General features: G+C 43.4%; 2 protein-coding genes across 2 annotated transcripts; one reads left to right on the plus strand and one right to left on the minus strand.

Moving 5' to 3' along the window:
- Positions 1 to 3,444: 3,444 nt before the first annotated feature.
- Positions 3,445 to 5,337, minus strand: RPS23 (ribosomal protein S23). The gene is made up of 4 exons (XM_084305755.1): positions 5,231 to 5,337; positions 4,841 to 5,000; positions 4,078 to 4,198; positions 3,445 to 3,713 (listed from the first exon to the last, which is right to left on the minus strand). Exons 1-4 carry the CDS (start codon positions 5,232 to 5,234, stop codon positions 3,567 to 3,569), a joined length of 432 nt encoding a protein of 143 aa, XP_084161881.1. The 5' UTR covers positions 5,235 to 5,337; the 3' UTR covers positions 3,445 to 3,566.
- An 11,067-nt stretch (positions 5,338 to 16,404) lies between these two features.
- LOC311221534 (V-type proton ATPase subunit S1-like protein) lies at positions 16,405 to 25,302 on the plus strand (the record flags this gene model as incomplete). The annotated part of the gene is made up of 6 exons (XM_084305597.1): positions 16,405 to 16,482; positions 17,381 to 17,467; positions 18,955 to 19,196; positions 22,154 to 22,204; positions 23,245 to 23,488; positions 25,000 to 25,302. The coding sequence occupies 6 exons, from the start codon at positions 16,405 to 16,407 to the stop codon at positions 25,300 to 25,302; spliced, it is 1,005 nt and encodes a 334-aa protein (XP_084161723.1).
- Between the last annotated feature and the right edge of the window lie 46,787 nt (positions 25,303 to 72,089).

The following is a 72,089-nucleotide window of genomic DNA, read 5'->3' on the forward strand; positions in this document are numbered from 1 at the left end:
CCCTAGGAACTGCTGTCGGCTCTGCATGCTGTGGATCACACCCCTGAATTCAATGGTTGGGTCTGCTAGCTTCCAGTCATGCTGTGATCAAGGATCACCTGAAAAAAATTGGTCATGTTTTAGCTGTTTTGCATGTAATCACGTATCTGATTCCTCTCGCGTGTACCTACAGCTGGTTTGGTGCATGTCATTAGTAAATACAGCTGTATGACTGGCAGCCAATTCTTCAAACCTGGCTGTCTCTTTACGTTGTTCCACTGCTAGATTAAGGCTAGATTTCACCATAGGAGATGTCTGCAGCTCTGTCTGGGTATTGCTTATATACTCCATGTTTCACAGAAGCGTTACACAGAGCCACAGCAGGCACGTGTAGAGGATGTATCTGGATTTTCTGGGCAAATAGCACAGCTGAAGTTACTGGGCATAAACAGTAACTGTGATTCAGTGAAGCTGTAAGAAATGCTGGGCAGATGTGGAAGATCCTCGAAATTCATCCATGTAACATTTTGGGTGAAGGAAGAATGCATCCAGAACACACATAGGGTTGCGTGAAAGAATAAAAATGCCAGCATTTAGCTCTCTGATATCCAAGGAAAGAGGAGGGCTAGCGAACAACAAATTGCAGTAAATAAAAGCGGTGGTAGTGGGCACCCTGCAGAGATGCTGGGGATAGCTGGTGGCGTGGCCCACCCAACCTGTTCACTTTGGCTCCGTGTGCTGAAATATGGTTACTGGTGCTGTGCATTTACACTGTGCCTTAGAGTAGTCTGGTGGAGGTGCAAAACCCCTCTTACCTCTTCTCCATCTGTTTCGCAGCAGGAAGAATTCAGTTGTCTCTTCCCCAAATCCTCATGGCCCCCGGTCATCTCAGCATCCATCTCCTCTGCACCAAAGACCGCTTTGCCTCTACAGTTAAGGTCTCTGAAACTCTTAAGGACATTTAATTCAGGTTGCAACAAAGGGAGTGCTGATTCTGGAATCGGACAGCAGCTTCCCCAAAGTTCCCCATGAAGCTGGGAAGGGGTGCAAGGAAGGTTTCCTTGTGGGTACAGCAGTTACAAGGGTAAGGGATGCCTCTGTAAGCACAAGGGTAAGCACAGCCTCTGTGCCTGACCCGAGCAAAGAAGGGAATCTGAATCTCACAAGCTCCCAGGTGACAACTACAAAACAATTAGCAGCAGAGATCCTCACTCTGTTCTTAAATTTTATTTCCCTTTCATATAAATTAGTGAATGCTAATTGAAGCAGAGACTCTCAGATGAACACACAGAACTGTGATTATAATGAGGGAATTAACACTCCAGCCAAATAAATATTTTCATTTTTTGTTCCGTGTTAGCCCTAACGTGGAACAAAGGACCCAGTCCTCCACTACAAGATTTGTGAAAAATGTACTTTGAAGGAGCCAAACTCAAGGTAAAATGTCAGAGTGCAGGTATTGACAGCATGGAGCATTGGGCAGTGGTTTAAATGCTGATTCAGAGGGACATTTTTGGCCTCGTCTATATCCTATTCTACAATTCTGTGTTATATTAGCATCCATACTTTAATATTGAAAAATTGGACAAAACAGAGAGAAAAAAAGATTGAAAATATGAAGTGATGAAAAACTTCAGTTTTTGAAGTAGTTTGACAATGGTGTAGAGGTCTCTGAAAAGTCCAACAAAAAATCCCAACTACCTAGAAGTTTTAAAATGTAGCATAGAAAAGCGAAAAACCTTACCCAAAGACACATTTAAGTCAGTAGATGGGTTAAATATTAACAGGTAACAGCTGGGATGCGCTAAAAAATGAGAAGTCTTCAAATCAGCAAGACTTGCTCAAGTCAAACTAGTTGGACTTGCACTCAGCATGAAAGCAACTGTGTGAAGTTCTGCGGGTTGAGGATGAGAGATGAGATGAGATGAATGGTTTAATAATCCCTTCTCTACCTAAATCTGATGAATTGTGTCAGGAGCCTTTACCTGCCTTCACAATAGAAACTAGAATTTCTGTCATTATTTGACTAATAAACACCTTTGTCAACATTTACAGTGACCATTTTTGATTCTGGAAGACTGTGTACCAAAATATGTTAAAATACACACAATTTCTCCTCCCAGCTTTCTTGCCTGAGGAGATGTTATAATTCTCAATTAATTAAAGTCCCAGAGAAACCTTTATTTTTTTGGCCTGACCTAGCAATAACAAATACTAATTCGAGTCCCTGTGGAAAGAATTTTCTGTCTGATATGATGAAGAAAAAACTCCAGGTACACTTGACAGGAGTCTGTTTCTTCTAAGAAAGACTGAGTCTGTAATTAAGTTGAGTACTGTGCAATAAATATTATAAAGCTCATACAGACTTTCTCAAGTAATATATAGCATCAAGCATAGGTAATTTTTTTGATTATATAAGTAACTGATGTTATATAAAAAAGGCCTCGAAAAAAGTTACCAGAGACCCCAACTATTGAGAGTTGCAGGAAAAAGTACAATTATCCTGTTTTCCTAAAGCACAATTGATCTTTCTTTGTAGAGATCAGTGATATTTTATAAAATAGGAATTTCCCCTCAGGAAGAAAAGTGCTAAATGACTGGTAAAAGGACACAGTAGCTCCAGCAAAGACATAGGGAAATCTAATCTTGCTGCTGTTGTAAAGTTGGTTTTTTTTTGTGTCAGAAGACTCCATCTTCTATTTGTAGTTGCTCTACTGACACCAAATGAGAAATTCTCTCTCCAAAACATTTTAAAACCCACAATCTAGGTGCTGACCTAGACCAGGGGAAACAGGAAACGTTTTACTTCGTAATGCAGCAAACTCCTTACCTGCCAACCCTTGTCACTGCAGAAGCCATCCTGAATGACTGGCACTTGCTCTGTGATCCAGCCTCGTTAGAATTACCATGGCTGTGACACCGAAGGCGCTCACCCACCACCACACATCAGATCTGGGCTCAGGCAGGGGGGTTCAGAATTTCTCTGACACCGCTGGAAACCACAGCTGGCAGACACAGCCTTTGCCTGGCACATGTGCACTCACCAGCTCTGTGCTGGACCACGTGTGCCAGGACCACACGCCACTCGCCTTTTTGATTGTCATAGTCAGACCCAAGCTTCAGGATTTTTATGGTTCTGCACAAGTAGCAGCATTAACTCATTTTTATTTAATGGGGCCACCTTCGTGGCAGCCTTAGAAAGGGACAAAGATGCCTCAGAGGTGTCTATCAACCCACCCTGACAGCAGGACAGCTGCTGCTCTGGTCGTTCAGCTCAAGAAGCCTTCATGAAGGTGCTAGCAATTGGGGGTGGTCCACAGAGCCCCAGCCACACTTTCATTCTATGAAGTAAATCTCTGAAGTTCTTGGCGAAGAGCTGTCTCAGCTCTCCCAAACTAGAGTAAATTTGGAAGTGCAAGTGGTCATTAAGCTCACCCTCCTGGTCATAAAGATGCTCTGGCTTCCTTGTCATTTAACAGAAAAGCATTTATTACTTGCAAATATCACACAAAAATCTTAAATAACAAGCACAGAAGTTTTTCCAATCAAAAAAATTTATTGTTATTCTTGGCAAGTTAAATCTCAGTTTATGATCTGGGTCTCTCTTTCTTGCCCTTGTACAAGGCCAGAAGAGAAACGTTGGCTACTTTGACAACCTTGAAGCGAACTCCAGGAATGTCACCAACAGCGTGACCCTTCCGACCGAAACCAGCAACCAGCACTTCATCGTTTTCCTGCAATGAAAAACCATGCGGTTACAAAGCTAGAAGCACTAAGCCCGTGCATGCACCTGAGCTAACGTGCATAAAACTTCAGCCACAGCAAAGACTTTGTAAGTAAAGGCTGGAAATACTGAAGGCTATCTATAGGTAGACAGACTATTATCACCTTCAGTATTTTTCAGTATTTTGCTAACAGATTAGCGAAGTAGATTGCAGACTGGAAGTACAAAAACATTTCTGGTGTTTGTCTCCCTCTGCAGCTACATTAATATAGTTCAGAACGACATGAATCCTTGCCTCACCATCCCCTGTATCCGTCAATTATGTGCTTTTTTGGTACACAACTTTACAGGTTAGATTCTTGAGAACTGCTCACCTCAATGAAGTTCAGGCAACCATCGTTAGGAACGAAGGCTGTGATTTTTTTGCCGTTCTTGATCAGTTGGACTCTTACGCATTTCCTGATGGCAGAGTTGGGCTGTTTAGCTTCTACTCCACTAAAATGGAAGCACATGAAAACACAGTGAAATTTATGACCATCAGATACAAGTTACACCACGAAATTCATGTATTGCTTTGTATTAAGTTCAAGCTGCATTTCACAGCAAAAAGCTTTTAACGGTCTGCTTAGAGGTGTAAAATACCTAAAAGCTTAATTAGCTCCTAAGTTGAGTAAAAAATCGATCTCCTAGAAATATCAGCAAATGAAAATATAGAAAGGAGAACGGCCTTTTAGTGCTGGCAGTGTCCTAAGAAAGCTTACAGGTTAATAAAAAAAATAAAAAATGAAGAGACGTACGAGTGATGTTTGAGGCCTACTGACCATATCAAACAAGGCACGCACATACAATTTCCCTCTTGCCAAGAAAAAAAAAAATCAAGAAAACCCTAAATCAAATTATTTAGTTGATGAGAGTTACATATAAGCAGAATATAATAAAAAAAATGACGGGTGTGCGAGAAAAGTATTTTTTTTTAGCAACGATTATCACTCAGAAAATGTAAGCACGTTTTCAACATGGCGCATAGAAGCAATAGACTGAAATTTGGCGTCTGAAAGGCAGCAAAAACCTGTAAAATGTACGAAATGCAGCAAGCGGGAGCCAGATCGCCCCCCCCACACCCCGAAAAACACCCACACTTTCTCCAGGACGATGCCCTTGGCGTGCGAGGCGCCGCCGAAGGGGTTGGCCTTCAGCGCCGTGCCCAGGTGCGCCTTCTTGTACTGCTTGTCGTGCCACTTCTGGTCGCGGCGGTGGCTGCGCAGCTTCCTGGCGGTGCGGAGCCCACGGCACTTCCCTGCGGAACGACACCGGCCGGGGTTCAGGGGGGCGGCGGGGCCGCGCCGCTCCCGGCCCCACGCCACGCCAAATGGCGGCGCCGCCGCCGCTCAACCCCGGCTCTCAGCGAGCTGCGAGCCCGCAGGGCAGCGCAGGGGGAGCCCCGCAGGCTGTCCCCGTCCTCCCCTGGCCGCCTCGGCCGCCTCCCCCCGGCCCCCCGCGGCCTAGCTCCGGCCCCGCCGCGCTCACCCATCCTGCCCCCGCCGCTGCCGAGCGCAAAAGGAAGCGGCCGCCTCGCGCCGCGCCGCCTACACCCACCCGCAAGGCCCCCGCGGGCTGCCCGCGCCGCGCCTGACTGCGCGGAGGCTAACCGGCGCCCGGCAGCGCTGGGGCAGCCGCGTGTGGGGGCCTGGCGGCGGGGAGAGGCGGGCTGCCCCCGCCTGGCCGCGCCGCGTCATGGCGGCCTGAGGGGAGGGGGAGGAGGGGGGGGAGTAGGGGGTGGGGGAGGTGGAAATAAAGGGTTTTAGGGTGAAAATGGCCGAAATGAGGCCTCCGGAAAGCACCTGCCGTCTCCTCACGCGTCCCGTCTTCCCAAATTCAAAGCTCCAGACCTTTGTGGGGATTTTGGCTGGAGATTTGATGCGGACGGGTGGTGGTTAGACCCCAGTGCCCTTCAGTAACACGACCCGTGCTTGTAACTACAACCCAAAATGTCTATTGTTCCATCTCCTTTTGCATTCATTTTTCACAGAATTAAAAAAAAAAAAAAACGCAACCAAATGTTGCAACGGTTTCAGGGGCGAACACGCTACCATTAAAAAAAAAAAAAAGGCAACAATTAGAAAATGCAGTTCTGGCTTGGAGAGTGCAGCCCAGATTTGGTAGCTGTAAGAACAGGGAAATAAAAGTTGCAAAAATGGTACAGACTGGCTTTGCAATCCTGAAAGTGTTAGCAGTGTTAATATGTGAAAGCTGACTAGAAAGGAAATTGATGAATAAATAAGATGAATATGAGGAACCAAACTGGTGCTTGGTGTACAAATATTCACTAACATGTTAAGAGCTCCAAAAGATGCAGTTTCAGATGATAACTCCATAGGTTTTCCCCTTTCTTTTAAACCTTCTATAGACTTTGGAATACTTAGGACAGTTTTTGGTCATTTGGCCACATATCTTCAAATTTTGCTTGTTTGGTCCAACAGTAAGTGCTCAGGTTTACTTTGTGGCATCTGTCACAAAAATGTTCGCGCAGGTGTGGTTACTAGTATGCAGAATATATGAATATAAGAGTATATGGCTTGGGTTGGCATCTGCTCCGGCACCTCAGGATTGCACCTCCACACGCCCCTCTGAGGCTTGGAGCTCCGTCATCAACCTGTTCTCCAGAGATCTTCATGGGGAACCCAAGCTCGCAGGGGTCACTACAACTTTTGTCGCCCCCCCACACCAGTGCTGCTGGTTTGGGCTTGGAGCCCAGCATCTTGTGGCTCTGCCACATCAGTGGCAACAAGTTCACAAACGACTGCTGGGCGTCAAACGAACAAAACAGGCACTCAGTGCCACTGTGACATTGCTGGGGGAGTGGGGTAGTGCAGATTTCGGGACCTCCTTTCACTGTGATAGATCATCGTTGTAACAGGCTGAGCTTTTTGCTGCTCTCCATCCCCAGAGAACAACTGCAGCAGGGACACGGCTCTATATGGAGATTTCCTGGGGTAGGGTGGGATCCCTTGAAGGGTGATAGGAGTAGAAGGGAGGCCAGAAGAGGTCTGTGTGGTAACATGATTCATTTTTTTCAGCATCATAGCCTGAGCCTGTGTGGTATAGATGAAGGGTGAAAAGCCTGTGGGCAAATTATATGGCCTGAGAGGTTATTTTGCTGGATCTGAGACAAGCTTTTTCTATGTATTGAAACTGGTTTTATGTCCATACTTACACTGCATTTCAGGGGTCAGTCTGTTGTGACTATGCTTGAGCCAGAGGTTAAGATTGCATGTCTCTAAGTAAAAAACCTGGAATCATGTAAGTGCCGGTATCTCGTACAGGGACTTATACCTTGTGCTTCATTTGAGGCATATTACTGTAAAAAGATGCTCTGTTCACGGTGACCTAATATGTCATCCGAAGGTAAACTGTATTGAAAATAAATTGTGTCATTGTCGGGCTGAGGAGATGCTGTCCAAAGAGATAAATTATCCTAGTTTAAAATTATGTCTGTGGTCCCATTCATTGCATGCAAACTCAGTGCCTACACCATCACTGCTGCATCAGGCAGAGCAGCTGTCATCTCCAGGCCTCCATCAACATTTATGTAATCATCCTCTTTGACAGAGGGCTTTGCTGGACTGCGGTGACACATCTGGGGATGTGTGGAAAGCCGGGAATACCGATTGGTTTACCTGTCAGTCTCTGAGATTCTTTCCTTCATGAACCTCACAAAACCGTGAACCCTTGCACCGAATATAATTGCCAGCTGCTTTCTTAACTACCTGTTCTGTAAGTTAGATCAAAAAAAAAAAAAAAAAAAAAAAAGCCAGGTAAAAACAAAATCAGCCCCCCCAAAAACAAACAAACAAAAAAACAAGCAAGCAAACAAATAAGCAAAAAACCAAAACACAGTGAGATCTCCTCCTCTGTTGTCTCCTTGGGTGATGCACGTTTTGCAGCAGAAATGTTTGAACTACCATCATGCTAAGCAATTAACCAAGTGATAGGTGCTCCATCATCACAGGGCAGGCTTTGCATGGAGAGTAATCCCCAGCAGAAGCGTAGTGCCAGATGGGGAAATCGTGATGATAAACAGCAGCTTAATCTTTCTTGAAATATTAGCCACTTTCAGCCTGCTGTAGCTCGTCTTGGAAGGTGTAAACAGAACTGTGAACTTCTTGTTGGCTTTGTCCTGCGGGAAGTTCGCTGGATGCATTTGTGGTGTTGAATGTAAACTTGTGTGTTCCATAAAACAGAATTTCGTCTTTGCCCGTGATCCTTTGTTCACTCTGTCAGCTGTGTAGGTAGCTGAAGTGTAAGGTGTGGCTAATCAGGCTTTGCTGGCATGTTTGATTTCAACATAAAGCAGGCATATGGACACGGTGATTTGTCAAACAAATCACATGAGCTCATCTAATCATGTCCTTGTTAAGACTGCTGCATACAACGCTCCAATTTTAAAGGTTTCTTTGTAAACTGTGTAGAAATGTCATTGCAGAGTTGGATGTTTCATCATAATTCTTCACCCAAATGAAGTGAGTGCTCATGATGACTTCTTTGCTTTCAGTAAATCTCGGTGCTTTTTAGATACCACATATGTCTATTTATTCTTGAAGCTCAGAAAAACATTTTAAAGAATTGCTTAATATTATCAGCAAATGCCAAGAAGTAAGGAAAGACTTTTATTTGTGTTCTTTGCTTCTACTAGTATTTCAGGTGATGACTGCTGGTTAGTGAATTACTGTCAGCATGTACCAATACTACATAGTGAGGAAGTCAGCATATTTGCACTGATTTATATTGGTTTAATCTATGTTAGTAGTTTGGCATTTTATGTTCTCTTGGTTGTCTGCAAAAAAAAATTATTTCTGAGCAAATGAACATCTACCTTTTCATGAGACAGTGGACTGAAAAAGCACTTTCCCTCTAAAATAGGTAGCACCATGGAGCATAAAAGTGGAAAGTACAATTAAAGATACATTTGTTCACACGGACCACAGATCATTTTCTTGGATTCAGCTTGTGCTGACTTAGTTTAGCTAGGGTCTGTTAAATGTTGTTAAAACTACTTTCTCTCCCTTTCTCTGCCCTCAAAGGACACGACACTTGTTCATACGTGCCATAAACAGTTTGGATTTCTGCCTTTTCCTTTCTTAGTTTGTGCTCCCATTAGCAGCACATGTTAAATCTCAAGGCAGAATGAGGAAGACTCTCTGTGCCTTATTTATTTTTAACTTATTTAGAAGGAAATATAGATCAGGGTTACTAAAAAAATAGTATGTCAGTGATGCTACTGGCTCACAAGTTTTTAGAAAGATGTGTGGCACTTTTGCCTCCTTCCAGGATTTCCTAAATTTCTGACCTATGTCTCTATATCAGTGAAATTAGTTTACATTTATCATCATACATTTATGATGTTTCACAGAAAAAATAAATAAATAATATTTTCAGCTGGTACTAGTTTTTTTTTTTGCTGTGCTCCATCTCATTTTTCAAGCTGGGATTCTCACATAAGTATCCGGGTTCATCCTTAAATTGGATAGAAGCAGCACTACTGAGGACAAGCTGTTGAGAGATTTTTAAGATTAATGAATACTCTCTGTATCACTGAAAGAGAAATTAAGATGGTAAATCCTTTTGAATAGTTACGGCGCTAAAGCTCCTATCTTAATCTTGTATCTGGAATGCAATAGCCAGGAGCTCGTAATCAGTGAAGTAGGTCTTACTCGGTGATCACGCTGGCTGATGGAGATAGCACGTAGGCCGTAGGGTTTGAGGTATCATTTTTTGTTCCTTACCCTCTTCTTAGCCAGCACAGGTAAGTCAGAAGTCCATTTTGAAGAGGCTGACTAGAGCAGAGGGTCTAGGACAGAGGTACCCACACCTCCAACCCACGTATCCTTGCCAAGGCGACCTGAACCAGTGCCCAGAACCAACCTGCCGTGCTCCTACTGCTGCCTGCGGACCCTGGCACCTAACCTGGCAATCCCAAAATTGAGGCGCTGAAATTCTGTGGACACTGAACAACTGTGGTCCTGCTTCACGTTATCTGTAAGCGTAAAAACAACTGAGCCAGAAATCTGAACATGCACAAACCGAGTCAAAGCAGAGGAAAGGAAATTGGTTCTGAGAGTTTAACTGCTGAGCTGTCTATGTCTGCTTTTGTATCTGTGAAATGGGGGTACTGCGCTATAATAAAGGTATTACAGGACTTCTTTAATATACATGTAATCCTTTTTCAGCTTATCATGCAGGCTGGGAAATTTCAGAGCTGTTTGGAAACACAGCCTTCACCTTTCTTTAGGGCTAGGTTTGATTAACAGGTAACAAACGCTCTCCGGTCCAGCCTCAGTGTAATTTCAGAGTTTGGAGAGACCACCTGTTTTTGCTTTCCTGGAGCAGACACGCCACATCCTGATACAATTTCCCCCCAGACTACCAACCCTCCTTGCACAGGGATGTGGAACGTGCCCGCGGTTGGCGCCGGCAGCCGGCGTGAATAAATCCGAGCACACCAAGACTTTCTCCCGTGGGTACCAGTGCGGCGATGGAGTGGCAGATGCTGCCTGCCATTGGTTGCATCTGCAGTCCATCACTCAGCCAGGGCGTGCGGGGCTGCCCTGCTCCCCCCCCCCGAGCACAGAGGAGCAGATGTGCTTGGTGTGGAGGCACCGGCTCTCATCCCCATGGAAAGAAACGCGGCGGTCAGCTTCTTGCTGCTCCTCCTATGTGGCGGGCTCTCGGTGTCTGTGGTGGCGGATGGCAGGTGAGTGCTGGTCGATTGGCTGTGCTGGTGAAGTTGAGTGCGTGTGTTAAGCACTGTCATTTATTTGTGTTGTGTGGGAGCAGATTTGTCTGCAGTTCAGACTGTTTGGAAGGGCATGGTTTTAATTTTCCTTCCAGGTTTGAAAACACATGGGACTAATACAGAATTTATTCTGGAGCCTATGCTGCATAAAAATGTGACTCTAAAACAATTTTATATACAACAGTAAAAATGGTTTAAAAACTGATGTTTTCTGAGCATCTGTGTTACATTACATTTTAATGATTCTCTCACTCTGACTTTCCCCAGTCTGCATAAAAACAGAGTTATAAATAAAGTAACAGCAAAGGTGTGAAAAGTACTCCAAGAAACATAGGTGCTAAAATATTCTACTTGTGTAGAATGGGTATTCAAAATGTGAATTCAAAATTGCAAAAAAAAAAAAAATCTTAAAATTATGAAATTACTAGAGATTTGCATTCATCATTGTTTTTTAATGACATTTCTTTCTTTAGTGAAATATAAATAGGAAGCCTGAATCAGAGCAAGAGCAAGAGGATTTTCTAAAGGCAAGCACTGTAAAAGTGAAAATAGTCTAAACTGTATTAGTAGAATGATGCTCCAAAGTCACTAATAACACAAGGATCAAATATGCTGATGAAGATCACAGCTGGCAATAAAATCTGTGCATTTAAGGCAAGAAGGACATGTGGTGATTTGCTTAAGCTTGTATTACGAGAGATGGTAGTCAGTGACCAATAAGTGCTGCAATATGTTTTCATTTAAATAGATTACTTGGCACTCTCCTCTGCCAGTTTGCAGATTTGTTAGTGCCTTATAATACCTGCACTTTTCTGCAATCAGATGAAGATTTGAGTGAAACAAAGCAATGAAACATTACATGAACTTTATTCTAATAAAAAGTAAGAAATGCAGTTGTGATCCTGATGCCATTGAATTGAATGGGAATTTAGCCTTTGCATTCAGTGGAGGTGAGATCATACCTGTAAACTGCTAGAATTTCTGTGAGCTCAATTTTGTTATTTATATTAAAAACAAATGAGTGTCTTGTCAGTTCTGATTCTGTTCAGAGATAGATCAAACCACAATACACAGTACATTATAAAATAATTATGCCAGTCTGTCTGACTGCATCCCATCAGAGATGAGGATACCAAAATTAGAATACTTAAATGCTATAAAGAGACACGAGCCTTGTAGATGTTTATTAATGATATAACTTTAAAAGACACATTTTAAATTCAATAACATTTTTTGTTAAGAACGTTTCTTAGAAGGAACTAGATTTTTTCCTGAATCTGATCTCTCAGACTTGCATTTCTAGTTTAATGACTTCAGAGAGATTACTTATGACCAATGTCCCTACAATGTTCCATTGTTCTCCAACTAAATACTTCATAAATTATTGAAACTAGCTCAGCAGTCAGTGAGGTGGTCTGCAGCTGGACAGTATTAATATTGGACAGTATTAATATTGGACAGTGATATTTCTGGAGTAAATACTATGGTAGAGTAGGTTTTACCATCTGATGCACTTTGTGGGAGCAGCAATATCAAGAGTAAAAGGCGGCTATGAATCTCGCTTCCCTCAAATTATTTAACTGATGGCATGAAAACTACCTATATGGCTTGCACACTTGGTTACAGTTGAGTGCAGCTTTATTCATTTGGCTCTCTTCAGTGGCCAAAAGACTACTCTTCAAGGGCTGGAGTCTATATGAACTTTTTCAGATAAACAAATTAGACTTTGTTATCTTATGTAGATGGATAATGTTATCTGATAAGAGGGAATTTACACTTCTTTATACTTATAATCTTGTTTAATTGGGTTTTACATAGTGATTAGTCATCCCAATGCTTTGTATTAGGGCTAAGCCAATTTCATATGGGTTCCTGACATACTTGGAATGGTAAATTCAACATACAGCACGCATGTCTGAGTGGATCTGGACTAGTTACCTGCGAACTGGTAAAGAAATATTTCAGTCATCAAAGCATACACTATGCATGTGGCTGAAGTTGAAGTTGCTATAGCATAGAGTGGCCAAAAAATATTGCACATTTAAAAGTCTAGCCTATATTTGGGTTTGCTAAAAATGATTTTCTCTTACTGATTTGCAGCCACTCTTTGCTGATAGTTTTGCAGGCAGTGGAGAAGAAAGCTCTAGCTAGGGCTAGCTAGTGCTAGTGTCCTGTCTCCCATTAACATAGATAACATTTCTATGTATACCAGGGAATACATATTTTTGTTGTATCATTCTTTTCCTTTTTATTTATTTATTTATTATTATTATTATTTTTTTTATTTTTCAATGCTTTTATCCTATGCAGCATGCTTCATCAGAGGGCAAAAGTGCCTAGCTACCAGAGGTCACCTGTCAGTTCTCTAGCTCGCCTTTGGTTGGAAAGGCTGCTTATTTGACAGCAGGGTGGTTATTGAAGGCCACCCATTCTGTCACAGATGACACGCTTCTGTGACACCTCAGGGATGTAAGTGTCAAAGGCAGTTGATGGACCTGATAAAATCAACATCAGCGTGTGGCTGTTCAGAGACAAGGAGGTAATTCTTGCCTTGTGCCACTGATACACTGCCTGTGCCTTAGTGGTTGGGCTGTACCAGGGCAAACAAACTCTGCAAGCATTGACTTGATGGCTAACTCCTTTCTCTGAGGGGGTTTCATGTGGTAAGGAGACAGCTGGCATTGCTGATAAATGGGGTAATAAACAGGAGTACTTCTGCCTAAACTAGTGCCTCCTAGGTGGAGGTTCTTCACTTGTATGCTTCTGCAGGCCTCCCAGATGTGTGCCATGTGGCTGACAGTATTTGTCATACCGTGGTACTTAGCAGTGGTTCCTGGGTCACTGTCTCCACTGCATTCCTCATAAAAGCATGAATATTTCATTAGCTGTGCACATTCATCTATATTTGAGCAGCTTCATGCTGAGATAAGAAAACGTGGCATTTGTTGAGGAGCATCATGGCTGTGCATTGCTGTGGTGTACTGCATGTGAAGTAAAGGAGTCAAACTGTATTGTCACAGGCTCCTCACCTGAGCCTCATGGTCTGTGTGGAGTGTTTGTAACTATTCTGTTCAGAGTATAACCCCACAAAGGTTTTTGCAATTATTATACCTCTTATATTCATTGCATGCTCTCCTGAAGGCTTGAAGTTGCTTATCAATTAGTATTCCTCAAGGAGAACCTATTCAGCACAACCACGGTGTTAGCATCATCCCAGATGGGTGCTAAGTAATGTTTATTTTTTTAATCGACAATCAAAAACCAAAAATAACCCTTCCTCTTTCCAGAGTGGCAGAAGAACCTTTCAAGTCAAATAACAAAGTGAACTGAATTATGCAATTTCACCTGTCTCCTCTCATTGTAGTCTGCATGCCTCAGCATGGCAATTTCCAAAACGAAATAATGGGCCTTGAGCTTTTAACTAAGCATGTGCAGGAAAGATAACTGTATAACTAAGGATAATTAAATATATATAGATGTAACTAAATATAACTTAAGTTTTTATAACAAAATAATTCACATTAATTCCTTTTTGTTGTGCCTCATTTTTATAGTTATTGTCAAGAAAAAATGCCCAGATGAGCTGCTGCCTTCTCTGTCCTGAAGGCATAATCTGTCATGACAGACTAGAAAAGAAAACTTTGATGGGTTCAAATAGCAAAGACCATGTTCTTAATCACTAAGGAACTTAAGAGAGAGCTTTGCCTGGACAAGAGAACAAAATCTGGTCTGTTGCAGTCATCTCTTGTGACAGCCAGTTCTCCATGGCAGAAGTCTGCTGCGTGTTCTGATGGCGGCATTCTGGTGGAGCTTGGGCTATAGCGAGCCTTAGGTAAGAAAAGGTGAGAAATGCCAGGTCTTTATGCATCTCAGTGGGATCCTGCTGCAGTTACAGTTTCCAAGTTTGCTCTGGGATTATACTCTTCATTGCTCTGCTTGGGTGGGCACAGCACAAGGCCTCTGCTCCTGCTCGTTCCTTGTGAAGCAGTGGGTTAAAAAAAAAAGGGGCTCATGGCTAGGTCATGGGCAGGCAGATAAGGGAACTGTAGTGGATCCAACCAGCCCTTTTTAAGGTACCTGTCAAAATGGGAGTCATTCCCATGTATCTTCGAGGGCTGTGGGACCTGTGAGCTGCCGCAAGGCCTCAGCTCAGTGCCAAGCCCTGGCTCCAAGACGGTGGTGAGGAGACTGTGGCACTTGGAAGTGCACAGCCTCCCTGAAGTCCCTGGGCTTTAAACACTCTTGGCTGAGGGAGGAGTTGGGCTCACTGTGTGTAATTAAAACTGCCAGGTTGATTTTAAACAGTGTCGTCTATATTGAACTTCCTTTTGAACGTGAGATCTTGTCAAGGTTCTTTCAGCTCAGATTAAAGTCACTGGTGTGGGGGCTGTGGAGCTTAGCTGTCTTTTCGTACTCTGTCACGTTTTCTCTGGAAACTGTCTTCTGTTTTATTGCCTTGGTTGCTGAAGAGGCTGAGCAGCCTGCTCTGGAGCCACGCTGCTCATCAGACCTGGTGTTTGGTGACAAAGTGACAAACTGGGACATGGACTCCACTCACTTTTGTCTCTTTTGCCTTGTGGGTTTGAAGAGCTTGCAGGGGACAACGGCAGATCTATTATTGGCAGCACAGAATATGCCTGTGAAAAGATGTTCTCCCTGGAGAGGTGCTGCTCAGAAGAAAGAGGCTCCTGCCCTTCTGAACCATGAGCACAAACAAGATACTGTGTGAGAAATCTGGGCTTTGCTGAAATTGGTAAAATTCCCATGGGTTTCAGGCAAGTCAGGTTCAGTGGGATCTAATTCCCTGACTGCCAGAGCTGCTTGGGCATGACAGCAAGCAGGGCAGGATTTGAGGCTGCTCCATGTTTCTCTTCTGGTGGCAATGTGATGCTCTCACACCTGCCTGCCATTAGGGATGCTGTGGTGGCAATTAGGTTGGTGTCTCTCCTGCTTGAAGCCCTCCCATATTCTGGTCTTTGCACGCATCATTTCAAGTATTTTAATGGGTTTGAAAGCTGGTAAGAAAGCAAGAAAAGAACAGAGAAGCACATTCCCATGTGAAGTGGCTGTGAGGAAAGTCCTCTCCTCTTGCCTCTCTGCCATCCCTCGTGGCCTGGAGGCACTGCATGCAGGGGGAGGCCAGCGCATGCAAAGCTCCTTCAGGGATATACTGGGCTGTGAGTGTGGGAGGGCTGCTGGCCAGTGTGCCCACCTGCTGGGGGTGCTGGTGGTGGGTGTGAGAGTGGACATGCTGCATGAGATAGGCAGATCAATCCACAGTAAAGAGCTGCAGGTCCTCAGGAAGCTGCTGTGGTGTGGAGGGGGCAGGAGGGGTTGTGAAGGTGTTACCTGTGACTCAAAAAGTGGAGCCTGGTCCTAATGGAGAGCCCCCCTTGGTGATGTGGGTAAATTTGCTGGACTTGATTCTCCAGTTCAGGAAAGCAGATCTTACTTACATCAGCTTAAGATGTCTTTCTGAACTATACCAAAGAAAGAAAATCAAAGGCTGTAAATTTTGTGAGCCTGATAATTGTCACCTGATACGTGCCTCACTTGCTCCCTGCCTTGCATGTTGACTTCCATGGGATTTGAGATTGTTTGGAGCCCTTCAGGAGCCGTCTTTAGATGTCCATATGTCCAGGCTCAAGGCGTGCTAGCCTGATACATTTTTTCTGTCCTGGAGCAGTTGGATGTGCTGCTCCTGATCCTCAGCAGGGCCTGGGGTGCGTGCAGTGTTATCCTGGTGCACCCTGCTTTTGGGCTGGAAGTGTTTCAGTTCCTCTCATCCAAAGCATCTGGAAGGCTGCTCTCCATCAACCAGACAGTGCCGGTAGGTAGGTGCTGCTGCCTGTGGTCTCTGGGAGCAGGCACAGCCCTCTGGTGGTTGTGGAAATGTACAAGAGGAATCATGAAGCCTTCGGTTGATATAGTAAGGACATGGGAATGCCTGAGAGGAAAATCCACATCAGGAACCTCTGAAAATGAGGTATTTTTAGCCTGCGTATACTGTCTTCAGGATTGTCTTGTCCTGTTCCTGTGACATTAACCAGCCAGGGATCTGAGTTACATTTTGAGTGTTTTATTGATTGAACATTGATTGAGCAACAGGAGTTCTTACTAATAATCTTGCTGCAGACTTCAAATCCAGATTCTGTAAAACAAATATTTTTCTCTTCTCTTCCAGTTCACGTGTGTTTTCAGACCATGATACTCTGCAGAGTACTGGTAAGGCTTTCAGTGGGATGAATACCTGGATACTGTCTCTGTTAGTACAATTTTTTCATTCCCAGCTGTTGCTTCTTTTGGTATTAGTGACTGTTGTCAAATGTTTTGTCAAAGCATATCCATGTTTAACAGATAACCTTTAAGGGATTTGCCTGTTTGAAATAATCATGTACTGACTGAGTCTGTGACATAGTGAAAATAGGGAAGGAAGAAGGATTCACTCTTATTTATTTATTTATTTATTTTTATTTTTATTTTTATTTTTTTTGGTAAACAAATGAAAAAAGTTAAATGTTTAAAGAATGGAGCTATAAGAGTGTCTGTGAAGTGATTTCTCACCTGTGAATCTTCACTCTCCTGGCAACCAGGCAGTCCATGAGTTTATTTGTCAAAGGTTTCCATCTCTGTTCGGTTCAGGGAAAGAAATTCTCTGTAAAGATGGTAAGATATTCAATGAAAATAAGAGGAACCTTGTTATATGATAAAGGTAAACTAAACTGGAAGATGGATATTTTGAAGGCAATATTTACATCAAGCCGAATATTTCCTAAAACAAAATCAGTTATTCTGAAAAACATATTTTGTGCATGGCTGCTAACTATTTGCATCAGAACACGCAAAATTATGCTTGTATGAATGATTGAATGTTTTCTTCATAGGCTCATAAAACACTTTCATCTGCAGGTCGACGCTACGATGGTGATGTGAAGCCAAAATTTATCGTAAATCAAGTAGCAGTTACACAGGTAATTACAGAAAGAACTCTATCTGTAATCTGTAAAGTATATATATATTTGTCATAATATATTGCAATCTTTTAAATTTATATTATTAAATTAATCTGTTATTTACAAGAAATAGGCAACAAAATTCTCTGAATCATTGTGGTACTGATTCATAACATGCATTACAATATATCTTCTGCTTTTCTGAGACATGAGGTAGGACTTCTACTGCCACCTCTTGTGCTGATTGGCACTGGGTTCAGGCACAGGGTCATGTTAAAAGAATCAAATCATGCTGCCTGTATTTTGTGCAACTCCATTTGGCTGCAGTAGCCAGTATTTTGCTTATATTACTTGTTACTAAAAGAATATCTGAGTCAAAACTGGTGTTTGTTTAAATTGGGTGGGAGTTACTCCTGAGTCCAGCTTGTAGGTTTTGTTAAAAACTGAGGAAGAGGCTTCCCTGTCAAAAACCCTGCAGTTATACAGCCTAATGTAAATACTTGGTTGATAAAATCTCTTTCATTCTTACCTTGCTTTCTGCTTGTTGCTGTGAGTACTTACTCATTTTAATTCCTAAAGCAGTCTTGTGCCATATGTAAGGTCAAGTATCAAAAGGGTCTTTCAGGGCCTGAGCTGGGAGACATGATTTGCTAATCTTAACAACAACAACAAAAAAACATCTCTCTTTAAGCTAAGACAAAGCTTTGGGGCTTAACTGTGTCCCTTCTGGAGCCTGATAAGATGGTGTTTATGACTGAAACACAGAACACCTCTCTTGTTCATATATGATTTGAATTTGCTCAATGATATAGCTTGCAAAACAGCCATGCAGATGTTACATGAATTATTATATGCAGCTAGGACCTATGTACAGCTGGCAAAGAGTTGGTGTCTGGAAATCTTAGTTTCAAATATGAAAATTACTCTTACCTTTTGAAACCATTTCTGAGTCCTAACTCACAGTCTCAAATTACACTGCCTCACAACCAAATTGTCTTTCTTTGGCTCAAAATGAATAGTATTTTTTCTGATGTCCAGAGAGGACGTGGAACCTGTAGTTCCCAGGATTCAGTCTTATGAACTGCAGCTGGCCTACAGGGCATTCTGCTGTGGTGAGCAGCTTGTGATTCTATCATTGCTTCAACTTCTGATATTGGGCAGCTTTGTGTGTGCTGGGGTGAGACGGGAGCATGCAAAAAATGTCGTTTTCCCCAGTGATACTATGCTAGAGCAACTAGAAGAACAAATCTAACTTACATTGGCTCTCTGGGCGGTCATGCTGGAGCTACAGGTCTGCATGGTGCACTGCCAGTCCCAGGGTAGGAAGGGGTTTGCTAGAGACCTTTCTGCTCCCTCAGTTCAGTACTGCTGCAGCTGAAAACTTGCTCCAAAGGTGCTTTCCAAGTGTTGACCTTACTTATTGTGGTAGGATGGAGAGTAACTACTGAAATGCCCATCTTTTGATACTTTTTTTTTTTTTTTTTTTTTTGTGTGTGGCCCATCAGGTTGTCAGCTACAACTTGAGCAGGAAAGAACAGCTAGAAAGAGCATCCTGGAGGCCGTTCACCCCCAGCCACCACAGCCCTCTCAACGTCACGGTTAACGGCACACCCTGCATTCTCTTCTGGGCCAAGAGGATCATGATTAAGTTTGAAAACCACACGCAGCTGGATTTGACTGAGAAGACGTTTGGTGTCCATGCAACAGTGGATGTTGGAGATTCAAACTGCAGTGAAGACAATGCGATGTAAGATGCTAGTGAAACTAGTACCAGATAACAAGTCTAGTAAATAAATACTGAAGGAACAAGCCTTGTAATATCTGGTGTCGAGCCCTGGTACCTCAGGGGCAAGCTCCTTCCTACAGTGGCCTGACATTGCAGGCAGCATGGCAGCATGGGTTATATACTTTTGGACCCACGTATTTGGAGACAGAATTGGGTAGTCCCGGGTCCCATGATATGATTTGTGAGTTGCTGAATCTGAAAGGTGAATTCGCTAGAGTTTTATGTGTGACCTGAAGGGTCTCCAAAAAACCTGGAATCTGCATCCCAGTCTGTCACGCATTACTTCAGCACTAACAGTTCAATGCCTTGCTCCTGCCTAACGTGAGTGAGAATATATGTTAAACCTAACTAGATCCCAAATCCTCCAATCCTATGGCCATACTAGAAAAGCAGGTTCTTTTTTATCTCCTTTGTAGTGTACCCTAAAAATTTTCTTCCTCCACGTACTATACTGTTTGGCTCCACATCTTATACCAGGTTGCTGGTTCCATTCTGGTAGTCTAAAAATTAGGCAGTGAACACCTAAGTTGGCATTTGCTGAATTTTCTTCACAGTGTATAGTGCTCTGTTTTGGACTTGTTGCTAAAACAGTGTTGACTTATGTTTTGGTGGTTGCTGAACAATTTTCAGCCTTCTGTCCTTCATTTATGGAGCTCTGTCCTAACAAACAAGCTTTCTCTCTTTGTATCCTCTCCTGTCCCACTGAAGTGGAGATGGGCAGTGGGTGAGAGTGGCTCTGTGGGGCTTAGCTGCTGGCTGTGGTCAACCCACCACAATGCTGTTCTTGCAATGTTCTTGCCTGATGCAATGTATTGGAAGATATTTGGGAATTTGTAGAACACACCATACATTAAGAAAAGCTACAGGAAGAATCAGGAAACAGAACTTTACAGGATGCCCTTGGCATGCCTTCTATCCGTGTAAAAAACATGTCTGATGTTTGATCTCAAAATCTGTGAGTCCGGAGTGATTTTATCTGTCACATCTGACCTTATCATTCTTTCTTTTATGTTCTTTTAGTAATCTCAAAATAGGGACACAGGTGCTAAAGGCAGGCAGGACCTCGGTGCTTTGTTTGAAGCTGAGGTTAGAATTTTTTTGCCTATGTCAAGAGAAATACTGTGACTACTGAGCCTTTCCGCCTCTGTTCTGCAGAGAGAGGAAATTGCTACACCTTCACAATGGTGATGCTTTCTTACATGTTCTATGCTTGACTTATTTGGGATACCTAGAGAAAACATGAGTCTTAGTGACCTCAGCTCTTTGAATGTTGAACAGCACCAGTCCCAGTACTGTCCCCTGAGGAACACTGATCTGCACCTGGACATTGAGCCACTGACTGCAACGCAGTGTGACCATCCAGTCAATTCCTTATCCACCGTGTGGCCCACCTGTCAAATCCATGTCTAGAGACAAGGATATCATTGAGAGAGTGTCAAATGCTTTACAGAAGTCCAGGTAGATGACATCAGCTGCTTTTCCCCCATCCCCCATTGCTGTAACCCCATCACAGCAGGCCACCAGGTTTGTCAGGCATCATCTCCCCGTAGCAAAGCCCTGTTGGCTGTCACCAGTCACCTCCTTATTTTCCTTGTGCCTTAGCATGGTTTCCAGGAGGGTCTGCTCCATGATCTTACTGGGCACAGAGGTGACTGGCTGACCTGTAGTTACCCTTGTCTCCTTCTCTCCCTTTTTTAAAAATAGGGGTTATATTTCTCCTTTTCCAGTCGGTGAGAACTTCACTGGACTGCCACGGCTTCTCAAATATGATGGATAGTGGCTTAGCAACTTAGGCAGTGGATTATCTGGCTGAGTGCTCACATGATGAATTGCCCTGTTTTTCTCACCCCAGAAAAGTCTCTTAAACTTCTCTCATCTCCAGCCTTCTTTGTTAAGACAATCCTCTGTTGTGGCTTTAGATTAGCTTCCAAGCTGCTTTATACTGTCTGATCAATGCAGAGTAGCTGGAGCCAGGACATGGCCCCAAATGCATATGCATTTGCCATGTAAATATAGTAAACCAGCCCACGGGATTTCTTTTCACTTATTTATTTGTTTATTTATTTTAAGCACCAAGTTATGGATCAGGCAGCTATGCGTTTTCCTGTGTCTAATCCTCATCTGTGATATTGCTACCCTCAGTCCCTGATTTCCCTTTGTAATAAAACAAGGGATGGTCTAGATTCAGTGTATGGAATGTGCAGAAGACATCTACATGTTGTATGAAATCATACATCTATCTATTTGTTTTGTTTTGTTTTTTTCTTTAGCATTAGGTTCAAAAAGTCTTTCAGAAGCTGCATGGTTTCACTGTGTTCCATCTACACCGTGCTATGGTGCATTAACTCCTGAGATCGTTAAAGAGTTGTTGGGGAATGCGTGTGGAGCTTCATGTCCTAATTTACAGCGAACCTGCTAGTGCCTTTCACTTAAGTAAACTTAAGATGCCCATATTGACTGTACATAAGCTTTGTAGAGCTGCCTCACAGCCAGTGCATTTTTATTTCTCTATTGATGCACAAGTTTGAACTCAAAAAACATATGGATTTGTTATGCTCTAGTACCTAAAAAGAGGAGGATTATGTGTAGCTCTTTTTAATGACATACACTGGTGATACACGATTAAGAGATTGTATTATAGATTAGCCTTGTTGACTTGAGAAGGAGCACAGAGATCAAATAAAACCAATTATCAACCAAGGTTGGAAACAGTGGGATGTATGTCAAAAATTGATCTTTCAGTTCTGTTGTTTCTGGATAGTCTAGGCCTCATTCAAAATTTTTTCTTTTTTTTGGTACTGACTTTAAAGGTATACCGAGTAGAAGGTTTTATGTATGACTCAATCTTTTGTGCTATTTTTTCTCTTAAGACTTCTGAAGTTTTTATCTAGCCTGACATTACTTGCTTTTTGACCCAGGCTTTCTCTGAAGTTTGGAGACATTGGCAATCTAAAGGGACTTGTTATTAGGTAAGTTATGTGCTAAAGCAAAATGTTAGGTAATCACGTGTTAGTATCTATTGTTATGCAGTTGCTTGTGTAATTTTGGGGGGGGAGAGTTTATATAAGCAAAAATAACCTGGTAGAACTGTTGATTATATGGTATGTTGATCTAGTGGGAGGTGTTCCTGCCCAAGGAAGCAGGGTAGGAACTAGATTATCTTTCATGGTCCCTGTCAACTCAAACCTTTCTATGATTCTGTGGTATAACCAAGACACTTGCAGGCTGCCATTTGCTTGGCTATTCCATTTTATTAAGGCTTTTCTTCTTCCATGTTGGATTTTCTACTCATGAGAAAAGTTCAGATCATCTCATTTGAGTGGGATCTTCCCATGTCTGAGATTTTTGCTAACTCTTGCTAGTTAGTTAAACTTTTTTGGGGGGGAATTTTGTTGAAAAAGTTGATAGTATGGTCTGCACAGGCATGAAACTATGACCTAATTTAAGTATGCTTCTCAGTGATCGAAGAAAACAGTATTTCCTGATAAATAATTTTGTGTTATTATGTGGTTTATGTATTACCAAGACTGAAGCATAAGCCGAGTGTGTGTTGGATCGTATCACTATAGCCTTCAGTCTTCCACACCTCATCTGCTCATTCCAACTTAGTGTGTTATACTTAAAGTTTAGGCCACACAAGCATTTAGGGGTATGTATTGTAACTGACAGTGCTCTCTGTGATGCCAGTAGTCTGCTCTGGGACTGTGTGAAATTATAATATACAGAGACCAATAAATGTGCTGCAATGTAGGTAACAAAAGTGAAGTTTTCCATACGAACAGTTTAGTATACTTGGCATGAGCAACACATTTCACACCTTAAGCGTTCAGGAGCAAATTCTCACTGACATCAATAAAACTTACTCTGTTTACTCGTGGACTTTGGGTCATGTTGCAAAGTGATCACCGAAGTCTTGAGGAAGTGTCTTCTAAGATTGACATGTGAACTTAATGGTGCCAACTCCTGGACTTTTGATCTTACTCATTTTCTTCCCATACAATATTTTCAGATTCTTACTAACAACCAGCTATTACGAGCTGTCTGTTCAGAACTGGTTCAGCTTACACAGACTGCAGCTTCTTTACAACCACTCCGTACTGGCGACATTTAATGCAACAAGAATATATGCACCGGCGAGTTACTCCTTCCACTGTGAACATGTGAGCAGCTTGCAGAGATATGATGCACTCCTGATACCCAGCTCTGCAAATGATGTTTCAAAGCTTTGGGAAGTCACTTTTATTGATTTCCAGGTAAGGTGGAATTAAGCCAAATGGATCCCATAGGTAGACTGATGGGAAATTTTGCAATTAAGTGCCTATGAGCTATAGTGACCTCCCATGTACAGTTTATGGGATCTCCATAGAACATCAAATGGAAATTGAATAGAAATGAAAATTTAAATTATTGTGGTTGTACTCCTGTCAAAGGAGCTGTAGGGCTATATAGATTTTCCATAGTTTCTTGCTGGGGTTTCTCTTTCATGAGGGAAGTGAATTTAACTGTCGACATTAGATGTCTCTGAGCTGGGCTCTTAAAACCTGACATCAACAGCAGCATCAGCCACCAAGTATGGGATTCATCTCACTCAACTTTTGAAGACTGGGTATTTTAACCTTTTGCCCTGGTTACAGTCACCTCAGTCTGCCTCTAAAGCCAGTGGATAATTCCTCTGACTCATCTTAAGTCCTTATTTTAGGATGAGATTAATCATGATCTGAAAATACCTGTATTTTGATATTTAGTAATAACTGAGCCCCAGATGACTGGGCTAGGATGTCTTGCTTTTAGACGCCTAAGTTTTAGGGGATGGTTCCCACCTCAGACTGTCTGATATCCCTGACTGAACTGTGTCCTTCTCTAGCTCACCCTTGTTAGGCATGTTTCATTGCCCAGAGCTGACTATTTCACACCAGACTCTGAGGTCTGTGAAGAAGGATCTTTTGTAACATCCATAGACCCCAATTTATTTATCTCCTTCAGGGCAAGAAAATAAAAAAGCAAAAACTTAGGCTGGAAGAAAATCCTTTTAATAAAGGAAAAGCCAAATAAGTATGTAAGTAAATAAATGCAGAGATGTGGGACCTGTGTTGGTAAATAGCTGAAAAAGGTGACTGGGTGAGAAAGTTGACCCCCTTTTTCTCCCCAGGTGATAAATGCTTGTGGACCCATTTTAGCAAAGGAGACAATCTTTGAGTGTGAACTGGTGAACTTCATGTTAGGACTGAAGCCCCAAATAAAACTTAGTGGTATTGTCTGTAGTTAAATGCAACTTCATGTAATTTTGTTGTTTCACTGCCATGTGCCACACACTCGAATCCGATGATAAAAATCTAAGATTAGGGTAGGCAATTGAGCATACCTTGTTTGGTGCATTGAAGTTGGTGCAGTTTGAAACAGAGAGCTTGGAGATTCTTCACAAATGATGCTGGAAATGCACAGTAAACTAGAAAGGTACGGTACCATGCTTACAATTAAATGTGACTGGGCTACCAAGAGAGATCATAGAAGGTTTTGTTTAAAATAAAAACTGCAAATCCTTTGGGCAGCAGAGTGAGGGGGATTAGAATAACTGGCGTTTTCTGGAAGACTGACCTGGATAAACTCCGAGCATTAACTCCAGCTAGCACAGCTCGATACAATTTTGTAACATGATGATATTAAATTAAAAGTTCTTACTGGCACCAGAGCAAATTCATAAAATTGTTTGTAAGCAGCACAACAAATACTTTGTTTAACATGAGCTCTTCTGTTCCCTTTGTAGATTCAAGGCTTTAACATTCAAGAAGGACATTTTGCCTATGCAAAAGATTGTGCATCTTTTTTCTCTCCAGCAATACTGATGGGATTGGTTATGTCACTGATTCTGCTGCTGGTTCTTGCCTATGCTCTTCATATGTTGATCCACCTCAAGTCTCTTGACAGGCACTATGAATGCAAAGCTTCTCCTGCCTATTTTGCACAAATGAAAGACAATGACATGGGGGATGAGAAAGAGCCACTGAGAAGCAGTGGAAATGAATCCTATGAACTTAGAAACCAACAGTTCTCTAAAATCTATATTTAGCAGTATGCATCTGTCTCAGTGAAACAATTAAAGTTTTTTTTTTTTTTTTTTTTTTTTTTGTGTGTGTTCTATGTAGTTTTTGCAAATTTTTCACCAACTGATGAAGGGAAAATAAGTAGCAGATTGTCTATCCAGTATATTTCTATTTTTTATTGTTAGCCATCTCCTTTGAAAGCAAGACAAGAGGAAAAAGCTTCCAATATGAGTAAGAGGTTTCATGTGATAGGAGTTTATTCCTGTAGTACAGAAACAAAACGCATACCTTTGCAGCCAGCTCACCAAGTCCTGAAGAGAAGAATCAGTAATGGATCTTTTGAAGTTAAATAAAATTACAAATAATTAATTAAAATTATCTTGTCTCATTCTTACAGATGGTGAGATTTTTCTTGGTTTTGTAATTGCTTCATCCACTCTGCTTTGTGTCCTGACAAAATGGCATCATTCATTTATTTTTCAGCATATGATTTCCTTTAATTTCATTTAGATATTTCAAATTACATCCTTTGTAACAACTCTTTGTCCTCCCGAACTCCTCCCTTTTCGAAGTCTTCAGAGCCACATAGGCTATTACCCACTACACTAATGAAACAGCAATGCCTGTGGTACAGAAGCATTGTGATACTTTTCTGTAAGCTGGAGACTTACCCTAAGGATCTGGTGGGAGAAGAGTAGACATCTGGTCAAAGGCTTACCCTTAACTTCCCTGCTGAATGCTATGCCAAAAGACGGATTATGAGCATTATGTCCTGTAATTCTAGGTTAATTTCTTTTCTATCAAATCCCTGTGGTATTTCTTGAAAATTTTATATGAATGGAGATACCTAGTGCTAAGCATGTTGGGGGTGGAAGCTCCCCAACAGTGGAAAGGATACTGTGACATCATTTTGATGATTCCCCCTGAGCACTGAAGATACTGTCTTACTGTGAATCCTTTCTTCTGTTAGAGTCAGAGTCTAGGAACTCCAAATTATCCCATCATTTAGCCCTGACTCCTAGCAAGGAAGAACCTAGCAATGTACTAACAGTAGTGCTTTCAAGGCACAAGTGGTACAAAATCCATCATGTTAGAAAACCTTTCGCCAAACCAGATTTAGCAAGCCTTTTCCCATTTTAAATAATAGAGCTAATTAGTTGTTTGTGGTCTTTGTAAACTATACTGCAATGCTCGTTAAACACCTTGAGATATGTCCAGAGGCCTCCTATTTACTAGCACAGATGACATGCAGACTAGACGTGGAGTCTGAAGCAGTTTGTTGATTTAGGAAGGCACTTCAGAGGAAAAAAAAAATCATCTTTGAACTGTAACCAGATGTAGGAGACAAGCTTCTGGGGACTTGGCAGGGTTGCCTGTGGCCAGTTACTGCCAAACATGATGTGTTTCATAAAGGCAACAAGCAAAAACATGAATGTCTGGGAAGCTGAACGAGAATAAGATCTGGAGACGCAAATAAAGGAACACGGCATTCCTCATGGGGTGCTGAAACGCTCCTCGGCTTGGTCCCCCTTCCTCACACACGGTGATGACAGATGTAGGTTGCTGGCAATGTTAACATGAGTTCAGGATGCCATTCCTAATCGGTGATGTTCCTCAGAGTGTGAAGAGCAGTGCTGTTGTGCCTGGGGTTTGCTTGCCTGTCAGGCAATAAAGAAATGACACTAATCAGTGGTAACCTGACTCCCAAAATTACCGTCATGTGCTGATGGGCAATACCCATCCTGCAGAGCTGCACATAGCTTTGAGCATGGCAGCACTCTGAGGCACAAGTGTGCTTGCTCACCCTGCAGCACTCACTTAACCTTCTGGTAAGCATCTGGTAATGCTGCAGGAATAATTCTTATCTACTCCGAGAAGATGATTACTGACCATCTTCTTGCCTATTTTAAATAGGCAAGATTGGTACTGTTGCTGTAAGAGTTTTTTATGACCATGATAAACCAGGAACAAAGGAGCTTCCCTCTGATCATGTCCTCATCTCCTAAACCTCCTTCCCTAGCTATTGTCCTACTCAAGTGGTGTTCCTCTTGCCTTATTCTGGTTTTGAGGTTGAGACATTTTTTGTCAGTTTTATGCCGTGGAGTCACAGTGCTGCAAATCTCCAGCACATGCCAGTATAGATTTTTGGTGCAGAATTAAAAGGGAAACCCCTTTTAATGTGTGTGTGTATGTCCTTTCAGCTGTAATGCAACTGAACAAGAGAGATGAATTTATACGTGCTACTTGCAAAGCAAAATTCAAGAAGAAAAGAGAATACAGAGGAAAAAACAAAAGCAGGCAAAAAAAAAAAAATCTCTAATTTTCTCATCTTTTCCAAAGCCATGTCACAATTGGTATCATACCCAAAATGTCTGGGGTGGTGGAGCACAGTTAGTAGTCATCTTCTCTCCTTTGGGCCTTTTTATGCTGCAGGCTGACTTGGCAGTGAAAGATGACTGTTCTCTGCCAGGTATGCTCAGTATCATCAGATTTCCACTGGGTGCCAGTACCAGTCAGAAAGGATAACAAATACACCATTTGAGATAGACAGGAAATGTCTATTCAGTTCAGTCATAGCACTGGAATTACAAAATGTATACTTGTAAAGAGTTAATTTTGTTTTAGTGGAAAAACAGCACTAGAAGAAAAAAAAAAAATCACCGTCATAAAAGCAAGCACCCATGTTTGAAAAAGACAAAATGTGCATTTTTTCATTCCTGGTAAGCTGTTTTCCATGAGCCAGATAAACAATCCTTATCAAATGCAGATTTTGGAACAACAGAGGCATTTTATTGCTCTGTTTCAGAAATAGAAAATTCAAGCTAAAATTAACTGTCTGCTACAAGCGCTGTTTGCACTAACAGGCTCATTAACAAAAGATAACCTTTTTTACACGGTCCACACTCTGCATAATTTGGCTGCCGTGTCAGAACACAGCTGTCTTTTCAAGCGATATACCCTCATTCAAACAAAATCCTTATGCATCTTTTCAAAGCTGATTCTCTGTTTCAGACTGAGGGCCCCATCCACACTCACTCAAAGTCAGAAGGAAGAGCCTCATCACCTTTGGCTGAAGCATCCCTTTCACTGAAGGACAAATTTCATGGACTCTGCCGCTCTCGCTGTGGGATGGCAACACTGAATTGAAGAAATAAATGCATTTGTTTATCATATGTTTCAGCTGCCGTAGTTTAAATTTTATAGTATTTTATGGTGTTGTATAGTATATCCCCCACACCCGATGTTAGGCAACTTCACACCTGCAGAAAACCAAGATTGCCATCAGTACATTAAGTACTGTTTGACCTGCAGTGGATGGATCACTGGCATAGGATTTGTGCACCAGGAGTAAACAAAGCCAAGGTTGCTGTGAAGATGAAGATAAAACGAGGGCCCGCTAGATGGTAACACTGAATTCCAGCAAAACAGGAGAAATAGCCTTCTTTTTTTCCTTTAAGTATTTTAAATGGTGGCATTTCCTTCCTCTGCTTTAAATGTTAATTCTTACTGTAGCAACAGAGTGAGGCTTTTTGCTTCTTTTGCTTCTGGTATCAGTTAGGGGCTTGTGGGTTTCAGTCATTACCTTTACACAGCAGTGAAGAGTTTCCCCATTATGTTGATGTGAGAGTGAAGAAGGCAACAAATGCAAAAAGAAGTGTGAGCAGGTCTGTTGGCACGCCTACCTTTGGTCACAGGAAATGTGTCCTTGCACAAGTAGTAATAAAAAATGCAGTACTGGAAGAGCATTGCTACCAAAATGAGAAGAAATCACAAGTTGTTATTCATTTGGTGGTGGACAGAATGGACAAATCCTCTTCTACAGACAGATGCCATGAGTTGTGCATCATGCTTTGCTGCCCAGCATCTCAGATTTGACAGCGTTTTTGGAAATGACCTTCAGGGTGAAAGTCTTAACTTTTTATTTGCTCTGAATACAATTCTTTTCCTTTAAAAAGAAAACCACATCACCTTGGGGTTTCAGCATTTCCATTCAGATCTTTTGAGAGAGCTTTTCCTAGGGTATGGCAGTCAGCGCGTGGTCACACTGGGGATGCTGTTGCCAGGACATCTCCAGTCCTTCAGCTGGGCAGCACAGCTTCTGAGTAGAACTTCACCTCCTGCCTTTAAAATGCTTTAAAATGAGCATGGCAAGTGGGTAAGAAAGGATGTTTCTGCCTGGTGGTTCTGGTCATTCTGGTGTGAGGATGGGACGTGGTCAGCCCCAGATACCCTGAAACTCTGTACTCTCCCAGCACCCTGCCCTGGGACCCAGAGCCTGCCCATCCCCTCTGGTTGGCATTGCCGTTTGTCCCTCCTCTTCCACCTCTCCCTGTAGTATGGTGGTTTTTGAGACAGCTTTTTTTGCCCCTGTGCCTGGTATTTCTGTCAGGTTTTTATTTATGCATTCATTTTTAACTGAGGGCTTTAAAAATGTTTCAGAAAAAGCACCACAGAAAGAAGGCTTGATTGGGAAAATGGCAGGCTGGTGCAGAGGAAATGATTGCCATTTCAGTCCTGAAAAGTTGTATCTAAACATGAATAATAAAGACTCATATTCTTAGCTGCAGCCGCTTATTTATGTGTGCAGAAGATAAAGTTGGCAAAAGAACAGTTCCCAAGCAGGAACTGCTTTATTTGGCAGGCTGGCAAAAATAAGACAATCATCTCTTTGTGCGTCGTCTCATATGGGAGAATCCTTGCTCAGAATCATCCTGAGAAGATCATCCTGCACCCAAAACCAGGACTCTGGGTTTGGGTGCGCCCAAAACCCTGGACTCTACTGGTTGCTGTCTGAATGGTATCTTGTCTTAGTAAGCCAGGTAACAGAAAATTGGTCTTGGTTTCTCTCTGTGACTTCCATAGTTCAACAAACCCTCTGATGTTTGCATTTTTCAGGATTGGTCTGTTCTTCACCATTGCATGAATGCTTCTTAACGTTTCCTCCATTTTCAGTAAGCCTTGAGAAAGGGCATTTAACTGTTGTCTGACAGATCTTAACTCCAGTTCCAAGACTCCTAGTTCGCGCCTTGGTTTGCTTGCTGTAACATTGTTTGATGTAGCAGAACGAAGATCTAAAACCACTTTCAGAGCTGCACAAACTCTGTTAATAGACAGCCGTTTAATACGAACCGTGCTCATTGTAACAAACTCTTCATGAAAACTCAGGATTTGCCCCAGCTGAAGGAGCATGTCAAGAGCTACGAGTTGCACGTAGTCCAGATGGTTGGGATGCCATGCCGTGTGGTCTTTGAAGTTTGGTTTGCTCGCAGTGGTAGGGTCCAGAGAGGTGAACACGTACTGAAAAGCCAGTCTGGGGTTCACCATCAAGTCAGCAGGTGCACCATCCAACAGCACCCTCTGTTCCTGTCCTGGACCACTGCTGCTCCCTGTTCTCCTGTCTGTGCATGCCTGGAGCACCATTAAACACAGGTAAATCCTCATCATGGACGGGCTCTAAAATTAAAATCAACACAAGCATCTCATTAGAGAAGAATTTGCATCTCTAGAGGAGGAGACTGAACAAAGTAACCTGCCTAGTGTCTCAAAATTCACAGTAACAGTATATGCTGCATGTGCTTTCCAATAAATACAGTTTTCCCTGTGTATAGCATTTCCACAGGCAACAGTTGATACATTTACAGCTGCTTCTGGAATGGAAAGCAGCAGTAGAGAGAGACAGGAAAGCAGCTATGTGAGTAATCGGCTTTTCCGGAAAGGTGCCTGTCAACACAGGTTAAAGCTCTGCTGAAGACTCTATTTCTCCAAGACAGTTGGCTGTTGGTTTCATGGGAACTTAAAACAAGAGCAAAAAAGTGGTGTTCATGTGGTAGCATTTTAGATAAAGGATTAACTTCACAGGAACAGCCTGTTTACATCAAGCCCTTCATGAGATAAGAAACCAGAAGAAAGTGCTAAACCTTGTATATGAATCTTTACGCTTTTATTCCTTCAAGATGATAGCTTATCATTTGTCCAAAAAGTTTTTTTTTTTTTTTTTTTTTTTTTTCTGAGTCAGTGGTGTACATTCGCTAGAGGCTCATACTGTTTTTCAAAGGGTTTCAATTCCTGAAAATTTAGTAACAGCCTTCCTGAACATTTTGCATCTGCTTAATTATGTTTTTATTTATTTATGTATTTATTTATTTATGTATTTATTTATTTATATATTTATTTTTTATTTGTTCAGAAACGTTCAATCCTGAACATATGTGGAAGGGGCAGCTGCTGCCTTATCCTGAAACAGCACAGGGTGGCAGAGCTTCCATCAGGCTCCAGTGGGATGCTCGTGGTGTCAGCTCTGTGGTTTGGGGGCAGCTCTGGCTCCTAAAAATGAGCGTAGCCAGGTGCTGAGAAACCCATAGGAGGGATCATGGGGAGGGTCAGTGAGCACACTGGCCAGTTCTGCTGCTCCACAAATGCCTGCAGAGAGGAGCAGGCTGCTTTCTGGCTTTGAAGAGCAGCTTCCCACAGCCTGAACCTCACCCAGCTCTTGTCCTTGGAGCTGCAGTGTTTTTGTGAATCAGCAATGTGTAGGTTTTTTACTCCCAGTTGCAAACTTCCATCACAAAATATTAACCAAGGCTTTTCAAGGAACAGAAAAGCTTTGTGCCAGTTATAACTGTACCTTCAAAAACATAAGAGTGCCCAAATTACTGCTGGCAAGGGTATATCTTTGTGAGATACGAGTCACTGTCACATTTTACCTTAGACAGAAATATCAATCCAACAGCACAGTCATTTTTCAGAGCAAAGAAACTGTGATATGAAAAGACAACAAAATTTCAGACCCTAGAGAGAGAAGACAGAAAAGAAGAATAAATGAAGATGGTGGAGAACCCATGACTAAAAATGCAATGCAGAAGTCCTCCAGCCCAGACATGGGTTGCTCTGCAGGTCTCTCTGAAATGGTTAGAAATGCCCTGGTATGTCACTGGACAAATCCTTCCTGGTCAGCTTCCTTCTGTCTTTTGTGGTACTGATGGAAATCCCGAAACTCATTTCCAAAGAGGCATACCGTTGGTGCTAATGTTCTTCTGTTTCAAATGTTCCTCCATTTCATTTGACTTCAAATGGCCTGGCTCCGTGCACTACATGAGAAGGAATTTTAAGTCCAGCTGTTCAGCTCGTGTGTCAGCATGGTTGTTGCCTGTAATGCTGGCTGGGAATGTTTAGGAGTTGAAATGGTTGATATAAACACTTACACTAAAACTGTTGCCCTGCCAAAATCGCTCGAGACCCATGGTGAGACCTCTGTTCTCAGGGTATGCCATGCAGCTTCTTAAATTTTGCAAGAACTCCACAGTGAAAGGTAAAAAGTGAAATAATTACACAAATAATCTTACCTTGGCATTGGGAGGATTAGTGGATCACCACTGTGGGGAAAGTGGTGGCAGTGTAAACAGCTCTGAAGGCAGATTTTTCATGTAGTTAAAATGATTGTGAAAAGTTCAGCTCTCCTGATATTCTGCTTAGTGAATTAAATATTACTCTGATAGGAATTTGTGTGGAATTAGCTGGAGGAGATGCTAAAGCTGTGTCTGAACACATAGTTGTCAGAATATGTTCTTTGGCCAACTGCTAGAAGAACATTTTTAGGCAATGTTATAATACATTTTTTTTTTTCCGCGCGTGTTTTGCTTTACAAAGGAGTAAACACAAACGCTGGGGCTGGGGCTACTTAATGCAATGGAATTAGGTCTGCATTTGCAGCCTGGTACTTTGCGTTCACCCGGAGCACGACAGCCCCCTGGTGAGCACATCTAACCATTGCAGCCCCGCGGTTAGAAGGCTTTTTGTGCACGTGAAGGAGCTTAAATAACGTAGAGCCAGCAATATTTACTGTATGTTTCAGACCACCACTTGCTTGTATCGGACATTTCATTTGTCGACATATTACAGAAAGAAAAAAGTATAGCCTGTCGCTAAGAGACTTAGTTTTCCAGCTAAGCCTGTCCAGACATGAGAGAGCACAGAACTGCATCTGAGCAAGCTGTGAGAAAGACATACAGGCAAGCACAGGCATCAGCAAGCTGTCCCAGGCAGGGGGAGTCCCTCGTCTCTTCCAGACTCACTGGTATCAGGACATAGCAAAGCATTGCTGCAAACTGAGCAAGTCAAGCCAGAGACTACTGCTATGCTGTTGGGTTAAACAGTGTCACTGAGACATCACTTCATGTGCCATGTATACAAGAACTGGGCTCTCACTCATTTTTCTTTTCTGCTTCCAAACTAATGTTAATGAAAGTTTTGTGGTCCATTAAGGAGGCCTAGTCCACAAATTATTTTGGACTAATGAAGTCTTATTGCTCCCAGCACACACTACAAAGAGGGAACTGGAAATTACGAAGGAAGATCGGGTGATGTTTCTGAGTTGGATTATGGAGAACAAATGCCCTTTCCTGGGCGCAGCACTGTCTGCACCCTGACATCTCCAGCACACAGCTGTGATCCAGGCTCATGCACTAGTGGTGGATCTCATGCAGCTGACCCCTGTCCCATCCCTCCTGGCAGTGGTGTGTAGGCCTTGTCCTGATGAGGGCCAGCTGGGGCTGGGGGTGTGCTGACCAGCCATGCCTGGTGCGTGGCATCATGGGGCTGGAGAGCATCTGCAGCGCTGAAGAACAGACACCCATAAACCACCAAGGCATGCGTCTCTCCAAAAGTCCCTTCTAACGTGATGGTTGGACCTTAGCTCCAGCCTAGTGGTGCCAACCTTATTGCTTAGCACACTGTGGAGCCCCAGCTCTGCCAGCAGGAGACATGAGACTTGTGAAAGGCTCCTGCTGTGTGGGACGAGGTGGCACCTCCACTAATGGGCTTGCAGATGGTATGATCTCCATGAAGAATTGGCTGAGTATTTTTAGCCTGATATAAACCAGGACAAGCAAAATGTCACTGCCAGGTTGCAGCCAGGGCTGCTCCCTAAGGATTGGGTTGATGTCCCATCGCCCTTCAGTGAGGACAGAAGATCTGATGGCCTTGGGTTGGGCTGAAACTGGACCTTGGGGTATGGGCAGGGGTGGAGGAGGCTGGTCTAGGATGTGAAGGCCTTTTAGTGCCCTTGGGAGCCCTGACAGCTCTCTCTTGCACTGCCATGCTGTTTTATGAAGAATTCCTACCCTTAGCCCGGGAGGAAAGAACATCTTCAATTCCCTGTTCTTATTAAAAACGCAGAAACATTAAGACTAATCTATACTTAAGCCTCATTAGCCCCTTTTAATTTCCCTGAGAGTCTCATGGTGCAAGGAAACTTCATTGCTTGAGATAAATATTATGGATATACACATTCAGGTCACACATTTTATCTGACATCTTTGAATTGCCAAAAACTTAAATATAAGACTCACAAGAAATCACTGAGTTGTTCGTCCTAGTTCTGTAGGATCTGTCTTGTAAGAAAAAATATAGAAAAATCTGAATTTAATTCTAGAGGGTGGAGCTCAAATAAATTATATTGTTATTTACCCTCCACATCTAATGACCTGGAAAGGTGGCTTTAATTTTGTGTGTAAGTCTGTGAACAAAATGGCTTCATTAAGATCAGTTAGTTTGCATATATGTGCTAACAAAAAGACTTCACTGTAGGGGAGGAAAAAAAATCCAGCTGAAAAATCAATCCCAAATTCAAGACTGTTAATTTATGGACTGCTTCTCTGACATTGGTTTATCTAAACTTCATCTAGATTTATTTGTCTGTACTTAGCTAGGGGCACTATTTGTTCTTCCTAACCAGCTTACAATACAGTCTGTATTACTAGCAGAGTTTACACGAACTCATATGTTTGAGAGTTATAAAAAAATCTTAGTTTGCAAATTAAAAAAGTAATTCCAAAAGCTTTAATGTACTCAGGGTTAGGAGCTCTGCAAATTGGCAGAATTGCACTGCAGGTAGGCCATGGCCTGCTATGGTGACTCCAAGTGGCAACGGCCACCCTGACACTCTGGCTCTGTGACGGGTTAAGGTATATTTGTAACACTGCCATATTTATACAGTGCACTGTTGTATTGGGGTTATGTGGCAAAGTTTTTGTAGGGGGTTGCAGGGTTGGCCTCTGTGAAGCTGTGCGGCCCATGGAGAGCCCCCGCAGGAGCAGGCCCCAGGCTGGAGCTGCAGCCCGTGGAGAGGAGCCCCCGCAGCAGCAGGGGGTCTGGGGGGAGCTGCCGCCCACCCGTGGGGGACCCGTGCTGGAGCAGTTTGCTGCTGGGGGATGGATGGACCCCGTGGGACGCAGCCATGTGGGAGCAGTTCCTGAAGAGCTGCTACCTGTGGGCAGCCCCCACAATTTCAGTTTGGGAAGGACGGCATCCCGTGGGAGGGACCCCATGAGGAGCAGGGGCAGAGAGGGACCCTGAAGGAGCTGTGGAGACGAAGTGTCAGGGACTGACCGCAGTCCCCAGTCCCCGTTCCCCTGCACTGATCAGGGGGAGGAGGTGGAAGAGGGTGGATGGGGCAAGGTGGTTTCAGTTTGCTTTTAGTTCTCACTGTGCTGGTCTGATAGTGATAGGCAATAAATTATGTTAATCTCCATATGCTAAGTCTGTTTTGCCTGTGACGGTAATGGCAGAGTGATCTCTCAGTCCTTATCTCAGACCAAGAGATTTTTCATTGTATTTTCTCCTTCTGGCCCTTTGAGGAAGTAGAGTGTGGGAGTGGCATGGTGGTGCTGAGCTACCTACCGGCATTAAACAACCACAGCTGTAAGGAATAATAGTAATAGTACCACCACTACCACTAAAATCACAGTAGCCTCCTAGACTTAACATTTCTTCTCAGTTTTCTGAGAAAATGGTTGTTGTGAAACCTCTAATTTATTGAGTCAACAACCACACAACCCTCCAGATGCTCTCTGATGCCTACCAGGTTGGGTGTGATGTTGATTCCTATTATATTGTCTCCTTGAGTAGCAGGTGGAGAACAAAGAAGGTTTTTGATCATGGGCAAACTCTCAACACCTGACACAAGCTTTTTCCTCTTCAGGAAAGCTGAAACCCAAGTACTAGAGAAAAAAAGAACAATGTTGTTCAAGCTGTGGTGTTAATACGTTCTCATCTGGTTGTGGTCATATGGAGGACTGTATAAAAGTAGATGCACTAGACAAGAAAAAAATCCCCTAGGACTATTTATCTGTTGCCAGTAGTGTGAGGCAGCAGATGCTAAGGGAAAGAAAAAAGAATATATTATTTACATAAGGATAAAGTGCTATGCTCTTTCATGGTAAAATCTGGGAAAAGTTTGTAAAACCTTCCGGCTTCATTTTGTAGCAATCTGGAGACTCCAGAGTGCCAATATCTCCTTTCACTTGTCTTATATTTTGTTTTGTTACTGAGGGAAACAATTTATGTTTTCAAACAGATGTTGCCCAGTCAAATATTTATGGAGTTCCTATCCTCTACACTATGTTCTTTTTGAATGTCTGAATGTAATCCAGTCAAAGCTTATTTTCTGTCACACCCTTAAAATCATGTCCCCTCCAAGGATACCAATACAAGAATTTTCTATGTATTTCACAGAACAGAAAAAAAGTATTCTATTAGGTGCTAATTTTGTCTTCCAAGTATTCTGAGAAATTTTCTGTTTAATATCCATTAATAAGTATATTTTATCAGAAAGATGTCTTTTCTGATGCCAGTGTACTATCATGCCAAAACTATGACAAATGGTATTTAAAATGAACAGAGATGTTTTCACTTCCTTATTATGGGGAGAGATCATTATTTACAAATTTGCTATTTCTGAGTTCAGTAAAGCATTATATAATTTGAAAAGGATCCTAAACTATCAAAAAATAACATTGTATTTCTTTCAGGCAATTTGCCTCATTCTAAAGGCTATTTCACAGCAACACATAAGGTTTCATATCACTTGGGTGAAGGTAGTGGTTGCAGATAGACAGCTTTCTTTCTGCATAAGACAAATATACTTCTGATAACTCTTCACAGCCAGTTTTAAACACAATAAACATCACTTCAGACTTGCCTGAGTCAAGACTGAAAATGTTATTTTGCCATTTGGACCTTCTTCTAAGACATTGGAGACCTTGATCCAAGCCTCTACTTCACAACTGGGTTTGGACTATAAAATAATTTTGTTCTCTCTCATGGAGTGATGAGAAGTGAAGGAATTTGCTGATGGGGAGATAGTTGTATGAGACATGAGACTGTGTGATACTTTAGTTAGTGTTAAGAGTGCAAGACATACAAGAGTGCGTAAGTATGCTTGTTCTTCATCCAGATGCTCACTTCTTGCAGTTTTTGGATCAGCTCTTGGGTAGAATTGATTGCATCTGTGAAAAAAAAAAATAAAAATCACATCTGTAGTGTCACTGTCACTGGTAGACCTGTTGTCTCTAGAAGTATCAGGAGGCACTTTCCTCCAAAAGGTATGTGATCTTAACACTTTTTTTTCACAGCGTCTCCCTAAAGCCATTCTTACTTTCAACCTGATACTGGAAAGGTAAAGCCACCTACCAAAACAGAGTGTCAGCAGTTTTTTTCCACACATTCAGATGCTTACAACCTTTTACTTGAACCAAAGGAAGAGCGTGACTTTGCTGAATATCTTCTATACCTTTGTTCAAGCCTTATCAATTTTTATATTTTATTTTTATTTTTTAAATATCTTTTCATTTTTCTAGTAGTTGCAGAGAGACTGGGGTCCTTTGTTGGTCTTGTAGAAACCTGCTCAGTTCTTCTGTCATTTTAAGATAGCAAGACTGATAAACTCTGAGGGTATGAAGTCTTGCTCACATACATGCAGTTGCTTTTTATTATTTTTTATTTTTCAGCTCTTTTTGAACTGTTCTTCAAAGGATTTTAGAACCAAACAGTAGGGATAAGCTTTTAATGCTTTCTTCAGAGAGAGGTGATTTCCCTGCAAAGACTATTTTCTACTTTTAGACTATAAAAAAATAAAAATAAACTAGTGTATATTTATTTTGGTTAATGACTTTTTATATCATCTGTGTTAGGCTATGAGTTGCTTTTCTACTGCACAAAAATACAAACAAGATTCACGTTTCAGCAGAAAACATCAGGATGTCTTAAACTACAGGTTTTCTGCTCTCTGGATTAGAGGTATGTGGTGGGGTAGCTGCCTTCACCTAGGAGGGAACTGCTTGAACTGATTAAACAGTAAAATTTTAACTTATGTAAAACAACCAATGTCTGCTACTGTCCTTATCACCAAGGTCTTTAGTGTGAACATAGCATCTTTGTTTCTCCTTATTACCTTGATATGTATCACTAAGGGCATTAGTGTGGATGCAGTATCTTTCTTTGGGTCTGTATTCCATATTTGACACTCCATCAAGATTTGTTGACAAGGCAATTATTTGAACATCATTAACTATGAACTCAGCCTTACTGTCACAAACAATTTCCTATTGTCTTTCATGGGAGCAGGAGGACTCACAGGAAAGTAAGCATATGGTGTGAAGATCCCACATCCATGTGAACAATCAGAAATGCCTTAATAATTAAAGGCTGAAAGAAAGCAGAGACACTTGCAATAGGGTGGCACACAATAGTCAATTTTTTAGGACGTTCTTAAAAATTTCCAGAAGATGCTCATTCCTTGAGTAGAAAATGCATCTGGTAAATATTACATTCTCTGCCCACCATAACATTTTCTCTGTAACGTTACTCTAGAATATTTTTGAGCTGAAGAAACTGCTGCTGATATCAGCTTTGGAAATTCAGACACATTTTTTTTTTTTTGAAGACTGGTATTTATTTATTATTTCTATTACCTTTAGGACTTTTTCCTTTACTTTTTTATTTTTTATTTTTTATCCCCCCCCCCCTCTCTTACCTTTGAATTTAGAAATAACAAGTACTTTTTGCAAAAAAAAAAAAAAAGCAAATTTCTATCTTCTGAATAATCAAATCAGAGACAAGGGCAGGAATGGACCCTGGTGCTACTGTGTATGGGAATTGAGATTAATTATGCTTATTTCTGCGTTTGCATTCCAGTGGCATCCAGAGGTGCCATGAACAAGTCCCCATTGAGCTATACACTGCAGCAATAAAAGAAAGCCCATGTTGTTGAAATTTCAGTAGCTTTATGTAGTATAGGTTCTTACCTTTGTCCCTGTCCTGAAGTGTACATATTGACAAGTTTGTCCCTCTCTTTTGTATCCAAATGACTGTCTTCAGGCAATTCTTACCCATTGTCTTGCTTTGTTCCCAGATTTAAGACAAGGAAACATACATAGAGTGCTAAGACTGACAGCAGCCTGTGCTCCTTCAGGGCAGGATTGGAACCAGCTGGCATGGCTTGTGGGACAGGCCAGGGAGGAGATGTGGACAAGGCAACAGAAAACTGCAGAGCTTCAAGCTGTCTTATGGTTAACCACCAGAAGCTGATCTGAAAGCTGCCCTCCTCTGGCAGAGCCACCAAGTCATGGCTGAACGCCACCCCTAGCCCAAGAGAGCTGAAATACATCCGCCTGCAAACACAGAGGAGTTTCCTCTGCCTACTGTAAGCAAAACACATGAAAAAATCCCCCCTCAGCCTCTGCTTGAAACAGGACCTCTGGAGAAAAGTAGGCATTTTCTGAGTATTTCAACAGGAGGTGGTGTTGCTTTGAGTCTAAAGCTTTACTAGCTAGTACACTGGGAAAAAATCATCAAGAAATATGAGTGATAAGGTATTTTGAGCCTAGCTTGTAGCTACAGTGTTCTTAGACACCCATTGCAGTTTCTTATAGCCAACAAGATATATTTTTAAAAAAAATTGATTTCACATATCAGCCTTGCCTAATCCTATCTGATTATCCTGTCCGTGTTTAGCAAACATCAGACTTTTAACCAGCCCAGAGGCACTCTAGATGGGAGGGTCAGGTTTGGTGTGAAGAAAATTGCACAGGATACTGGGCTTATGGGGTTTATTTACCATTCCTTTTGTCAGGCAGCCAGCTGGACAGTGTGAATTATGGCAAGAAAACACTGCTGTGGTTTGGGGATGCATGCTGAAAGGTGGTGAGTTCCTGCTCTGTGTTGATGGGGTGAGACCACATCTGGCATCAAACCAGCATTTTGTAGGTTCCTTGAGTCACCAGCTAGGAGACAAGGAGGTGAACTCAGATTGAAGCAAAGAAGGTTGTGAGTCTGAAGACCCCTTCGTTCCCTGCCCAGGACAGACCTGCTGCTGCCCCATTCCTAGACCTTTCCCCTGTCACAGCAATTATTTGACTGTCCTCATTGTATCTGCTTTTAGGGTAAACCCCATCAAAGCATACATGGCCCTATAAAGAATAAAGTGGCTGGTTCTACCTGGCCGTGCATCACATTCTCTGCTGAATCGTGGTCAGTTGCAGACCAGATATATTGCTTCCTTTTGTTTATTCTCACCATTTCTGGCCATGTGAGCACAAATAGAAGTATAGGAAATATAGGGAACTAACTGAAACTCCAAAAAAAAAGCCATTTCTGCAGGGACGTTAGTGGGATTTGGAGTCAGCAGGCATGGGTCAGACCTTCTCCTGCCTCCAGTAGTGGTGGATGATGAGGGACCTGGGTATGAGGTACAGTGTGTAGTGGTCCCATCAGCCTGCTCTGTGCCGTACCTCTGAGGACAGCCTGCCTGACACACAGCCTCTGCCCTGCAGCAAAAAGAGGAGCCCCTTGTTTGTTGTTTGCTGGGGAATACATTTTCCTCTCCACCTGTCCCTCTGCCCCTTGCTACTCATTCAGCTTGGTTTCTCGCAATATGATCTTCCCCTCCTTGCTGTCAGTCAAGAAGACAGACACCTGCCTTGTGCTGAGTGGTTCCCTTAATTAGCCCCAGGAGCATCCCGCTTGTGGTCTTTTTCCCCTTTTCTGCTTCCTGCCACTCAGACTTGCTGGCGAGAGACTCTTTTTGTTGTTTTTTCCTTGTGCCCTTGTCATACGATTCCTACTTGACCTCTTTTTTAGCTGCTCGCCAGACCTGCTGGAGTATCCCAGTGCGCCAGCCCACCCTTTGGTGGACCACCCTACAGGTCAGCAAAGAATTTTCTCCTTTGTCTCCTGCTCTCTTCCCCCTCCTCCTATTCCTCCCGGCCTTTTTTTGAGCTCCAAGAGGTTTTAGACTTAACAAGCCTGAATGCTGCTGCTGTCTGCCCTCCTGGAGACTCACTCTGCACTTCCTCTGTTCATTCCTTGTGGCTGTCAGATCTGATTTCTCATGGTCCCTTAAAGAGACGTAGCAAAGCAGAAGAGTGATTGCAAGCCTCCGGCACTCTTCCTCTTTCAGAGGAGGGTCAGGTCAAGGCTGGCTGTGATGAGCTCTGTCACTCTGATGGAGGGAAACCATTTAATAAGGGGATGCAGATGCTTTGGGAGAATACAGCTCTGCTACAGTCCCAACTTGATACAATTAGAGATGTGGAAAACCTTTTTTCCTCTTCATATCCTGAAAACCTTGTGGCAGATGACTGGCTCTCACCGGAGAAGAGATTAAAGGAGGCTATTGTATGAGAGAAGGGGTCCAGAGTACAGCAATGAAAATTACCCAGTGCCTGGGGAGGAGAAACCACATGAGGAGAACTTTAAAAAGACCAGAACTATTTAGTATGGAAAGGCAAACAGAAGGTGGAAATGTGATAGTGCAACATATTTTATTGGAGGATATAAAGACAGCCAAGCAAGGAATATTTTCTCAAATAAACCCCTTGATCTGAGGACATGGGGTCACTTTGCAGCATATAAGGGCAACATCTTTCCAACAAATCAACTGAATTTAGTCGTGTCATGCATATGTGCAGTTCACGATGACATGAGGAAGCCCAGGAGTGTAAATGAATATGACTGGCCTGCCAGGCCTTGCGTGCGGAAAGCGAGATTCACGTAGCTGTGTCTGGCTCTGCATGTCCTCACAGATGGATCTGTGCTGAGCACATGTGCAGCACTGGGCTGCAGTCCTCCCTTCCCCTTCCCCAGATGTGAGCTATGTCTGGCACGTGGGATCATGGAGCGGGAGAGGGGCTCTGCGGCTCTGTGGATGGAAATCCACCATCTGGAAGAGTCCTGTTGCTCCCCTGCCTATGTCTGCATCTCCTCGCTTGTCAGGCAAGTGTCCTCCTCTTGGTGCTGGGGGAGTAGGGCTTGAGGGGCTGGAGTATGTCATCTACCTGCAGGAGGCTGGAGGAAAAAGGACAGCAGACATCCCTGCTGATACTCCATAGCACTACATGTGTCCATGTGTGTGTCTATAGATAAGTATTTCATCTCTTATAATTCTTTCATATGCAGCATAATGTTTTATGGTTTCCTTTATGCTGGGGGATGTGGGAGCTCCCTTGAATTGCAGACAGCTGTTGAGCTTAAAAGCAGCAACGTCAAAGAGGGAAATATAATGGCTGGAAGGAGCTGCCTGGTTTTTGAGGCTGTATGTTGGTGTGGGGTACTGCTCTGAGATTGCTGGTATTTGAAGAGATGTTGTTGAAAAGATCTGGAGACTTTGCTGAAAGGTAAGAACTGAAGGTCTTTCCCCGGAAAGTGTCTGATGGGGCTGTTTTCATTCCTGATGTTAACACTGTGACTACAGTTGCAAGATGTTAATTCTCTCCCTAAGTGTTTTGATAGCTTTCTCCACTGTAGTGAACCAATGCATGTGCCTTGTGGTGAAAATTGCGCACATCACTTCATCACTTGTGTTAGAGCTCATCCAAAGCCTTTTTAAAAGGAAGTGCCATGAAAGAGGAACATGGCTGATGACACAGGACTTGGTTTCCTTCCATTTGCCACTGTGGCTCCCATTCTGCTTACCAGTGTTTTTCCACAACCTCAAAAATCGGAATTAGGTCCCGTGTCAAAATCTGAGTGGCTTCCCATTGCCTGAAAAACATGGAGCTCCATGGTGGAAGCTCTCTCTGGCAGATGGCAGCTACCCAGATTATGATCCATTCAGACAGATGTCTGGGAAGTAACTGGCCACCAAGATTTTGAAGCCTGGGTGGAAAATATCCAACTCGGCTTGAGGACCAGGCTGTCAAAACTAAGCACAGCCACAAAGTTCCAGTGTGCTGTCTTTGTACTTTAAACAAATTCCTTTTAAACATATTCCTTTGGGTAGATCTGGTCATATTGACTTCTTCTAGTAGTAATCTGGAAACCCAGAAGTGCTCAAATCAAAGCCAGTATGTCAATGGCAGTGTCCTCTGCATCTGTGCAGGCTCTGTTTGGCATGGGTTTGGTTCCCCTTCCTCAATTGCCTCTGACTTCAGGGCCAGACTGTGAAATGTTGGCCTTGCCAGGGAAAGTCAGTGCTACTCCTTTCCAAGATGAAGGCCCTAGGATACTGAGTTGTGTCTCACATCTGCCTAGCTGAATATGACTGACCAAGTGGTGGACAAGCACTGTCTTCCTGAGGGGCTACAGCTGCCTGGTGAGGCTTTCAGAGGACCTGTGAGGGATCCAGAAAGCAAAGACCACCATCAGAAAAGCTTGGCATGGTCCATGAATGGTGTCTGGGTGTTCAGGGCAAGGAGGGTTTGCTGGCATGTCTGGGCTGTGGGATCTGGGCTAACCTCAGGGACTGACCAGACCGCGAAGGTGAGCAGCAACCAGAAGGAAGTGAAAGCAAATATGCTGGTGAGAAGGCAACGAGCACAGAGCTGGTAACTTCACAGGAGTGATTAAAGCTTTCCAGCCAGGAATACACAGCTTGGCAAGAAAATTCAATGTCTTGAGCAGCTGGTTGAGGCAGCAGACAGGGGAAGGGCTCTGGGGGGTTTCCATTGTACTGACCACTTAGCTTTGGGGTGCTGTCCCTACCCCTCCAGACCAACAGGACCACATGAGGGCCTCTTGCACCCCAATAAATGCAATAGACGTTTGACAACAGCCACCATGTTATGTCCATATGCTGTTCCCTTGTGTCACACAGACTGCTGACTTATGTTTGCAGCCCTGGATTCCTGCACCTTTTCCCTTGTGTTAACTTCCATGCATCCTCTTGAAAACACATGCTACCTTAAAATGCTCAGTCCCTCTGAAGGATCATATCCTCTGACATCTGCAGCTTCAGTGGGAACTGGGAATCCTTAGGAGCTGCAGAACTGCGTTCCTACAGAGGGAAACATGAGAAAGTCATTATTTGTTAACAGAGTTCGACCCTCAGACTGCTTGGAAAACCGTCCCGATGGGATTCAATTACCAGCAGTTTTATGACATATCAAAGGAAGCATCTGTAAACCCAGAAAATGACTTACGGCCTATGACACCCGTCTTTAAGTTCCAAAGCTGTTAAATAGTTTAGAAGTCTTCAGTTCTGAAATATGGAGTTGAGCTGGATAATATTGTGTAAATTACAGAGTGCTGCGTGGTGGAAGGCATAGACAGTCAGCAAGAGAGGTCCTGAGAAGCATCCAAATAATATTTCTGAAGAGAGATTAGAAAGATCCCAGAAGACATTGTTGCATTTGCCGTCGTAGAGAAATTTGAAAAGAGCTCCCTTCTTTTACATAACAAACATGATCCACTAAGTTTGTTTTGCAGTGTATAAAGGTTTCTGAATATACCCGTGAATTGTGGGCCTGATTTACCTCCTACTGAAGTCAGTGGGTGCTGTGGTTTAACCTGGCAGGCAGCTCGGCATCACACAACTGTTCGCTCATTCCCCTGCAGTAGGATGGGGGGGAGAGAACTGGAAGAAAGGCAAAACTCATGGGTTGATATAAAGACAGTTTAATAGGATAGAAAAGGAAGGGGATGATGATAATAATTAAAAAAAATGTACATATATAGCCTGTGCAGTGGCTGAACCTCCCGGGCCAACCTCTCCAGTTTTATTGCCATACATGACTGCATATGATATGGGAGATCCTTTTGGCCAGTTGTGGTCAGCTGTCCTGGTTCTTGTGCACCCCCAGGCTCCTCACTGGCTGAGCAGTGTGAGAAGCTGGAAAGGCCTTGACTCAGTGTAAGAACTGCTTTGCAACAGCTAAACATTGGTGATTTATCAGCATTATTTTTCTCCTAAATCCAAAACATAGCAACATAGCAGCTACTACGAAGAAAATTGGCTCTGTCACAGCTGAGAACAGGACAATATCCACCCTTAGGTGCCCAAGGGTCCCACACTTTCCAATACATCCCAGTAAATCACCACCACCTTTCCTGTCTTCTGATACACACACACACACACACAGATATTATTCCCTTAGTCTGTGGGCCATCATCCTTCTTGAATGTCCTTTGAGAAGTTTAAGTCCATGACTTTGGGCTCCATCTGTCATCACAGTCCTTCGGGGCAGGAGAGATGGCGCGTGGTGTTGGATTGTTGCTTGCTGTGGCCAGCTCTGCTTCCATCACTACTGCAATGTGCTCAGTTCTCCTAAAACTCATTCTTCATTAATCTGGGTGGCTCTTACTGTAGCACCGTTGATGTGACACACAGCAACCACAGTAGTGATGACATACAGTGTTATACAGCAATATACAATGCAATTCAAATCATGGGCTACTCTCACACCACAGCAAATCCCCTTGAGGTACACATTGGCCTTCTCCATCCTTCCACACTACCCACCAAATGTGCCCAGGTCCTTGGGAAAATGCAATCCTATGGATGGGTTTGCCTTTGCTCGAGGCAAGAATAACCCAGACTGTCTTCCCCAGCATGTTCTTTATGTGTACTACAGGGACTTTATCCCCTTCTACAATATGTAAACATTTTGATTATGCAGGGCCAGCTCGGTTGGCCGATCCCCTAGTGTTGACTATTGGAGATGTGCAGTGTGTTTAGCAGGAGATGTATTACCCTTGGCCTCATTAGTATCATTTTATTTCACTGTTGTGGACAACCTTTGCTCTTGCTGTCACAGGAAGGTGAAAACTAAGATGTACTGCATTGTACCTTCCATAAATTTCCATCTCCTTTGTCTTTAGTAACTTCTGTGATTTTTGCTGAAAGATACTGCTCCAAGTTCCCCTCGCTGGCTAGCTCTCCCGTCTGCCCCCCCACTTGTGCTTCCACCTTTGCAGAACAAAACTGATTGCTGAATTTAGCAGGTATTCCCCCCCCCCCCCCCCCAGGGAATTTACACAGCTGTACATAACCTTTATGAACGTTAATGACAATGTCCCATGGGACACTTTATTTATTTATTTATTTATTTTTGAACTGGAGGATGATTACTATTTTCACATTAGGATGAATTTCCCAAGCAACTTGCTTCTTCCCAGAAGCTGTGCTCCCTCTCACGTGCACTGTGGATTGGAAAGTTCTCTGAAGATGAAGGCATGATTACATGCGTGCACCTCTGTTTGTGTGTCACCGCTGGCTGAGGTCCCCTACTGACTCAATCTCCTGCTTGGAGTATTACAAGCATATTGACTTAGCTGAAAGGAAATCAGTTTCAGAGGGACAGAAAGGAGTCCTGGTGCTGTTGCTGCTGGTGCACTGTTACATGTATGCACAATTAATATAGGTGGTGGAACAAAGGCAGGTAGGAAGGAGCCAAGAAAGCACCTGATAGACCAGAAGAGCTGGGCAGTTCTGCATCAAACATATGGCTGTAGTAAAAGATCAGTGTTGGTCTTGCACCTCAGCAAGAAGTCAGATGAAACCTCATAGTCTGTAGCAATTCTTCACATGATTATGTACAGATTAGTGTGCACAGAAGCTGTATTGAGAAGATGGGTGTGCAGTCCTTTACAGCGTTAACTTTGTCCACAACATCAGGAAACTGTGAACTTTGTAAAGCTGGCATGTGCTAAATAACTTTTTAACTTTCATTTGGTCCAAAGAGAAAACGGAACACAAGATAGTAAAGTCTAGCTGATTAAAGTATTATTATTCTGATCTCTTTGAACAGCTAAGGAGTCACATGACATTTCTAGATCAAAGAAACTTAACTTAAAAAGTATATAAGCTTTTGAAAAAATGGAGTTCCTATTGGAAGCAGCCTACTCATAATTAAAACATTGCAGCTGCAGTACCAGAAGAACGGAAACACTGAAAAGCAATAAAATCTTTCCTCTGACTTTGATGGGCTTAGCATCAAGACTACAGAGAAAAAACAGTGTGTCTCCATGAGTTTAACACAGGGTTCCCAACAAAATCCCCTCTGTCTGAGTGGTATCGGGAGTGCAAAAAGATCAGGGAATTCAGTTGTTCATCTTCTTAATCAAAATACCTCGTGTAATGAAGTTGAAGGAGGATTCATACCCTTGGAAATGAGCTGATGTGAGATGTGTCTTCTCCATCAGTCCTTGCTGCAGAACAAGGTTTTGGGCAGCACACAGATGACGTGCAGAGTGATTTAATAGTGAGGTCTGAGATGAGCTGTCTGTCTGCAAAGTCTGTCTGCTGCAGCCCTCTGAGCATTTTACTGAAAACTACAGCCCTTGATCTTTGGTGTAGTCTGGCTTACTCCAGATAACTGTAAACATCACACCAAAGAAGACGTCTTTTAGAAAGTATTCCAGGGTGTATTTACTGGGATTTGGTGATGGCCAGATGTATTCATGATCACTGTTTTAATAACTGGAAAAATTAGGGCTACAAAGCCTCAGGCTTGATTGTTTTTGGAAAGAAGCAAGGTTGAGGCAACCAGTGAGCATCATTGAAAAGCTGCGTCATTTTTGAAAGGTCTTGGTGATTAGGGAAGTCTTCTGATGCCTGGAGAAAGGAACTTTCTGTCTTCACACCTGTCTTCAAAAATAGCAAGAGAATTCATGAAGAAAACAGCGGGGTGGTTGGTCTCCCCTCAGTCCCTCGTAAGATTGTGAAGCAAATCCTCTAGGAAGCAGTGCGGGACACCCTGCAACTGGCAAGGAGCAGCTCTGTGACACACCATGGAGCTCACTGTTGGCAGAGTAGGATGCATCTTTGCAAAAAATGGATCTGGGGATCAAGGTGGACAGCAGGCTGAATGTGAGTCAGGGGTACACCCTTCTGTCAAGGAAGACCAACCACATGCTGGGCTCCTTGAGCAAGTGTGTGGTCTGCAAAGCAAATGAAGCAATTATTCCCCTCCACCTGGCATTCATGAGGCTGCACGTGTCTAGGTTTGGAGACCTCTCTACATGAAAGTAGAAATAATCTCAGACAGCTCCAGAACAGGGCCATGAAGGTGGTTTGGGGAATAGATCACAAAATGTTCAATGGGAAGCTGAGGGAACTGCGTTTGATCAGCCTGCTGAATCGAAGGCTGAAGGCAAAATCTAGTTGCTGTCTTCAGCTACCTACTCGGTGGTGGCAGAGACTCTTTTTGGAGGTGCACTGTGAAAGAGTGGAGGTGGATACAAGCTGCAGCAATGGAAATTCCAGCAGGGTATAAAAAAGAGCTTTTTTTTCATAGTGGGGGTCATTAAACACTGGGACAAGAAAGTCTCTGAACTCTGCATCCCTGGAGATAATTGAAGCTCAGTTGGACAAGACCCACAGGAACCTGACTTTGCTTTGCAGTAGGCCCTGCTTTGAGCAGAAGGTTGGAAGAGATGACCTCCAGAGGTCCCTCCCAAGCTGTCATTCTATGATTCTGTGATGCTGCTGAGTGGTATTTCCCCCAGTCTTCCAGAACTCTGTAGGTCTTTCCTGCACTTCACCCAGGACTGTTCTGCTCACTTTACAGATTATTTCTTCTAGTCAGGGTTGTTTGTACAATGTAAGATCTCACCGTATGATAATTGTACATCTTTTTTCACCCGCCAAATTATCCATCAGCCTTATTTCAAGGGAAGCTGTCAGTTAGGGAGCTCTCTGACACTATTTAATTCACCTCTGCTGAAATCAGATCTGGTGTCTTGCTGAATGCTGCCGACTAGGGATGTTGCTGTCTCCCTTTGAGATTATGGCCCCAGCTCTCATACCACCACGTCAGCAGCCTGCCCAAAAGGAACAAAGGCATGTTCCTGAACCACATTTACGAGTATTTTTGTTCTTAAGACAATGAGCAGAAAAGAGGCAACAAGTCTAGACCATTTCTTCATTGTGGGGAGAGTTTGCCAGAACCATACTTCAGCTTAGCTGCAAAGTCTGTTATTTTGGCATTTCTAGTAGATATCCATTACTGCCATTTGTCAAACCTGCATGACCACGAGCATGAAGCCAGAAATGCACAAACAAAGAAAAAGAATGTTTTTTGAAAATTGATCTGAAGGAAGCTGATCTCCTGACATATGTCAATGGCTAATTAATATCTCACTGCTCCTGGCAAGGGGCAGTCTGATGCTCCATACCACCACTAATTCCCCAATTACTCCTGGCATACTTTCAATTGACTTTGGTGCTTGCTAATCTCAGGGTAAATTTAGAGATCAGAAAATCAGGAGATTTTCTGGTTACTTCATATATTTTCCTTAATCTAAATTAACCACTGTTAGATCTCTGGTGTGCATGTTTGCATAGGCTTGGTAAAGCCAACATAATTCTGTTGCTGTACTCCTCTGAATGAACAATGTTTTACCTCAGGAACTCATCTGATTTTCGATTACTCGAATTTGTACCTAACTAACTTAACCTTCACCTAAATAAATCTTGTTTAAATGAGAGTTGTGGAGCAGCCTTTGTCTGAATGTGATGGCAGGGAGGTGAATAGGCTCAGCTGTAGATGGAGTGTTGTGAGTTCAGACCATTTCCAGCCAGTCTGATGGGACCACATCGCAGTTGTGTTAAACCACCAGCTGTAGTGACTTTTATATTGCTACAGTGGGAGCATGACGGGAGCATGAGCAACCAGTTCCAGGTGGAACTTTGCCCTTTGAGACAACTTGTGTGCATGGACCTGGTTGCACAGAAGGATTTTTTTTTTCACCAGTTCAAAGGTGAATGGTGTTTGATTAAGAAAACATCCCAGTGGCTGCACAAGCAGGTCGCGTTAAGCTACAAATACACAGCTAATGTGCAGTACAGTGTTTTTGCAAGACTACATGCACAAGGCACTTTACAGTTAGAAATAAGGAGGGCTGCAAGCTTATTTCCATAGGATATTGATAGATGGGAAGCAGATGCTCTGTTCTGCCTGACAAGACTTCCCTTGAATCCCACGCACTGCAGTCTGATCAAGCTTCACCGCGAAGACGTGTAGCACCTGGATTTAGGGGATGTTTAATTAGAAACTATAGGACATGCAACTAAGGAACTTGTTTAAAATATCTTCCAGCTGTTGTGTGATTAAACCCCTGTGATTGTAAGATTGTTCTTTACTTCCACTTTTGCAAATGCAGTTATTAGTAGAGTGGCAGCAGGACATGTGGTGTGCTTAAAACGATAACCAGAATTGTTGCCTCCCACTTATAACCTCATGTTTATGCAAAAAACCAGTAGGAGCCCCTCCCAGGATATTCATGTTACTTTCTCTCTGCAGAAATAGGTTTCCTTTGTGGAATACAGATTTTTCAAATGGTCCATGCTTAAAAGCTAGGTCAGTGATCACGTCGTGATATCTAGTGGTGGGCTTTGAATCATCTGTCAAAAATCCATAGAGAGCTGTTTAGTCACCTGGCATTACCCTCCCTCTCCTGTACAGAGACCTATTCTTCATTGTAGTGTAGTTTGAGGGGTAGAAGTAGCTGTTAGTGGAAGTAATTAACCAATATTGCCTTGTATATTCTAACCTACAAATGGTGCAGTTGGTGGGGAAAAATCATTTTGGATTTCTGAAGTTAAAGGCCAGTCTTTGAGTGTGACAGCACCTCTTCATACAGATCATTGCTGTATGCCTGGAGGTACTGTTGGAAGATGAGACAGAGACATTTGTGCAAGGGAAGACAAAGGACAGGGATTCAAAAATGAAGTAGTTTATGGATAACATTGTGTGCTTAGTTAGAAATAAGTACATAATAAACTCATTAAACTAAGTGCGCTTCTGTGAATTACTTGACACTGTGACTATAAATTGTTGCTGAAGTCTTCCTGGGATTGTTGTGATTTTTATTTTATTTTTTTTTCCTTTAGGGCCAGCTCTAGGAATAGGCAAATAAACAGATGTCTTTAGCAACAGACTACTAGTGTAAGGGAGTATAATAAAATGGTTATAATTCTGTGATGTCCTCTTTGTCCATACCAGAGTTCCAGAAGGCTGCAGGAGATGCTGAGCATGAGGGTCAACAGGGCTGAGGGAAGAAATGCTGAGCTTGACAGAACAAGGAAAGTTTCGTATGAGTCAGGACAGCATTCAGTCTGAGTAGAGTACACAATGCTGAAAAGCAAATATCTTCTTATATATGGCTATGACAAGCCTAGATCCTCAGGTCTGATACACTCTTTCTTACAGTAGATGTGTCAGGCTGGTAACACACTAGGGGCAGTGAGATGCTTGAGGATAACATACATCAGACCAGCTGAGTCATAGCAAGACTCATGCTAAGGAAGGGTCAACAGGGACTTGAAAACAGAGGGAACAGTTTTGTGGAGCTATGTCTCCCTCTTTTCTTTACCCTTCATACCTCTCTGGTTTATCGTGTGCAATGAAGGGTCACTGGGATCAGCAGATGGGAGTTCTGGTGTGACCACAATGACTTCCCTCAAACAACTCCTTCCTGACTCTAACAACTGCCTCCATTTCTTTATTTGCAAATTGCCAGTGATGGGAAATGCTTTATAATACATGGTAAATTATTCTGTTCCTTTGCTGTGTCGAACTGCTTTGTTTCAGCTCCCAAGTCCTGCTTGCTTGTTGTATCTATGCCTGCTAAGCTAAAAAACCCCATGGTGAATGTGTGTTCTCTGTGGAGATGAGTAGGCTAAAAAAATGAATCTTCCCAAGCCATTCTCTTTCCCTTGATCAAAAGTTTCCTGATCTTTGCTCAGTGTTAAGACTCTTTACAACTATACCAATTCTCTTTAAACCATCACCATCCTATTTATCTGCTGTTACTGGAAACAGACATACTATTACAGTACTGGTTGCCCCAGTGCTAAATGCACAATATATAACGTCCCTGTTCAATATTCCTTCTGTACCCAAAATTTCCATTAGTACTCTGCCTATATTTAACACGAGTAGATTTTGATGCAGAGATTATCCACCCTTGAATCCTTTAAAATCACTGCTTCCCATAAAAGGTACATTATATCTTGTATGTATTGTGTATATTCTTTATCTGACGTGTGATTTTTTTTTTTGTTTGTTTTTACTTGCCTAGGTAAATAAGTGTACTGTTGGTATGTGCCAAGGATAATCCAGGTTGCTCTCACTCTGTATCCTGTTCTGTTTTCTTTGTTTTCTGTTCTCCTATTCTTGCTGTCATCTGTGAAGTTCAACAGTCACAATTTCTTCTTCCCCCCTGGATCATTCATAAAAAGTTATGTAGTATAGGGTCAATAACTCATTTATGTAATTGCAGAAAAAGCACATCTACTTGGTTTTGGTTTTCTTCGCACAATTGCCCTTAGGCATAATGTACGTGGAGGTGGAGCCCCCCCATTGCCAGGATGCCCTGTGATCTCAGCCTTGCTGCCCTGTGATGACAAGGCACTCCCTTGCAGTGCCTGGAAACACTGCTGCCTGTATGCCAGAACTGCACAGCCTGGAAGGTACTGGGAGAGCATGGTTGGTGAGCAACACCAGATTTACACAACCTGAATTGTGCTCAGGGTGGAGAATTACTGTCTAAAGCCAATCAGCTCGTGGTGCTGTAATTACTGATCCTAGGCGAAGAGCCCCTTGGAGCTGTCTGGGACAGCACAGGGCTGTGACCTGAGATATTCCCCTGAGGTGGGACCTCTCTCCAGGTAAGACTCCTTGAGGTTCAGTGATCACCCACTGAACACATCAACACAGAGAAAGGTGAGTAATTCACCAAAAGAGGAAAAGATCTTGAGTGTGCAGCTGAATTTAGAACCCCCCAATACCTTGTTGTGTAGAAATCCCCGGTACTTCACCATAAATCTTGTATGAACCTACCATTTATAAATCTTTAAGTCCGTGTTTTGATTGTAGCAAACACTATCGAATTATTGTGTTAAATAGGCTAATTATTAACTGATGATTAAGTGCTGCTAAGGAAAAAAAATCATACAATGTAACTTACACTTTACCATAGGGATATTAATAAGTCTTAAATTACTGGTGAATCAAACCTCTGTAAAAATTTCATCTGTGAGAATAGGTTGTTTTCATTCTAGTTTTTAATTAGACTGTCATGCCTTCTCAAGTGAAATGTCTTGCAAAAGAGAATTATTACATCAGTTACATTAATGGCCTAGATGAATTATTTTGTATAATATCTGAAAATTAAAATTTTCTTCTGACCTGAAGATTTTGTGAATATATGATTAATTCAACAAAGATTTTAGGTTCAGGTAAGTTTTAAGAAACAAAAAGGCTTAAATTATTTTTTGTAATGCTCAAATGTAAAATTTGAGTCAAAACATTACTCTGATAACATACAGTGATTTTAAAATGGTTGAAAACTACTGAAATCATAAAGGGACATGTCATATTGGATGATACATAATGGAGACTTTTCTTTTTTTATTTTCATTTATTTATTTATTTTTTAACCTTCATAAAAAGAATCCTGACTCATACACTTTTGTCTGGCACAATTTATCAGCCTTCACGCCTTCGCAGTTTTGTATAGGGTGTGAGGCTGATGGCTGGTATTATAGGAACATGGAAAGCTATGATACAGTATTGTACAAAATTAAATAGCAGACAAAAACTTTAGGACTTTAGTTGAAAAATACCTGAATAAATGAAATGTAACAAAAATCATATAACATGGTTAACAGGAGTCATCAGTAAGGTAAAAATACATAGGATCATATGGACTGCTTCATCAAACTCAGACCATTGTCATGGTCTGCTCTGGCATAATATAAAAATTGTGATTCATTCATCACATGCCAATTTAAAACTTCCTAGTTTCTGACCTTGATGGCTCTGTTGGAGGAAACCTTGCTGCCCTAGTGTGTGAAAGCCATCAGATTTGAAGTCCAATATTATTCATAGATAGTTTGTACACTTTTGTTACTGTGCCAATGCTGTAATTAGCTTAATAGTCTCTCTTCCTCCCTGAGGTTTACCCACAGGTGTATTTTTAGAGTTCCGTCATGTTCCCTCTTGATGTTCACTTTCATATGCTAAGCAAGCCTTCCACATACCCTTCGTAGCATTGGCTGCCTATTCCCATGACTGGCCCAGCAGTTCAGCTCTGTACCTGTTCCATGTCTGCCTCGTCTCTGAACACAGATAGGAGAACTGCAAAGGCTGTTCCAGATGAGGTTTCATCCTTGTTTAATAAAATAGCCTTAGCGGCTCAGCTGCCTTCTGCATACCTTGCCTGATGTGTCAGAGGACTGCATTTGCCTTTTTCATGTGATATATTGTGTCTGATGTGCTCATCAGTGCCACAGATATACACACTGGAGCAAGTGGCTCTGATCCAGAGTTAGCTTTGTCCCAGCCACGCAGCAGCACTCAGATTTTATATTTTTATTAAAATCCTTAGTGTGGAATTTGCAACGTCATGTGGCAATTCTTCTGATATTCTCAGACAGTGCTATTTAGTTAGTCTCTCCTAACCACAACATGTTCTGTATGTGGACAACCACCTCTGCTGGTTGCTGGTAGCAGGAATGTGCTGGAAGCTGTACCATCAGCCTCAGTGGTGGTGTTTGGGATGATATATAAGCACTAGAGAGAGTTGTGAGCTGAAAATGACTGCTGGACCAGCATTAACACCAGAGTGCTATGTTAAAGGAGGAATACTTGTATCTAACCGGGGTTAGGAGGCCACAGGAAGAACTGACTGCTGCAGAGGCCAGAGAGTGCAAATGAGGTTGCTCAAGCAGTTGTCTGGGGGTGCAGTTCAGGTCCTATGGGAGATGGAGAAATTTTTCAGAGCCCTGGGACTTGCTGTGATTGTCTTTCCAACAAAGCAGGCTGTGTGTAGTGGTCTGTTAAGGTCGCAAACTTGAACAGAGAAAATCCTTGGAGTTTTAAACCAAAGGTTCTAGCCAGCCCAGAACGCCTATCTCTAACAAAGGGTAAGAGCTTGCAGAGAAAGCATTTAGATCTGCTTGGATGAATCATCCCTTCAAAAAGAAATGAAGGGGAAGCAGAGGTTAATAAGGAATCGAGAAGGGTCAGAAACTATTTGAAATTAATTACTGGATCATGCCAGTACTGATTGAAGCAGAGCTGTGCTAGATTTGGCAGTAATAAGGCAATTGCATTTTAACTATAGTAAGTAAGAGAGAGACAAAAACAGATGGGACCAGTCTAAAGGTGGAATTTTATCTGATGAGTTTAAGGATTAACTAACTACAGCCCCAGGTGAGATGATTTTATCTCAGAGCACAAGGAAGATATTAAAGAACAACATACTCAAAAAGGCTAGAGCAAGCGGATGAGAATGGGAACATGAGGATGGAGATTACCACTTATGAATGGCACACAGTTTGTGCTGAAATCTGAAAACCAAGAAATTAATGCTTGAAAGACAGTTGCTATAGTCTTTTTCTCATTCTCTGAATGAGAAAAAAACATAAACCTATGGTGGTTTTACTCAGGTGAGCAGCCGAGCTCCACCAAAACCGATCTCTCACTCTCCCTCTCCTCAAAGAGTAAGGGGGAGAAAATACAACGCGGAGAACTCGAGGTTTGAGATGAGAAAGCTTTAATTAAGGGGAAAGGGAATGGGGAGAAAAAAGAAACAAAAGAAACAGTAAGTCCGCACGCAAGCACAGAGAGAAGGAAAAAAAATTACTCTACTTCCCATCAACGAGCGATGTTCGGCCATGTCCTGGGAAGCAGGGCCTCGAAACATGTAGTGGTTGTTCAGGAGGAACAGCCCCCTCCCCCACAAGAGCCCCCCTTTTTATTGCTGAGTGTGACATCAGGTGTTATGGAATATCCCTTTGGTTGGTTTAGGTCAGCTGCCCTGGCAATGTCCCCTCCCCATCCCTTGCCCACCCCCAGCCTGCTGGCTCTTGGGGGCTTGGAAGGAGTCCTGATGCTGTGCCAGCACTATGCAGCAATAGACACAACACTGGAGTGATACCTGTGCTGTTCCAGCTATGAGTGCAGAGCACTGTGTGGGCTGCTGCAGAGAAAGGTGACTCCATCCCAGACAGACCCAACACAAAACCAAAAAAACAAACCAATAATCTTTGAGAGAATGATAAAAAGAAGATTAGCAAAGTCAGCTCAGTGCTGTGCAGTTTGGAAAGTGCCACAGTAGAAGTGAATAAACAGGAAGATATCATATAATATTGGTACATGTAAGGGTTCATTGCTGAACATGAAGGGAGACTCCAAGGTAGAAGAGATTGCTACCACATTTGTTCACATCATAATCTTTGGGACAGGCCTTCATTACTCTGATATCATGGTTATATTTGTAGCACTGATCACTGAGTTTGTGAGAAAATCCATGTGGTTAGCCAGAAAAAGATCTTAGTATTATGTTGGCGATTATGTTGTCAGGTATATGTTTTTACTTAGCTTCAAAATATTCCTTGTTTCACTCTTTCTAACTAAAACTAGTCACTGATGAATTCTTCTTTGAGGAACTAAGAGATCCTTTGAGATCAAATGCCCTTGTCCTTATGGGGGACTTCAACTTGCCAGATGTCAACTGGGATTCCCACACAGCCAACATGAGCAAATCCAGGAGGCTCCTAAAGCACCTTGATAATAACTTCTTGGTGCAGGTGCTAAGGGAGCCAGCTAGGAAAGGTGCCCTCCTAGGTCTGTTGCTAGAGAACAGAGGGGGTCTTGTGGGGGACACGGCAGTTGGCGGCTGTCTCGGTCATAGTGACCATGAAGTGGTTGAGTTTAGAATTTATGAGAGAAGGAAAACTGTCACCAAAACTTCAGCCCTGGATATGGTGAAAGCAGACTTCAGTCTGCTCGTTGTGGCCTACAGCTTCCTCACAAGGGGCAGTGGATGGGAGGCATCGATCTGTTCTCTATAGTGACCATTGATAGGACCCGAGGGAATGGTGTCAGGGGGTGACAGGGGAGGCTTAGGCTGGAAATTAGGAAGAGGTTCTTCACTGAGAGGGTGGTCACTCACAGGAACAGGCTCCCCAGGGATGCAGTCATGGCACCAAGCCTGTCAGAATTTAAGAAGTGTTTAGACTGTGCATTTAGTCAAATGGTCTGAATATTTGGGTGGATCTGTTTGGTGCCAGGAGTTGGACTCAATGATCCTTATGGGTCCCTTCCAAATTGGGATATTCTAGATTTCATGATGCTATGAATAACCCTTTGGCCAGTAGAACCTAACAGGGAATGAGTGGTAAAAGCACCCTATTGGGACTGGCCTGGATGCTCCGTGCATCCTTGGCATAGGCTACCTCAGGAGAGGATATTTCAAGGGCCTTTTTTCTTCAGGGAGCCAATCTATGCAGGTGGCAGGCGGAGATGGTTTTTTCCACTTGTTCGCTCCCCACTTTCTCCTTCCCCCACCTCTTCTCCTCCAGACTAGTTAAGGCAGCTCTTCAGCTCTTTGAATATCCTGGGGGTGTTCAGGCCAGCATGTTCTTATTGTAATGTCTCCCAAGTGAGCTTCAGCTCTTGTCCAAGGTTAAGCGACTGCTTAGGAATGCCATCCAGAGGTCTGTTCTGAGGCAGGAGAGGTATGAGTGGCAGGCAGTGTGGGAGGATATGGACAGGCATCTAGAGCAGCGGACACCTCCAGTGCTTTGGAAGTTCAACCCTGAACAGGTGCAAAATCCTAACAAAATGGCAGAATGAAAGGCTTGGAAGAGCTGTGTCATCACCCTGGCAATTCCAGAGAGACTCAAATCACTGCAACGTGCTGGGGCTTGGCCCACTGCAGTTGCTCACCACCCGCTGAGAGATGCCCAGCCTGCCCCCGAGCAGCCGGTACCCCTGCCATCCCCCAGCCAGCCATCCCACAGTAGTTGTCCAGCATGATGCCAGCTGGTATGGAATACCCCTTTGGCTAGTTGGGCTCAGCTGTCCTGCTTCTGTCCCCTCCCAGCTCCTCCTGCATGCCCAGCCTCCTCGCTGGCAGGACAGAGTGGGAAGCTGACAAGTCCTTGACTCTGTGTAAGCACTGCTCTGCAACTAGTCAAACACGTAGAAGACTTTTCTTCTCAGAAAGAGCGGACAGGCATTGGAACAGGTTGCCCAGGGAAGTGGTGGCATCAGCGTCCCTGAGGGTGTTCAAGGCAAGGTTGGACCTGGTGCATAGGGACGTGGTTTAGTGGGTGACATTGGAAACAGGGTGATGGTTGGACTGGATGATCCTGGAGGTCTTTTCCAACCTTCATGTTTCTATGACTCTATAGTACACTGCTCAGAGGCTAGAGCCAGAGCTGGAAAAGAACATGTGGAACATGTGGACCAAGGCAGATAAGGCTGCGATTTGCTAGGTCCTGCATTTTTGCCACCTAAGCCAACCCATAGAAGTGGCCTAAAAGAGAGCCGGAGAGGGACTCTATCAGGGAGTGTAGCCACGGAACAAGGGAGAACAGCTTTGAACAAATGGAGGGGAGATTTAGACTAGATGTGATGTGGGAAAGAAATTCTTCAGTCAGAGCACAAGCGCACCTGGGAATTAGGGCTGAAGATGCACCTTGCTTCTCTTCTTTTGCATAAGGAATAGAGCTAATTACCTAAAAACCAGTGTTAAAAAGAAACGCAGGGCACAAGACAGGAGGTGCAGGGCAGTCCCCGTGGCCAAGGCGCAGCCTTTCACTCTGGCAAGCCAAATGGCCCGGGGGAGCCAGCCCCACACAAGGGGCCCTCAGCCCCCCCATCCCTCCTCCTTCCTCCACGTGAGGGCATCTTCCAGAACACTCCCAACGCAGCCGCCCAAACTTGGCCACGCATGGGCCACTGCATCACTGAGGCTTGCTGAGGTCACAGTGGCCACCACTGCCCCGCCTTTGCCTATAAAAAGCCCCCCCTGCCACTGGCCCGCCACTTGCTGAGCTTCTAGGCCCTCTGACAGCCGGCATTGGCGGCAGAAGGAAGACCAGAAGCAGCAAGGTGAGAGGCGGTCCTCGTTGGTGTGAGCGGACAGCGATGCAGTCCCAGCAAGCACCAGCAAGGAAAGCAACTGAGAAGAAGCGTCATGGGCAGAGGCAGAGCACCAGCGGCACAACAGACACCAGTGCCCAAGGCAGCTCTGGCATGCAGCCCATTGACCACTATAAGCGGTACCATTGGCACCGCAATGATGCTGGGAACAGGCCAGCCCCTCAGCCATCCAGCAACAGGGGGCCTGGGCCTTCCCAGTGGCGCAACGGCGGCGTGGGGAGAGAGTGGCAGCATCAGATGGACACCCACGTGAGGCACAGGCGTGCCCACAGTCCACAGCAGAGCGTGGGACCCAGCCATGGCCGCTACACAGATGGCAGCGTCGGTGCCACAAATGGCAAGGAAGCACACCGTGGCATGGGACAGTGGCGTGGAAGCGGACAACCCTCTCGTTCCGCACCCCAGCCTGGAACCGTCCCAGATGGAAGGCATCTCATGCGGCCTGTCCCAAGAAGGGACGGACTTGAGCATCAGCCATCCCGGGCCATGCGCAGTCCTTCCCGGCAGCCATCCAGAGACTCCAGGCCTCGTTCCTATGATTGGCGCAACAGCAGCGTGGGGAGAAGGCAGGAGGATCTGGCAGACAGCCGTGGGGAGCACAGGCGTGCCTATCATCCCTACCATGGCGCGGGACCCAGCCGTGGCCGTAGCACAGACGGCAGCGTCGGACCCATGCATGGAAATCAAACGCACCGTGGCATGGGACCAAGGCATGCAAGTGGACAGCCCTCTGGTTCCACACCCCAGCCTCAAAACCTCCCAGATGGAAGGCATCCCGTGCGGCCAGTCGCAAGCAAGGATGGGCATGGTCATCAGCCATCCCGGGCCACGCACAGTCCTTCCCGGCATCCATCCAGAGACTCCAGGCCTCGGTCCTACGAGTGGCGCAACAGCGGTGTCGGGCAAAGGCAGCAGGATCTGGCAGACAGCCGCAGGGAGCACAGGCGTGCCTATAATCCCTACCATGGTGCGGCACCCAGCCAGGGCCATAAACGAGATGGCAACGTCGGATCCACGCATGGCAATCAAGCTGACAGTGGACGTCGGCATGGAACGGAACGATCCCGTGGTTCAGCACCCCGGCCTGGAAAGCTTTCGTCTGGAAGGCATCCTGTTTGGGCAGTCCCGGGCAAGGACTGGCTCAGCCTTTTGCCCAACACCGAGGAGCCCATGGAGGTGGAACCTCCACAAAACATGGATGAACCAATGCAAGTGGATCCACCTCGGCCAGAACAGGCATGGGACTTCCGCAGTGCGTCTTTGCTGTCTGCTCTGCAAGCACGACAACAGCATCGCAGGAGTGCGCGGCCAGCCCCCTACTCGTCGTCGCGCAGGCTCCATCGCAAGCATTAGCTTGCGATGGAGTCCCCAAACACCATGGACGTCCTGCAGGCTTACCTGCAAGACGTCCCGGCAATAAACCACTCTGTTGCCAGTTCTCAGGGGTTGTGTGAGTGCTTCTTTCCCATCCCCCAGCCCTTGTGCCAGAGGTGGCATCCCTTCTGCACAGAGCCTCAAGGAAGAGCACAAGAGAGGAGCCAGCTTCCTTCGGGCTGCTGCACTGAGGTGACAGCAGGAGTCCGCAAGGGCCACCATGCACCTCTACCATTTGTGTCAATAGGAGACCGAGGGGTGAAAATTGGAGTGTGTAAGCAATTAGAGGTGTCTAATTTCTTATCCTAGGAGTGAGTTCCTCTACCTGAGTACTTGCTAAGGAGAGACGTGGAGAAAGCTGAGGTACTCAACAACTTCTTTGCCTCCGTCTGCACTGGTAGGCAGGCTTCCTCAGTCTTTCATTTCCCTGAACCCCTAGATGGAGGCTGGGGGAGCAAAGTCCTGCCCCCTGGAAGGGAAGAGTGGGTTCGAGTCAAGCTGATGAGTCTAAACAACAGGGACAGGTCTATGGGACCTGATGACATGAATCCCAGGGTACGGAGGGAACTGGCTGAAAGCCTCTCTCCATCCAAGTTCTAAAGTCCTGGCACCCCAGCCATGTCCCTGGTGAGTGGAAAAAGGGAAACATCACGCCCCTTTTTCAAAAGGGCTGAGAAAGTCAGGTCGTTTAGAAAGCAGAGGAACTCCTACTCAGTCTGGGGAGGGAGAAGAAGAAGACGAGATAGGCTACTCCAAAGTGGCTGGGCCATCAGAGGAACAGGAAGACAAAGGGGAAGATATCATAAGATGACTGAGTAGCGTACTCAGTCATCACCCGCTGAGTGATGTCCAGCCTGCCCCCGAGCAGCCAGTACCCCTGCCATCCCCCAGCCAGCTACCCCACAGTATTTGTCCAGCATGATGCCAGATGGTATGGAATACCCCTTTGGCTAGTTGGGCTCAGCTGTCCTGCTTCTGTCCCCTCCCAGCTCCTCCTGCACGCCCAGCCTCCTTGCTGGCAGGACAGAGTGAGAAGCTGACAGGTCCTTGGCTTAGTGTAAGCAGTGCTCTGCAGTGAGTCAAATAGCAGCATTTTATCAAGATTATTCTCATCCTAAATTCAATGCACAGCACCCTATCCGCTACTAGGAGTAAAATTTTCTCTATCAGAGTTGAAACCAGGGCACAGCATGTCACATAGTATCAAATACCATCAATGGAATTTCTATGCATCTCTGTACCTGCTGGCACCAGATAGGATGCACCTCTGTCAGAGGTAGAAAGGATTTTTCCCAGGATTTAGCGGAGTGATAGATTGGGCTTTCCACTAGAGTTGAAGGGAGTAAGAGATAAAACCAATCCCACCAATGATAAAGTAAGGGATGGCATGCCAGATTCAGTGGGACTTTATGCTAGTGAGATCCTTCGGTCTGCTCCTCAAGGTGCTGTGTACAATGAGGCGCATCTGAAGTGCTTATATGCAAATGCATGCGGTATGAGTAATAAACTGAATGAGCTGGAAGTCCTGGCCCAGTCCGGCAGCTACGAAGTTATCAGCGTAAGCAAAACCTGGTGGGGTGAGTCCTGTAACTGGTGTGTTGCAGTAGATGGTTACAGGCTCCTCAGGAGGGACAGGCAGGGCAGGCAAGGTGGGAGGGTTCAATGTACTTGTAGGAGGGTCTCAACTGTGTGGAACTTGAAGTTGGCAATGGCAAAGTTGAGAGCCTCTGGGCAAGGATTAAGAGACAAACAAATAAAGGGGATGTTGTTGTGGGAGTCTATTACAGACTGCCAGGCCAGGACGACGACACCGATGAATTCTTCTTTGACGAACTAAGAGATACCTTGAGATCAACTGCCCTTGTCCTTATAATAGGATGTGAAACTGTTGGAGAGTGTCCAGAGGAGGGCTATGAATGTGGTGAAGGGGCTAGAGGGGAAGATGTATGAGGAGCAGCTGAGGTCACTGGGCTGGTTCAACCTGGAGAAGAGGAGGCTGAGGGGAGACCTGTGTGGTGCCAGGAGTTGGACTCGATGATCCTTATGGGTCCCCTCCAACTCAAAATATTCTAGATTTTATGATTCCAGTTTAAATCACATCACTACATTGCTGTAAGACACATTTTTTTCCCCCTTTCTTTAACGTAATTGTGGACAAAATAATGATGTATTATAATCTCATGAAACAACAATTCTACAACCTTCCTGTAATATCTCAGAAACTGAAAATACTTTGTGGTTTGGACCAGATGCTTGTGTGACTCCAGTGTTGTATCAATAGACTGCTGGCATGAGGTCAGCCCTGCAATTGATGACGGAAGGTGAGCAACTTTGGGAGGTTACTCATCTAAGCTTGTGTCTGCAGAGCATGCAGTGTAGAGGAAATCAAGATACTGTGGAAAGCCTGTATATCACCATGGCTCTCCACCCAGGGCCATTAAAAGGAGGTCAGGAAGCTCAGAGTGAGTAGGGGATCTCAGTACAACATTACATTACTATGTGGGGTCCATCTTAGATCATCCCAGCTGAGTCCATCCCACTCATGGGCTTTTAGCAAGACAAATGGGGCCATCTGGCATTGGTATATCTTCACTGAGATAATTAACCACTTTGGTCTAGGTCATCAAGTAAGTGCTTCGTTAGTGGCTGTATTCTCTATAGTTTCCTGCATCTTTTCTCCCTTCAGGCCAGCAGGCGGTTGACCAGTCATTTCTTCTCACAACACACTGCAGTGCTGCCCTGATTTACTCAGTGGTAGGTTATTTATTTGCCCACATTCAGATACCTGAAAAGGCCTGAGGTAATTTTTACAGGCATAAGCTCAGAGCTTAAATCTTTCTAAACCACCATCAGTTGCACCACCGATTTAAAAAGCTTTTGGAAAACCGCCATTGCACAAATAGTTTACAACACTAATTTCAAAGCCTGAGAACTCTGCATTAACAGAGAATATCTAGCAGAAATATATGTAGTTAAACATGTAGATGCAGCATCATATTTTTCAGTTTACTTCTGAATATCCTGAATACTTTAGCTGCTTTAAAACATTGGTGTGGTTTGCTTGTTTGTTTTTTGTTGTCATTATTCATGCAACTGGTAAGAGAAAAATGCCAGGTAGATTCAACTTTTTTTTTTTTTTTTTTTTTTTTTTTTTTTTTCCCAAAGTTGGCAGTGCATATAAATACTTCTCAACACTAGGTTTTAACACGACAGTGTTGGCACATATATTGACTTTATTGTGAGTTCTGGTAGACAAGAAGAAGGCTATTGTGATATTTTTAAGCAAGCAAAAAAATAGAATGATTTATCTGAAAATGAAATGATTGCCTAATGAGAACTGAAATATGCAGACCAACTTTTTGCTGTATGCACACTTTTTTTTTTTTTTTTTTTTTTTTTTTCTGAAAAAAGAAAAAAGATTCTTTTTGCAACCTAGCAGGCTGTACAGGAAAACTACTGGGATTCTGGTGTTGGGCAGATTTTCTGACGAAGAAAAGGTGAGATGTCTGTATCTAAGGCTTTCTTTGGGATGATAGCAACTGAAAAATAAAAAGAAAGAGAAAACCTCCTGGTTCAGGTTCCGATTTTGGCCTGTTCATGAAACTGGACAATTGGAAATGTCAAGATGTAAAATTTAGTTAAGATGTTCTTTCTTTGTCATAGTCTATCTGTACCTGCAATGAACATGTGAGCTGCTCTATACAACTGACTGAATAATGACAAATCATATATATCATATACAAATTCATATTCAATATATTCAAATCACAAATTCAAATTAAAATATATTCAAATTATATATCATATACAACTGACTGCATAATGACAAATCATATTTATCTTATAACAGGATTTTACAAAAGCTGTTCTGAATTCAGTGTCCATCTAACAATTCACTGAAATACCCTATATGCCTCTTTTCAGGCAATCTAGAGGAGAATCAAAGTATCCTCTGGTAAGTAAATACATTACACTGTTACATCCCACTGTTGCAACTGTATTTGGGACCCGCAGAGACTAAGATACATATTATCTTCCTGCTGAGTTTTTTCATACAGCAGATCCACAGTAGTTAAAACAACTCAGCACCTTGCTAGAGGTGAATGTCACTGGAGTTAATAGACTGCAGTCTTTGAATGCAGGTTTGCTTTTAGAACCTTGGAAATTGCAATTACATTGCTGAGCAGAGAGATGTGTGGGCAGTGCCACTAGCCACACACCAGGATCATATGCAATGTCAACTGCACTTACCTTTTGGTATACATATTATTTTCCAGTGACCATTGACTGACTTTGAAATAATGGAGTGATTTTATTGAAATTTATATATACATATATATATATTTTATTTTATTTTATTTTATTTTATTTTATTTTATTTTATTTTATTTTATTTTATTTTATTTTATTTTATTTTATTTTATTTATTTTATTTTATTTTATTTTATTTTATTTTATTTTATTTTATTTTATTTTATTTTATTTTATTTATTTATTTTTTCCTCAGACTAACATCTCCAGACCTTATTGATAAAAAATAAATGATTCTAGCCAAAGACTTCTGACTCGTTACGACAACCACTTTTTGTGAGGGCTAAGGTCTGACAAGTGAACCACATCAAGCATTATGCATTATCTATTCCGAATCCTGAGTCATGCTGTTAATTTCATTCTAGGTCTATTTAAAGCTCTGTGTGTAATTTATTTATTTATTTATTTAATTAGGAATGTCTGGTAACTGGTGGAAAAGTACTTTAACTTTGAAAAAAAAGATCTATAATACAGCTTACACCTTAACTTTTCTATAATGACAGTAAATGCACACACTTTTTGGCATATGTAGTTGCAGACCTCTAATCTGAAAGTTTGGCTTAGATTTAAAAAAAAAAAATATTAAAAAGGCAAATTATTTATCATATGTGAATGGACCTCATCCAGGATCTATGGGGCAGCTGCAAACTCCCCCTGCTTCCATGGGGAATTTTATGATGTTGAAATGAAGGGGGAAAAAACAGTAAAGCAATGACTTTGGGGTTTATATTTGCATAGACTCAAGATCCACTGAAGTTAAAGACTGGTCTGTGTTTTAATTGTTATATTGAAATGGGGCCTCCAGCCGGTGGAGATAAATAACCAAAATAAATGGTTGTGCAGAACTGCTGGGTTCATATCAGCCTTCTTTCCGATCTTCATAGTTTTGACCTTCTTCAAAATCCCTTTGAATGTTTGATGTGAAATCTGGAGAAGACAGGTCCAGGTCATTGGCTCACCATCAGGTACACTGAGAAGGTAAAAAACTAACTCACTCTCACTTAGTCCCCCTCTGGCTGTAAAGGAAAATGGAAAATATTATTATCAGAAAGCTGCAAACTATGCTTGCTGGCTTAATTTTGGCAAAGGATGACTCCAGAATTTACATTTTGGGGATGAGGCCTCCACTTCAGACAGCTGAGGACCTGGAGAGGGAAAGGTGTGGTGACGGGGACCCTGCACTCACTTGCACTCCTCTCCCACCACGACCTGTCTCCATCTGTGTCTGGTTTGCAGTTAGGCAATATTGTTGGTCTAGACCTTACTAGTGATTAAAACCAGACCTGACCTTCTTGTTGGAGGGAGAATTGAGTTAGCCTTTATTAACGTGTGGTTATTAATTTCACAAGTTACAAAGGAATCATTCATGTGAAACCCTATTTTAGGTTTCAAGCTGCAAATGCTTTCTAAGACTGTGCTACACAGAGGGCAGCACAGTTAATGTAGCTGTTTCTTTACTGAGCATTTAATTAAGTGCCTGCCTTCAAACAGACTTAAGTACAGCCAGCTAACACTTATATGAAGATTTTCTCTCCAACCGCTTGAGCCCAGCACTATTTTGGGTGAATGCTGGCTGTGCATTGTGCCCACAGCCATCCTCGGGCATGTGCTTTGTCTTCTTTATTACACCCACCTCCTTTACTTTCCCCTCCCCCCAATATGTTTCTTGTTGGCACCGAGGTACAGGTCTACCACAGAGCTTAGATACCTAAGATGAAATCCATCCCAGCTCTTGCAGGAGCCAGTGTTTTCAGTGGGTTCATATCCCAGGGTTTTCTGAAGGATTGAGATAGGGCTTCTTTGAGTTAATTTGGAAAAAATCCACATGGAGGATTATGCCATCCCTTGCATACTGTTTACGTGCAGACTTAATCTGAAGTTCATTGCACCCATCTGTGTTCACAGATTGCAAGTCCTCTGAACACCTACTCAGGAGCTGACATCCTGCAGGTGTAGGGCTGCAGCATTCCCCAAGGGATGTTCCCTCTAACCAGGTGAATGTGGGAGTACATAGTTATAAAGAAAACAAAGCCAGACAAAACAAACCCCAGCTAGAACAGCCTTTCCACAACTGTTTTTTATAATTAATTGACCTTTTTTTTTTCTACATCTCAGAACCATTGGCAAATTTGAGAGATTTAAATTTTCTAATTAAGCAAGCATGACAGCAGTAGCTTTCTTTTGGGAAGAAGAGAAAGAAGATTTTAAAATAGGCATTTAATTGTTCATCACCTGAATGAGATTGCCCATGTAGGATGCCTGCAGAGCCATTCTGCTTCGTGCTGGCTTTTCAACCAGAGGGCAGCAATACAATTTCTGCCCAGTTTCAGAGGACTGGGCTAGGAAGGCTCCAGTTCAGCTGGTGGGATATTACAGCCAGTCTATTTGTTGTGTCCATTTCCCACCCCCCCCAAAAAAAAAAAAAAAAAAACACAACAGAGGACAAAGGCAGACCCAGGGTTATGTTCACATCTCCTGGTATAGGAGGACACATCTGATGTCCACCCCACCATGGACCAGGCTGTGATCACTGGTGGGATAATTAAAATGCCTGGGATGGACAACCTGGCTGTCTGCACAAGCAGTGTCTTAGTGGGGAGATTCTGGCTTCCTCAGGCTATTTTCTAGTGGCAGTCTTTTTCTGATTTGCATACCAATTTGCATGTCAGATCACAAAGTCATCAAAAAATGAACAAAGAGTACCATGGGACATGCCTTAATTCTATAGACACAATTTAAGACATCATGTACCCTTTCAAAAGCAATGGGCATTAACATCCAGCTATTTCCAGTGTCCAAATGCCTTTAATGAGTAGCTTCAGTGAGTTTTCCAAGGGTCATCTTGAAAATTACAGTCTAAATCTTGGAGCAAAATGGTAGGTGCTACATTAACTGACTGCTACTAACATGCTTGAAGTGAATGCTTCTTACCTGTTTGCTTTTTTAAAGTATATAAATAAATGTAAAATGTTATTAAATTGCACATGGGCTTTTAGTGCTTACACATGAAAAAAGACGTCATTGTTTGCTAGCAGTTTAAGATAATGGGAAGCACTTGAAAGACTTTCTGTCAATATTAGTTAACCTGGGAAACTTGTATGACAGAGCAAGTGTCAACAGCAGCTTGAAGCCTTGTTCCTCAGAGCTACTCTCAGTGAAGAGACTGCAATGCTTGTCAGACCGAGCCTGGGACACAGCTCTGAGAGCAGAGCAGAGGTGATAGCCTGCCATCTGCATGATGCCTCAGTGCTATGGACGTACCTATGGCATGGAAAGGGTCTGCTGGTTCTTCCCATTTCAGGTTGGCTTGAAAGGGTCAGAAGAAACCAGCTTTCTCTACAGCTTTGTGACTCTTGAAGGGGGCTTGCTGATCCCAGGGGTGGGCCTCCCTCCTGGCTGCCTTCCTGCTCCAGGCATGGTCACAGTGTCTCCCCCCTTCCTTCCCTTCTGGTGCATGCACCCAGGGGCCAAATTCACCAAGGCAGGTGAGCACCTCAGTGTGGGTATCTGGTCCTCCTTGCTATTGCAGACCCAGAGGCGATGCATCTGAAGCAGACGTGCTGTGTACTGTTGATGGAGCCACATCACACTGTGCTAACGGCACCTTCTGTGGTAGCAAACTAGGAGGGAGGTGAACAGGAAAACTGAAAGCGTAATGGTGATGGAGCTGAGTTACCCTGTATACAGAGAGAGACAAACACAGACTAATGAAAAACAGAGTGGCCTGCGAGGAAGTGCAAAACAATGCTTGTACTATGGGGGGAAACATGAGAAAGGCAAGTAAGTTGCCAGCTGCGTGAGTTTATTGCAAGCATTTTTTTTTTTTTCTTGCAATAAACACAACATCAACCTAAAAAACACAACACCAACAGCAACAAAAAAACTCCAAACACATTTTGCAAATAGTGACAGAAGCAGTCTGAAAGCATTTGCCAAGAGGAGAGCGACAGTGAGGTCTCCTCGGAGAATATTGTTTTCACTTCCCACTGTGCTGGAGCCGTGAGGAGAGGAGCAAAAAGCTTGTTTGTCCTGCTGAGCTTTTGGGTTGCATCAAAGCATGGACTCAGATGTCACACCTGGCTGTGGCTTGACTTAATGGGATTTAAAAATCATGGCAGAATTATGTTGGATAAGTCCTTTGTGCTGCAGGAGGGCATCTGCTGTGTTTGTCACTGCATGTGCTTGGTGTAGAAGTGGGGCACAAGCTGGTGTAGCCAAATAAAGCAGGCTCTGCAGCTGGATTTCAAAACTGTGTCCAAAAAGAAACTATTGCCTCCACCTCCGTCAAATGATCAGGGTGAAGGAAACAGTGAGGTTTAGTCCCTGACAGGTGATGCTGGCTGCAACATGTGGTCCTGCTGGCAGTGCCAGTCGTGGCAGCGGGGAGGGAGTGTAGAGACTCAGGACAAAGGAGGATGATCAAAGTTGTATTGCACTATGGACTGATAAACAGATGCTACCTGTGTGAGATGTGCAGAGCAAGAGCCAGTAGGTGGCTTCAGAGTATGCAGTTCCTATGGTCTGAAGGACAAAAAAGCCATTGTCCACTTTTCCCACATGGCACTTTTCACCAGCTCTTAATATGTCCACCCTCTGATGCAAGCAGTCAAAAAGGAATAAAAGAGACAGGTTTGATCAATATTTTACTGCTCTCCATAATCTTATCAGACTCGTGGCTCTCCTGTCAATCTGCTTTGTATTTACCTGAGTGGCTTCCAGCATGGTATCTCCCCATCTGCAGGCTTCCTCGCAGCACAAGCACGGCACCACGCCTGCCCGCTCCTCCCTCCCAGCCCAGCTTCCTGCTCCTGGTGCAGTTTTTGTGTCAATCCTCATCAGCTGCATGTCTTCCAGCATCTTTCTTTGTTCAGACACTGCATAGGGTCTGCTCCTTTGGTCAGAGCTGTTACCATGACTTGTCCTCAAAGGATGCTGCTCTGGTCACCCTCCGCTTTCATCTTTTTCATTGTCAGATTGTTTTCACCCGTGATGGCCCTTGTCCATCAAACGTAGTCTCCCTGTAAATACCCTCAGGCAGGAAACCCATTAGCAGATGGACTCCATGACCTTCTCCAGAAAGCGCTGAATTTACAGCTGTGTGCATTTTGCAGAAGTGAGGGAAGGTTTATTTATTCTGCTTTGTTTTCAGATTTTGTTTTCCTCTGCGGGGGCAGCTTTCTTTGTGCCCTGAGGGAGGGCTCATCTCTCTAAGTTGCTTTCCCCACCTGGTTATCAACTTTTAATTTACTATCTGCTAATGAGGGGAAATCTGTATTTCAGGGACTGAACACTGACAGAAATCACTTTTTTCACGTGCCTGCTTTGGAGGACTGCATGGTGTTGGGGCTGGAGCAAGGTCTCACGTCACGGGGGCAGGAAGCCATCCTTTGTTCAGGGGAAAAAAAACCACACACGCACAAACACACACACACACACAAATCATGAGAAAGCTTCTTTCAATGGGGCTGGTTAGCAGCCAGTGCTCTGCAGCCAGGCTGCCTGCACCAAGGGCAAAACACGAATGCAGGGGCCGAGACATGGTCCCACCAAGCCCGGTGTGCACAAGAGGGTGACGGCAGGGTAGGCTGTGCAGAGACATTCTTACCTCAGCTCAGTCCTGCCTGTAGCCACCCAGGGTTCCACATCACTGTTGTTTTCAATGTTTTCATGCTTGAAAATTGGGGAACATGTAATGAAAGCAATGTGCTGAGCAGTTGGGTGTGGGCTGCTGAGAGGGCAGTGAGGATAGCTCCTGTGGCCAGCAAGAAGCACAGGGAGCAAGGCAGATATGTGGACGAAAGAGCCAGCAAGAATGGGTGCTGGCAGCCAAAGCCACGTTAGCAATGTGTCCATGAGGAAAAGGGTAAGAAACAGTCTTCAGGAAGTGTCCTAGCTGGAAAACATTTTGGAGTTCTGAACAGAAAAGTCTTGTCTCCTGCTGGTTGAACACAATGGGGGAAGGGAAACAGGGCTTTGTACATTCTCTGCAGAAAAATAGGAGCACATCAGAAAAATATCTGATTTCTTCATCAATTACTTCCCGTAATGGAAACAATATGTTTGTCCCCAAATTTTGGCTAACCGCTCAGATCAAAATGGGCGACAACACTGCAGCATCATCCCACAAAGCTAACTTCACCCCATTGCTACAGAGAGATGCTAGCTTCAAGATCTGTGCGACAAGGTTTGCTTATCTGTACAGAAGAAAGAAGCCTCTTTTTATTTTATTTTATTTTATTTTATTTTATTTTATTTTATTTTATTTTATTTTATTTTATTTTATTTTATTTTATTTTATTTTATTTTATTTTATTATTATTTTTTTTTTCCTCCCATTACTGTCCTTCTTTGGGATCAGAGAAGTTGGCTCCTCTGAGCGAGGAACCAGCCGTTGCCCTCCCTGCTGGTGGCTGTGGTCTCCTCCCTGCTGTCAGAGCCATGCTCTGTGTGAGGACAATTCTAGTTCCACGTGCAAGGACGCTGGTGCTGTGTGCTGGCACATGCACACTTGTGCCTGTGGCACATAGGAGTGTGCAAGTGGGTAGGAGTGGTCATGATATACCTGTCATGGCAAACTTTTAAGTAATGCCCTTGTTCAAAGGTACAGTGTAGTGTGATGACCAGTGTGATGACTAGTTTGGTTGCCATAAATTATAGTGGAATTAAAGGGTTAGGTGGCCAGTATTTTTATTATAATGTCCTCTTATCTGGTGCTGTGATGCTGAATTGCTGAATGAGCTATTGAAATATTGATGGAGCATGTTATCAAAAAAAAAAAAAAAAAAAGAAAAGAAAATAAAGAAGAAAACAAAACTTACAATTCTTACAATTTAAACTGAAGTTGGAAGCACTGTGGTGAACAGTTTGCTGTTTTGTCTGGAGTAGATTTCTAAGCTGGAAAGTATTTGCAATAGCTTGTTGACAAGGCACACATGTTCATTAGGAGCGAAAATGATACCTAGTAGCTTAATCTCTTTCTACAGAAACAACAAAAAGCCCTCAGACATACAGCAGCGAAGCAGCAGAGGGCATCAGCAGCCTGTGTTTGAGGACTGTAATGGCCTAGCAGAGCTTAACAGAACAATGCTGATTTAACTAGTGGATGGAAACCCTTAAAGCATCCCTGAAACCCTGACAAGTCAGCGTGGTGAAGCATTTCGTGTTGCTGCATTTTC

Source organism: Netta rufina (assembly GCF_964035555.1).
Source record: "Netta rufina genome assembly, chromosome: Z".
NCBI lineage: Eukaryota > Metazoa > Chordata > Aves > Anseriformes > Anatidae > Netta > Netta rufina.

What these genes read in the sequence shown, in the direction of transcription:
- RPS23 (XM_084305755.1), bottom strand. An exon ending in GGCATCGTCCTGGAGAAAGT is followed by an intron (nt 4,199 to 4,840) that starts GTGGGTGTTTTT and finishes CTTCCATTTTAG; the next exon opens with TGGAGTAGAAGCTAAACAGC. An exon ending in GTTGCCTGAACTTCATTGAG is followed by an intron (nt 3,714 to 4,077) that starts GTGAGCAGTTCT and finishes TTTTCATTGCAG; the next exon opens with GAAAACGATGAAGTGCTGGT.